Here is a 63,305-nt window from a genome sequence, read left to right on the forward strand (position 1 = left end):
GTGCTATTTAAACTATCATTTGTAACTTTTTTTGGTCTTTCATTAAAAAAAGAGGACAAAGGGTTCCTCTGGCCCACCAGACCAGACAAGCAAACTCTAGAATTTAAAATAGCAACCAAAAAGCTACAAAAAATAAAATAAAAATAATAATAAAACTATCACAACAATACTGTAAGGCACTACAGTTTTCCAATAACACGTGTTCTTTTTAGTCGCACAAAAAGTAAAAGATAACATTTTCCTTTTACTTGAATGATGTCACACCCTTATTGACTCTATTCTCTATATTATCTACCATCCTATATTATTATTATTATTATTTTATTTATTTTCTTATTTGTAAAGAAAGGCTGAAAACTTCTACATATTTTACCATTTGAGATGCAAAAATGAAGCTCATTTTCATTCAAGAGTACTGCTTTAAAACCAAGATAAATATCAGAATTCTGGATACCAATTGATGTCACAGCATTTCAATTGTTCATATTTGTTCCCACTCTGAATCAAACTTATGTCTAATGTCTAAGATACTGTGATTATCTGCCCTATGATTTTTTGACCAAAATTGAGGAATACTTTTGGTGCCTCTAGTATTCTTATTTATGATTCTCAGTTTGAAAGGTTCCATGTTGTCTAAGGCAGACAGTGGTTACTGAATCCATTTGTAATTATATGTCATGGCATGTCTTCCAAACCCCTTCGTAATACACTTACATTTCTGACACTACAGTATAATCAAACCTTCAACTTTTATACCAATTTTATAGCGGTCCCTAAGGATTTCTTTATTTTCTAATTTGTAGGTATTCGGTGGAATTGTTAATGCGGGAAATGCCTCTTTGGAAGGAACAGATTTTTATGAGAATGAGTATCCTTTGTCATTGATGGGACTCCTTTCGTTAAACCTGCGATATTTGGTAGAATATCAAACAGGATTGCTATTATCTCCTTCTTAAATGTTAATTCATTGACTTTTCTTGACATAATCAGCTATTTACTTTTCAACTTCAATGACTACCCAAATGGGATGGTGACACTTTTCAATTTGCTAGTCATGGGGAACTGGCAAATTTGGATAGAGGTATATAAATGTCCCTATTTTTTTTTTGTATTTTGTTTAGTAACATATCCCGCATTTTCCCCCCTAGCCCCCCATTAGCCCCACTGGATGGGGAAAAGAGAAATGCCCTTTTCTTTAATAACTTGGCAATTCTTAGGACCTATCTGAATGCAGAGACGAAAAATCCTGGGAATCTGTCATAAACAAATCATGCGTAACTGAAAGCCAAATGGTCTGTCTATCTGTAGTCCATAGTAGATTGGACTGGTTATGTTAAATACCCTGTCTTAAACTTTAAATCTGTGGGTGATAGATCAAGAGCAGAATATCCTTGTTTGCAATACTTTTTTACGATGCTTTTCTATTGGATGTGTACTGCTCATCCTTCTGTGTTTCCTTCGCTGTGGGTTGGTTTACTTTAATGCATCTAGCTTATTTATTTCTGTATATTTCTTGCATAATTTTGTTATTATACATTTCTTGAACATTCCACTTCATTTGCTGAACCACGTATGTTTCATGGAGCAGATTTCAGAATTCAGACTTTTTTAAAGTTGTTCAGGAACACTTTGGCCTCGTTTGGTGGGTAGGATAAGTAGTAGGATTGGATTAGCTTAATCGAATACTATGTTTCGTGCTAAAAACTGAATGTGGATAGGATGAAAGGATAATCCCACCATAATCCCATTATGTGCATTTCTATAGGATAACTTACCCTACCAAAAAGGTGGGATACATAATCCCACTACTCCAGCCCTTTTGACCTTGGACCCAAGACCCTGGAACCGCGACACAAACCCAGGACACAAGTGCCGATAAATGATATTTATCCTTTCTATCCAATGTAATACATTTTACCTCCTAATCCAATCTAATCCTAGTCACCAAGCATGGCCCTTAAGCAATTATAATCATTTTTGCCTCATATTTGATCAAAGAAGAAATAAATGGCTATTATGTCACTAATCATTTATGTTTTACTATTTCAGGGTTACAAGGAATTAACAGGAACTTGGTGGAGCATGGCATATTTTGTCAGCTTTTATCTTATAACTATCTTACTGCTATTGAATTTGGTGAGCTACAAAAATGTTACTGCAATATTTCATCTGTACTTTATTACATGCATGCATGCAAATATATCCTGTATGCATGAATTCTCATGCAATTCATACATTGATGCATCAAATGTACGACTCAGATTTCACATTGGGTGAAACAATCCTCTGCTGAATAAATTTTTCTATGAACATTATAAAATTGCAACTAGGGAGTTGGAAGCTCTGCTCCAGTTCCATTCCCTTTCTAAAGAGCATAAGCTCTTTCCAACAATGATTGGGGAAAAAGGCTGCTATCACCTCACTCAGACTCGAATTTGGACTGAGCATACGGAGTTGGACGATGAAATATAACAAGTAAACTGCGGGCCTTGTTCGTTGCAGAGAGAAGCAAGAGAAGAAAAAAAGACGGGGGGTGGGAGTGAGGGGAGCAAGGTCTATCCCAATCGCCACATGGATTGGAGGAAAATCCACACATAGTGCCCTATCAAAGTGCTTTTATACTACCTAAGTTCCTAACACTTGGCAGAAGACTGTAAATTTTAGTCCATAGGCATAAGGTACCCGCAAACAAGAAAATGGTTTATGATTAACTCAGTCGATGCATGGATAAAGTTCTCAATGAATTAAATTCAGTCAACGTGCAAAAGGGATTCTTAGTTTCTTTTTTAGTTTGTTTCTTGATTATATTCCGCACTAAAACCTTTGAAACTAAGATGCATACTAGACAGCAGTATGTTTCAGGGTACTGAATCATTCTCAGTACAATTTCTTTTTTTGAAAAAGAGAAGAAGAGATTATCTTTTCTCTATATTTTATTGTTTTAAAGCATCAAAATGAGGTTGGTAAGCTTTTTATTTATCTGTTGGTTAGCAAATGTTGTAAGTAAAGAAATTTGAGATTCTACACATCTATATGCAAACTCAATCATTGGAAATGATGTGATCTTGACATTTGTAGGAACACTTTAATCAGAAAGATTGAATAAAGTGGTCTTAGATACTGAGGCTGGCTTGTACTTAGCATGGGTGTTTTGTGTCTCATCATGCATATCTCTCAGTTTCGCTAAAGATATAACAGAAAGTAAACCTGAAATTTGTTTTTTTTGGTAAATGTAATTTCAGGTAGTAGCTTTTGTCTTGGAGGCTTTCTTTGCTGAAATGGATCTTGAGACATCAGAAAAATGTGAAGGAGATGAGAAGGTAAGTATCTTTTGGGTTGTTATTCATATGAGCCTTGTTTTTGTCTTCATTTATGCCGTTGGGACTCCTTGTTAAACATATGTTGAATGAACATTTTCAAATTATAACCCATAAATTCCCTGGTGTCGGATTAAAACTATTCATGCATTAAATAGTTGATGTGACAGCTGGCTAATTTTGAATTGACTTTTATGGTCTCTATAAAGAGCCAGCACAGGTAGTTTTCTACATGATCTGGTTTTTTGTACAGAGTTTGGCCTTAATGATTTCTGTGTGCATTATAAGGGTTGACCTCATGCCAACCCTGAAATTTTAGGATGAAAAAATTCTTGCTGGGTTGGAAGCTTGGACTCAACCCCGAAGTTTTTCATTTTTCCTGCTTTTATGGAGTCATGTATAATAGACCTGTGGTCATTATCAATTCAGTGCTACTAAATGAGTTTAAATTTGTCTTACTTTATATAGGAAGTGGAAGGAGCAGAAGATCGACATCGATCTTTGGGGTACGTATTTCTAAAAAATTGTGGCTGTCAAGTTGTTACCTAAGCCTATTCTTAAAAGTGTTACAGATAGTCTAAACTCAAATCTTGCATTTTGTGCAGCTCCAAAACTCAAAGCCAGAGAATTGATGTTCTTCTCCACCATATGTTGAGTGCAGAGCTAACTGAGACACAGCCCTCTAATGCATAGCTTCCTATATTTCCATTGTGGTAATGAATTCCTTTTTATCTCAAGTCGACTGTTAAAATATTTAATTCTTTCAAAAATTTCTCCTGTAGCATATGATCTTGAATATGAATGCACCCGTATTGTGGATTAATGAGTTATGTTTTTCAAATGGGTGCTTCTACTCATACACCACTAAAAACTTTATTGAATGTCAAATTTGTCCTTTTTGTGAAAGAACAAACTATTGACAAAGGCTATTTGAAAAGTCATTTTCGTTCGCTGTTCATATCCCCCACCAAAATCGGTGACACGCACACTCAATTTCTTCACCCTAAAACCCTCAAGTAAACCCTAAGCCACGCTTTAACTCACTGGCTCACAGAGGGATGCAAGTTATTTTCGATGAATGGATGCTCAAACCGATTTCATTAGTCTTCATACCGATAAGGTGAGTGAGAAAAACATTATAATTGACAACTTAGGCTAAGCCTCAATTTTTCCTGATCTTGACCTGATCCAAATTAAGACCATAAAGCCTGTCAAGCACAAGATATGTTGAACGAGCTGGTGGTCTAGGCCTCCACCCGGGCATAGGGTCCTGGAGTGACTGCTGGTTAAGTTGGAGCTCTGACAATAGAAATCATGGGTAACTAAGAATATCCTGATAATTAAGGCAATCAAAGATATAGCTTCAAATTGTGGGTGCCAGGAATATTTCATTTTAAGATTCCATGTTGTTTAATGGGACTTGTACAACACTTGACTTCCGGTATCTTAATGCCTTGGCTGAGTGGTGTCAGACTGTGATTAACTTCGATTGTGCTTCTCTCAATTTTTGGGCATTGTCGATACAGTTTTCAGATAAATGAGCATAGCATTGACATAGAGTAAGTTTTGTTTAGGCATTCCATCAATTAGCTAGGTTGGTCATTTCGACTTATATTTTATGTGATTCTTGGCAGATTGTGTTTATGGAACTATAGAAACAGTGAAGGAAATATCGACTCAAGAAGGCTACCTCTCTTTGTCTTCAGATTTTCTTGCTGGTCTGAGAATGAAATCTTTTTGGAAGTGAGACCTTGCTGGAGACGAATACATCGTTGTTGTGCAATGGACTATGTTCCTACATTTAGGTTCGATCAACGAGTGCTTTTACCATGATTCTGTTTCCAGTAATTTTTGTTTTCACATTTTTGCTACTGATACACAGATTGTTCATCAAATTTGTAAATTTGTTGTAATGTTAATTGATTATACAAGTAAAACCACTAAAAGGTATATGGCGTTATGAGTGGCATATCCTGTAAATATTTTATATATTTTCAATACATACATATATATTTTCAACCTTTATTTAATATTTTAAAGTCAATTAAATTAGCAATTTATCCAGAACCTCCTTTGAATTTAGGGATTCTCACATTTGTTGTTTGGAATTTGTTTTGGCAATTCCAGCTTATTTATTCCTGGCGTTTTGGGGTCTCTAGTAGAGGGTGGCCGCAGAAAGCCAACTAATTCATTCCCAAAGGTTATAATACAGTTAAAAAGTCCAAATTCTAGCTTTTGGGGTGAAATTTTTTGGACCGTTGGATGGAGAAAGAGAGAAATTGCAATCTGACTGTTCTTTTTGTTCGAATATAAAAGCTTTCATTGAATTAGAGACCAAGGCTTTGAGTACAAGCGAAGACTAGTGTGAGCAACTATAAACAAAATAAATGATAGGACAATTGAAATCTGAGTGGAAGCTTCACCTGCCAAATTAGTTTGAGAGAGTATATATATATTTTGAATTTTGATAAACTTGACAGATGGATTTCATGAATCATGGATCATTGCATGCAAGAGGTTGCAGGTTTAGGTGATGTTGGTATATTTAGTGTGTATGCAGAGGGTGGGGGAGAGGGTTGGAGGAGTGGTGGAAATCCTGGGATAACAATAATTAGGTTATGTTTTTTTTTGGGTGATAATTATGTTGGTTTTAAAATTTTAATTTTAAGTTATAGAGAATTGACAAAAATGCCTTTAAATTTGAAGGAAAGTTTAACGTAGTTAGACGTAGGTGATATATTGCAACACTATAAAATTCAGGTGGCTCATAGTAAAAATTAAAAGTTCAAGTGGTACTTGCACTCACCTAAGAAGTCAAGTGGTATTTATGCAAATTTCCCTAATATTTCTCATAAAGAGACATCGATCTATAAATTAGTGATGGTGGCCGTGGTGGTGACATCATATGCGATATTGGTAGTTGTGCTACTAGTGGTGACGTGGTGGTGGTGATGGCTATGACAAAGTCTAATAACGCTACGGGCACCAACTTGTTTACCAACTTTTAGATACCAACACATGTGGTACATGACATGGCAACCTATGTCATCTGCCATCTCATCTATTTTAATTACATAATTTGTTATATAAATAAAAGAATTTCACACAAAAACAAAAAAAATAAACAAAAAAATAAAGAAACCCATTTAATATTTAGGTCCCTTCCGTCTTCCTCCTTGGCTCCCCCACCCTCTCCTCTCTTGAAAAAAACCCTAGAAATTCAACAGTCCTCCATGATGGCCAATATATCTCTCAGTATGGGAATCAAAGTCAGAATTCAAGCCATAATATAATTCCAATCAAAGCATTCAGCTTCCTCCCTTTCAATTGCCGCTAGTTGAAACTTCTCAAATTCAAAGCACCGAGCCTTTGTGGTTTAGCATTAAACCTCCTTCTTCCTCTCTGAAAAACCCTAGAAATTCAGCAGTCCTTCATTGAAGAATTAAAGTTCTCATCGCACCATTTTATTCAACCACAATAACGTCGTCGATAGGTATGTACATACTTGAGCAATTTTTTATCACTTGGGTTTTAGTGTTCTAATACTCATATTTTATGATAAGTTGATAACTAAAAACAAAACAAAAGTTCTGCATAAATTGCTCCAGCAATCCCGACACAAGTCTTGTGATCATCACAAAAACAAAAAACTCCCTTGTGAAAGAACAATCAGTGATTCATATACAAATAGACATGAATATATGCAGATAGATTCTGATGCATAAGCTTATTCATAATGACATAAATACTCCTAAATCTTTTTGTATAAATCTCGATGACTTGATAAACGGAGTAGTTGGAAAATTGCATAGTTTAGTGATTGGATTTCAGTAAAAACTCACCAAATGACTCTTTCCATCACATTATGATGTAGATCAAGTTTTAGGGTTTAGTGTTAGAGTTTCGGTAATGCAAGTTTGTTTTGATTTGAATAAGCTCCTATTTTTCAGGAGCTAGTAGTTCATTTAAGTTAGGAGTTGATCAGGTCAAGTATGACCGAGTTGTTTGCTTAGTTGCCACGGTCTTCGGGATGTGGAGACGTGGTTTGTTTTAATTTGTTTTTTCAGTTGTAATGGCTATTTAAGCCAAATATGTTCTGTTAATAATTAGTGGATTATTTCACGATCTTTACAGCTTCTTAGAGCTAGGTCTTTGATACTCCAACAATTGGTATCAGAGCCCTTAACCCTAATAAAACTATGTAATCACACAAGCATCAATGCAAGTTCAATTTTTCAAAGAAGTGTTCTAGAAAAGATCAAAAGCATCCTAAGGTAGACGCAGGAAAACGTCCAAAACATCCTAAGAGAGATGCAGGAAAAGGGCCAAAGCCTCCTAAGCCTAGTAAGGGAGACGTAGGACAACGTCCAAAGCGTCCTAAAGGTCCTCAGTTTTCACACAACTTCGAAAATCAAAATAAGCACAAAATCAACTTCAATTCTCATCAAAGTTGTCATATCACAAATGAATCACTCAAAAGGGGGCTGCAATGCATCACTCAATAATAAACATGAGAATAGAGACTTAACTCGTAATGAAAATATGAAGAACAGGCAATAATATGATCTCAAGAAGGAGGCCAAACATTTAAAAGCAGTAAAATAAGCATAATTCAACCACATGACATTTATGATCAATTTAGGTCTTTAAAATAGGTTGTAATGGGGCTAAGGGTATAAGGTGAGGTGAGTGAGAAATGAAAGGTATGGATAATACAGAGTTTAAGGAACTCAAAATGTGCGAGCATACAACAATTTATTACAAGACTTCGAATCATCATGCTTAGATATATATATTCTTTTTTTTTTTTTTACATGATCACTTAGACTATAAAGCCTTATACCTCCATTTATTCTGATTCACACTCCTTTCTTCCATTTGAACAACCATCAATTTACTTTTAGGGCCAAGAAAGAAACTTGGAAATGAATTTTCAATCAATCACCACTTAACCACAACTTTTCTCTTTTCTTTCACGAATTGAGTGAAGTTCTCTCTCTCTCTCTCTCTCTCTCTTTTTTTTTTTTTTCAATATGTAACACTGTAATGACCCAAACCTAAAATTCATATTTAATTAGTAATTTATTATACAGAAAGACAATTTTGCCCTTTGACTAAATTATGAACTCAAAGTTGACTTTTTGACCGAAAAGGAATTTGACAATTCCACATACACCGTTGTGTAGAGCACAATGACACGAGTTCATAGACACGAAGTGGACTCGAATCGGAGTTTTAACGAAGAAAATACGATTAAAATATCAAGAGGGGCAAAATGGTAAATTGGAAAATCAGATTTTATAAAACCTGTTTCTCTCTCTCTTCCCCATCAGTTTCTCTCCCTTCTCTCTCTCTCTCTCTCTCCCGCGCGCGACGTCCGTCGCCCCCCTCCCCTTCCGATCAACCCAGCCACCACCACAGGCCACCCCGACCTACGGCACCGGTACCGACGGGACTGCCTGGCCCTCACCGTCACGACCCGACCATTCTCCGCCCACGAGCCGACCGGAGTTGGCCGGAAAAAGGAGAAAATCGCCGGTTTTCGGGCTAAACTTCCAACCCTTCGTTCTCCTTCAATTCTCCTCCAAATCTTTCGAGTAAGGTATGGATTCTCATCTATTTTTCGTGCTCTAGCTGATGGTTGGATAGGTTTTTATCAATTTTAACCGTAGATTGCCCAGTTTGTGAATTGAAATTCAGCCGGTTTTCGGCCTCCGTGTTCGGCCACTTCCGATCAGTTTTTGGGGTTGGTCCAAGAACAAAAGTGGTTCCAAATATGGTGTTATACCTAGGATAGGAGTTTGGAGCCTTAGTTTTGAGATTTTCCGGCGATGCGTTATCGCTTTGGACACCCATCGCTGCCGGCGCGTGCGGCGGCGCGTGGGTGAGTGTGGTGCATTGACACTGTGTTCTGATGCGATCCTTAGGTCGTCACGAGCGTATAGGAATTCGCGGATCTCAATTTGGATACCGTTTGAGTCTCGAAGGGATTTTCCATATTGTGCGATTATCGGGTTCAATATTGTTGAGCCGTTGGATCGTAATCAATTTTAGATATGTTATTCTCGATAATTTTAGAAACGTGTAGGATTCGACGGATTATAAATCGGAGTCCTGGATACTCCGAAATCGCGAACCCTAGGGCTAGGGTTGAGAAATTATGCGATTACAGGATTGTGATCAATCTGACCGTTCGATTGACACCAATACCCTCGGGACATGTGTCCTAGATATATTGGACCTTCTAGCGGCATTCGGATCAGATTGTGAGGTCATGGACCCGTGGGGTTCCGAATTGACGTTTTGGACTTTAGCGCTTTTTGAGTCCTAAGATACCGCTAAACTACCTCACGTGGAAGGAAAGCTGTTATGGGCATAGGGATCACTTTAAATTGACGCACGTACTTTTAGGAGCTGGGGGTAGGGTTTTTAATTTAATACTACATTGTATTAATAGAATATTATGGTCATTGAATCAGGCACCCGGGCACTAGTTGACCCGCAGGAGGGACCTTCAAGAGGTCCAGCGAGCTCAGACTATTAGTGAGTGGACTCTTTGTTTTAATAAATGAATTTAAGCAGTTCAGTTTCAGTTATCAGCTGTTTTATTCTGTTAACTATTTTATGTTGCATGCTGCCGAGTGACATTTCCTTAAAGAATATAGGAATAGATATTCTTGTTCATTATCAGATAAATGGCAGCAGAATTTTAAAGGTTACAGAAAGTTAATTAGTCAACAGATTTCCTTCATAAACTTTATATTTTCTTAAATCACCTTGTACCCAGATATTAAATGTTGCCTTCGGATTATATTTGTTGCATTCGGTTTAGTCAGCATGCTTGACAGTTGCCCCACGAGTTCCTTGGTACTCGAACTCGTGTGGAGCGAGTAATACGGATAAAGGTGGACTACGGTTCCCTGAATCCTGCGAGTTACGGCTCGGACTGACTTCGTGTCACTGAGACCTGCGAGTATGTGTCACCCATGGTGATGCAAGGAATTGACGGATATAAGGAATTGACGGAAGTAAGGGTACACCTAGGTGATAGTTTAAACTGTTTTCAAATGTATATAATTAGCTACATGCATTGATTTCAGAAATAAAGAAAATAAGCTAGTTTGTATAACTGTTTTTACAGTGGGGTTAGTATGTTCATATGGTATTTTCTAAACTTTGTTTTTGGGTCCACTCACCCTTTTTGTTATTTTGCGCCCCCAGGCAGTAGACGTGCACAGGAATCCACCACCGGGCCACTTCCCATCTTCCGCACCTTTCTTTGATGTAGGATTTTATTTTGTAAACAGATTCACTCTTTTGTACATTTAGTAGTCGCTCTGATGTTTTGCCCTAGACTGAGATTTGAACTGTTGGAATGTATATATACATATGTATACCTGTTTGGCAGTTGGTTGTATATATGTATACTTGTTTGGCAGGTGTGAATGTTTTGGTATTGAGCCAGTTACAAGGGAAACTCTGCCGGTTTTTCGGTAGAAGTCAACCTTGTTATTTTATCGTGTTTTGTATAGAAGGGAAAATAGGTCTTTTGTGCCCGACATTTGCCAGGTGTCGGACACGCACAGGGTCTGGCTTGGATTCCAAAGCGGAATTTGGATCGGGTCCTGTCAAATACCCCTTCCCAAACTTAGCATGAAAGACACATCCAAATTAAAGCTCATGAGTTCCCAAGAAGTTGACCTATGAAAATGAGCAAAACCAGAATTTATATTCAATTTTGCACTTTTAGCTCATATTTCTACCAACCAAGGTAAAACTTATAAAAACACAAAAATGAAGGAAAAAAAACTATAAAATGTCGAGAACTAACTCAAAACATTGGGTGAATGATATGATAAATCTTGTATAAAAATGAACCCAACACATAACCTAAAATTGAAGTTCATATAATTTTAAAAAAAAAAACGTTTTGGAGACCGCTCATATTTTTCGTACATATTTAAAATGTCGTTTAATTTTTTTTTTCTTTCTTATGAAGAGTATTTCACTCTATGTGAGGGAATAAGTGGGGGAAAAAAAAAAGCATGAGTTGAATATATATATATATATATATATAAATAAAAAAAACTTTACTATGGGGGTTCAAAAAGAAATCATACCATGGTTGGTTCACCGAAGATTTATAGTTTTGTCTGTTGGTGAATCACGTGGGTTTTTTTAAACATCGTTGAAATCCTTAGTTTTCAACATGGATTTTTATCGCAAACGGTCCCTCAAGTTCGTGAAAATTTACATTTCGTCCTTAACTTTTTTCTATGACACAAATAATCCCTGAGGTTACCCGCACGTCCAAATGATTGTTTTTGTCTCCTTCTGTCCAAATTATAGTTAAACTGGTCACGTATAATCCCGTCCTATTTTCTTCAAGGATATTTTCGTCATTCTAAACCTCTTTGACCTAAACCCACTATTCATACCCATTTCCCTCCATTTTCACCCTAATATTTCCTCTTCATTTAGGGTTTGAAGATGGACAATTGGGGCTTTTGGGGATTTCAAAAATAAAGGCGATTTGTAGAAGGAATCTCTAAATTCATAAAGTAAATTATGAATCAGAAATCTCACAAGTGATTGAGTGGAGATTCCTTCTATAGATTAGCTTTATCTTTGAAATCCCCAAAAGCCTCGATTGCACAACTTCAACCCCTAGATGGAGAGGAAATATCATGGTGGAAATGGAGGAAAATGGGTCTAAATGATGGCTTTAGGTCTAAGGGGGTTGGAGTGACGAAAATATCCCTTAAAACAATGGCATGTGATAGCACGTGACCATTTTTAACTATAATTTGTACGCACGCAACAATAAAGACCGTTTGTTGTGCGAAGGGTAACCTCAGGGACTATTAGTGTAGCAAAAAAAGAGGTTAAGGACAACGTGAAATTTTCGTGAACCTCACGGACCATTTGCAATTAAAAAAACCTTTCAACATTATAAAATTGTATCTGCCTAATGTTATCAAATTTATAATTTTGGTTTTGAAAATGTCTTAATAGTGGATACGATTAATTATGTTTCCATAAATTTACCGAAAATCTCACCAAATGTTACTATAAAAGAATTACTACTCGATTTTTTAAGAGTGCTGCTAAATCAACCATACAATTAACTAAGTACACCCTATGATCTAAGTACACCCTAATACTTTAATCAAAATGTACAATTAACTAAGTACACCCTATTTAATTACCAAAATACCCTTGGTACACCCTAATGCTTATGATAATGAATGTTCCAAACAACATATTTCTTAATTAATCATGTTGACGCGCTAAAACCAACAAGGCGTTTGTGTTTTGGTTATGTTCATCAATAAATTTCCAAGTTGATTCCAAAATTTCAAAAGTAACTCACTTTGCAAATATGCATAATTTCAATCATCAATAGGGCAAGTAAAACAAAGAAAAAGAGCTATTTGCTACCGTTCTTGCCAAAGTGGTAGCATACCAATGTGTTTATATTCACAAGTCATGCCTATGGTCCAAATTAACATAGAAAATCAATCGACTACGAAGATTTATAAATTATTTTCTGTAGCAATACTCACTTATACAGAGAAACAAACACGAAATTTAGAGATGGAGAACGAGAAGCAAAAGAAAAATATAACACATTACTAAATTTTCCTAAATAAATAACTTCTTAAAAATAAAAAGATATCACATTTCCAACCACCAACCAACCCATTGGTGCTAGTTTTTCCCACTATTTTTGTTTCTAATTAATTTAGGTCATTGAAATTCTAAAGGCATTATGTTATTATAAATTGTGAAAAAGAAGATTTTATTGAACCCAAAAAGAAAAATATAGGACATTAAGCACACAATATATTTGAAAGAATCCTTACTTTAAAATGGTAAAAAAAAAAAATATTTAAGTAATTGTCTAATGCGAGTAATGGTTGAAGGAAACATGCATTTAAAATTTAAACTCATCGGATCTTAGGCTACACATACATGAATCAAACATTTAAAGAGGCATAAGCGAATTTTAGTTCTTATTGAGCCTAATGCTATCCAATTTCCTAAGTATCTTTCTAGGTCTAATCTTATCTATGCACAAAAGGAAAAGGGGAGGGAAAGATGAGACTTTCTTACTCTTGAAGCTCTCTTAGATGGTCTCCAAGTTTTCACTTTTGGAAAGGCCTTCTTCCATCTGATTGCTTCATAGATTCTTCAAAAGGTACCAAAGTACAGGCACGGAGCCAGGATTCAAAAATGACTCGGTCTAATTGTTCCCAAATGGTATATAACCTCTTAAATAATACCCAAAAAAAACTGTCATTTATGACAACGTTTTCTGTACATATTGGCTATAGAATGACTGTTAAAAATAAAAAAATGAACAAAAAATTTAATTTCACATAAATGAATAAAAAAAGAAACAGGGGACTACAATAATTTTTAAAAAATTTTAAAAAAAAGAATTGCAACAACTTAAAAGACAAAAACCACTTCTTCAAGACGCTCTCTGTTTCCAGAGCAGGGATTGTTGGCGTGGTTCTTTAGATCTCATCTCTTACGATTTCATGCAACGCTTCTTGGGACTCACTACTTGAGTTTCCAAAGATCACCCTTTTGGCTTTCAAAAAACTACTCTCCTGATCTCCTCGCTTGCGCTTCCCTGGGTTCTCCAAAGGCTGCAACTCCTCTTGCATGTCTTTAGAGTAAAAATCAACTATCTTTGATAGCTATTTATTCTCTTCCTACATTTTCAATCTGGTGATGCGTCTCCTCAAATGCCTTGGCCTTCTCTTTCTTCAGTCTCCTTATAACACTTTGACAATCTTCAACCAAATTCCGTTTTTTCACCAACTGAGCTCTTAACAATTGCACTTCATAAGATCTCACAATAAAGCGATGACCCACACTTACGACTGACGCCGCACTTTGCACACTCAATGTCATGGCATCGCTCACTACCCGGTTATCATCCCTCGTTCACACGAACATCCCTTGAAGTCATTAAACTCCTCGCAATTTCAATGGCAACATTGTTGTCTAGGAGTATAGACTTGTTTACTATAACAGGCCCTCGTGAGGAAGCAAAGTAGGGCATCCACCCTAGTGCAGCCCATTGCCCCTATGTCTAAGTTGGTGGAGCTAGGTTTAGATCGAGAGAAAATGGGAAGGAAGACACCATTTGATTTTTGAATTGGAGGAGATAGGTTTAGATCAAGAGAAATGGGAAGGAAGAAAATTGGCGGAGCTAGGTTTTTTTCTTTTCTGAGTTGTGATTTTGTGTTTTCCCCTCGTTTCCTTTTATAGACGAAGAAAAGTATGACATGACCTTTCTGAACAAACACGTTCAACAAAGTTGTTATGACTTTCCATGACAGCTGTCGCCCCTAATTTCTGAGTGATTATCGAATTTGTGGGAGAGAATGAAAGAAAATGAGAAGGAGAGATTGTCATCTGGGATTTGCAGGGGCGGGCCGCTTGAGGTTTGTGCGAGTATTAACTAAAAAAATATTATAAGGGATTAAATAATTTTAAAATGACATTTTAAATTAAAAAATTGAAAAAAAAAGAGAGAGAGAAGGAAAAGAAAGAAAAAAGAAAGAGAGAGAAGATAGATAGAAAGAAAGAAAAGAAAAAAAGACGAGAGATGAGAGAAGGAAAAGAAAGAGAGAAAAAAGATAAAGGAGAGAGGAGAGAGAAGAGAGAAAGGATCGGTATTAAAAAAATGTCAAAATTTTGTCTTGGGCTATAGCCCTAGTGAGCCAATCTATTGATAAGTCTCTGCCCAAGTAGCTACCCTTTAGTTCACCACACCAAATGTTTAGAGGATGAAGAAGGAAACAACCAAGAGAGTGGAGATGATAGACTCTTTTCTCTTGGTGAGCGATTTTAGCAAAGGTGGATGAAAAGATTTCTCATTCTTCTCAAAACCACAATCTAATTTCTTAAAAGGCTCAAACCCTAGCTATAGAATAGCCCAAGTATGGCTTATATAGGATGAGGAGAAACCTTACCTTAGATTTTCAGCCATAGTGTTTCTTGGGCTCCTCTTGGGCTCATTTAACTTGTCTTGTCATACAATATATGTTCCTAGGCCCAATGGATCCTTGGGCTATTTTGCCCTTTGGCCCAAAATGCCTTTAATGCCCAAATCGAGTCTAACAGTCAAACTAACTTCACAATTAAGTCATAACCATAGTCCGAATAGTTTGACTTAGTCAACCATTTTGGTCAACTAAATTGATTTTGACTTTTGTTTCCCAAGTTTTTTTTTTTTTTTTTGTGTTCTAAGGAGCCGAAACTTAGAAACAGAACTACATAAACAAACTTCTGGGTCTAGCAACCCCACTCAAATCTTCCAGTAGGTAATGTCCAAACCCTTTAGGCACACTTTCCCAAAAACTACACCCCAAATCTAGTTTTGAGCTCAGAGTTGCCAATTTATCCGCAATGCAATTTCCTTATCTATATTTATGAGAAATATTGTAATCTTTGGACCTAAGCATTTTCTGGCAACTAGTCACCAAACTGTAATATGGATGCTCTTCCTCTAACTCTGAAGAAAGCATTTGCACAACAATTTGAGAATCAGATTCAATATTAAGTGGGAACCATTCCTTATGGCACACCAAAACAATTCATGGTAAAGGGCCCATAATTCAGATTGCATAACTTGCCGAAAGCCCATGTTTGCAAAGAAGCCACCAAGCCAAGCACTAGAGTAATCTCTGACAACACCCCCAGCTCCAATGGCACCATCCTTAGTTTCTTCTTCTTCATTTGTTCCTCTAACTACATTTTTCGGTATGCGATCCATAGGTTTCTTTTAGTGAGGCAGTAGGTTGTCTCAACTCCTCCAAATTGATTATGATTAAATCCCACCAATTAATTCTTCATATTAGCGAAGGCCAATTAATTCTTCATATTAGTGAAGCCAATCAGAAAAGGTGAAGAACCTATTCAAGTTGGAATTATCGTGCAATTGAGTCCTTCTCTATTACAATGCTCCTAATTCATATTATCATGGTATGCATACTTTTGTTGAACCCTAACATGAATTTTCCACTTATATGATTACATTGGTTATGTTTAGAAACTTCTTTTCTAATCATATCTAATACTTTGCAAAGATATCCTAGTGATATCCTTGGAGCATTCTTTCTCCTTACTGAGAGCAGAGATTCCTTATTGTACATTCACTTGCCTCTGTGAGCTTGTCGAGAATCCTGAAATTACATTTGAGTCATATCTCTTGAAATGGTCATATGGTGATATCAAAGACAAACGACTCATCCACAAGACAACTTTGATGTCACAAGTTTGAGGACTAGTTTGCACTTTTGCTGCAACTTATGAGTTCTAGTTTGAAATGTGAGTAAGACTTCCATCCTATAATTGTTCGCGTTCAGTGTACTTGTCACTATAAACACTTATACACTTATTTTAGTCTCTACATGTAATGACATGAGACTAGTCATTCTTCCAATTGAGCAGATATAATGTGTACTAGTCTTTGCGGATGATCTACGCCCAATTGACAATCCTATGACCGGGAACGTCTAGGAAATGATGTGGAAGTATGAGAGGCCTCTTTATATTCAATCTCATTACATAGCTCTCACACTATTTCATATTACAAGGACTTGTTGTTTTACTATTATGATAATAGACTAAATATCTGGGTTGAAAACAATGATTTTGCCCACAAACCATCGTGAACTATCGAGAAAGCAACATCACATATTTTGCTTCTCCGCATATTTCTAACAATGGCTCCATCTATGATGCCACTTTGATCATATACATTGAAACCATAAACCTATCCCGACTAACTTGCTTCGGCTCATTTAGTCATCATAAGTTGAAAGGACCCGACCCAAATTCTACTTTGGAATCTGTGTCGAACCCTGTGCGTGTCCAACACCTGGCAGGTGTCGGGCACGAATGACCAAAATACCCTTCTTACGCTAATCCCAAAAACTGCTTTAGGGTTTGACTTATACTTGAAAAAGGCACAAACCCAAAAATCTACCCACACAGCAAATTCAATTATTTCCTAAGCGTTCAACAAACACAATGTATAAACCACACACCAATTAGCAAAAGTTTCAATGGGCTTCAGGCCCCTCTTTACCAACATAAGAAAGTCGACAAGTTCAACTTTACAAAACTGAACATAACAAACAAATTATAAACTTGCGGCTGCACCTAAGTTAGCCTAGGTTGCCTACGTACCCTTACTAAGGGATCAAGCCACACATAGTTCTTTTTACCATGAATCACAATTAAGATAGTACAGAAAAATTCAAAGTGAAACCAACGATGAAATTCTAGAATCATTCTTTATGTTGATTTCAACACGTTATACAGTTGAATACTTGCATAACCAAACCTTTTTACCTGGAAACTATACCTGCAACCATCCGCATATATATCCTGTAATCATCCACCAAGGGGTATATGGGAATATCATCAAGTTCGAAGGCAACAGGGGAAAGGGAAAGTAGCTAACCACCTGTGTAGACAAGACGGGTAGATAGCTAGGGATCCTGGCCAACCCTGCGCAAATAATATCCTGTTAACTGTACCACATGTTGGTACTACACTATTCTCCACATAGATGTACCTCAAACATAATTCGTCAATTTCAAGTACCATACATGTGGCCACATGTGCGATACCTCCTTGCAAAACTCAGACCGAGATTAGACCGAGATGTATTCCTCGCAGAACTCAGGGAGATATACTCAACCTGAGAAGGCAAATCCTTGCAGGATTCAGGGAGATGTTAAGCATAATTCGTCAATTCCCCTCACAGGACTCAGGGAGATATACTGAACCTAAGAAGACAAATAATCCTTCAATTCCCCTTGAAGGACTCAGGGAGATATACTCAACCTAAGAATGCAAATAATCCTGGCACCACACAGTTCGAGCATCCCCGATACGCGTGGGGAAATGTCATAAGCACGTAGACAAATTCGAAGGTAACTGCGGTGTCCGAAGACAATCCGTAGGAAACCATATTTCTGAAGGCAACACAATCCAATTATTAATCCATTTAACACATACATAAAAATAAACATAGATATATCATGCTTGGAAAATAAAAGCGATGGAACGATAATTCATAGGAAAATACTGTTTTAAAATCAAACAACCAAACCATAACTACCTCTCAACCATAGGTCCAACAAAGTCTAGTAAACAAGTCCTGAAAGTTTGATCTCAATCGAGCGATCGGGTTTAAGCCAATCGTATGATCGGACGGCGATCGTTTCGCCAAAACTTAGAATCATTGATTCAGAGTATCTGGAACTCCGATTTTTGATCCGCAAGTTCCTACAAGATTCTAGAAGTACCGAAAACACTATATTTGAAATTGGAACCGATCACACACCCGAACCTGACAAACCCGGATATCGCATAATAGGTGTAATATCTGTTCGATAGTCAAACGGTAACCAATTCCAAATTCGAGCATATCATCGTGCTCAGGACAACCTGGGAAGTGTTTTAGAACACAACTTGCCGCAGCATGTTGATGTCTTGAGAAATTTCTGGCAACGGAAGTTTCTCGAAACACGCTACAATACATATACCATTATAATCAGACCACGTAAGATATCAACTTTTATTCTTGGACCAGACCAAAAATTAGCCGGAACTAGCCAAATCGAAGCCAAAACCGTCAGCTAAAATGGATATATTGAACGATCTGTAAAACCTCAAAATCTATCCAAGATACCAGCATAGACAGTTAGAGCACCTGAAGAGGATGAAGATTCATACATGGATCGACAAAATTGGTTGCCTGAAACAACTACTAAAAGCTCAAAAATCCCAAAACTTTCTAAGGTTGTCGCCACGGCGTGAGGGCGTGAGGTGGCTGGGCTTCAGGCCAGGCGTGATCGCCGGCTCCTCCCGGTTCTTTTGTGACTGGTCTCGTGGCCTGGCATGGTCGGACGGGGCCGCAACCATCGTCGGAAGCGACGGTGTGGCTGTGGGAGAGACACAGAGGGGAAAGAGAGAGAGAGAGAGAGAGAGAGAGAGAGAGAGAGAGAGAGAGAGAGAGAGAGAGGGTGTTGCAAAAATTACAGTTGTACCACTACACTTCCGTAAATCATAACTTCTTCATTTTAACTCCTAATTAAACGTGCCACCTGTCTACAAACTTGTATTGTCGAGCTCTATGCAATATAGCTGCTCAATTCCCCATATTCCTTTTCGAACAAAAAGCGACTAAATTGCCCCTACACTCAAGGGTAAAAATGCAATTTCACAATAAATAATCAATTGAACTGTGACTTTTGGGGTGGAGTGTTACATAAGCAGTCTGCAAATGATTATCATACAATTTTACAACAACGCGAAAATAGACTTGATCATTCATGAGTCAATTTTATATTTTATATTTAACCATATTCTTAGTATATTTTGGTTAATATTTTGGAAGAATTTTCATACTTTGAATTGTATTTCCAATATAGGACTTTTTGACTTCCTTTGGAGCAAAACGTAATCAAATGGATGAATTTTGGAGTAATTCTTGTTCGAGGACGTTCGTGACCACTTAGCTTGATCGTATCGAAATTTCATATTTTTCTACCAAGCAGTTATTTTCTGACAATAAAATAAAGGAGCAGTGTGCGGTGCAGGAATAGTGACGTTTTGGGCTTCTATTGTGTTTTTGGAGACCAAGACGACCTCGGATGGGTTCGTGGCCTTTTAGAGAAGTGTTTAGAATGTTTTTATCTTTAAAACAAGCTATCTTGGGCCGGATTTGGAGGAGATTTGAGGCCAAAACATGACTGGGAAGATTGTGGGCAGATTCTCCTAATCCAATTTGGATTTTATATCCTAGTATTATTTTATTTTAACTTAGTTTCCTTGTGGGGATTGGGCAGCTACGTTTTAGGAAGTATTTAAGTTGGTTTTCACAGCAATTTCGAGGACTTTCTTTTTGGCTTTTGAACGTGACATTGTGGAGAGCAATTGCTAGGGTTTTGGAGTTTTTGCGATTTTCAGGTGTTTTCATTCTTATTCATTCGAATGATATTTTCTTGGATTTCGATTATGAATATGCATAACTAATTTTCTTTTGCTAGGTGAAGCCTTGAACCTTAGCATGAATATGTGATTTTTATTTAATTGCTTATGATTGAGTGCAGGCATACTTTGAATTGTTAATCACTGTTTTAAACTATCTAATTGTCTTAATGCCTGACCACCATTAGGATCTTTAGAAAAGTAATTGGATGCAATTTTGGTCGGAAGGTTCCCTGAAATTGACGCTGACTTCTTGTGATTAATAATTGTAATTTCACTTAAGATGAACACCGCGTCCTAAGGGTTGCATGGTTTTTCAAAGGGTTTTCACAGAACTTAATGAGTCTTTCATGTTCAGATTTGATCCGAACGTCTAGACGGGTTGCATGTTAGATATACGTTCTATGTTAGAGGTTCCAAGTAGAATATAAATTAGGAGAACCTAACCTTCAAAGTGGCATGTGCAAATCATAAGTAATTGGTAAAAATTCATAGGATTGCTAGGTGATGGTGAAACCCTAGTGCTTTTATAAATTATTTTTTTAAAACTCTTCCCTTCAATCGTATTTGTTTTGTTTAAAATTTATTTTTAGTATCAAACAATTTCATAATCATCTTTCTCAACTTTTAATTTTAGGTAGTAAATTGGAAATTATTTTTACATAAATTGCTAAATAGTTCTTGAGGAGAACGACCTTGCATGAGCATCTATACTACAATACCCTTGTATTCTTGCAAGTATTTTATGTGATTTTAACTCTATTTGCACAAGTATTAAAAATCCTATCAAGAAATTGGCGCCATTGCAGGGGACTGTTTTAGATAATTTTTGTTTAAACTTTTTCTAATTTAAATTTTGTTTTTTCGTCCAAAAAAATAAAATTTTGAACAATTTTGTTTCTATTTGAACAAATTCTGCAGACTGCACGGTCCAAACCATATCAGGAATTGCATACATTGCACAGTTTGATCCAGAAAAAGAGCGCACCCTGCACAGACAGCAGAGAGAAGTTAACTGGGCTTGTGACTGTTCACTGCAGGACACATTTCTGCATGATTTGTTTGCTGATTTTGTGGACAGCGAGGTTAAAATGGCATTGGCAATACCTGTAGCAGGCAGACCACTTAGAGAGTCATTGGTTACCCATCCAAATGATGTTCCTAATTGCATAGTCTATCCTACCCAGGAAGAGGACACATTTGAAATCAAGCACTACATGCTTGAGATTTTACCAACATTCCTTAGGCTGCCTAATGAAGATGCGAACATACATATTGCAAAATTTATTGTGGGTTGCAAAAATATTTTGATTAGGGGTTTTTCTGTTGAAGCTATTACGTTACGACTTTTCCCTTTCACTTTAAAGGACAAGGCAGAAACTTGGTTGTTTACTCTACCGGCAAATAGCATTACTACTTGGCAACAATTACATACAAAATTCCTGAACAAGTATTATCTAGCATCCAAGACATTGAATTACAAGAGGGAGATTTTGACATTCACACAGAAGCCTAATGAAGAGTTTCATGAAGCATGGGAGAGATATATAGAGATGTACATAAAGTGTCCACATACTAATATTGATGCAGATACACATATGAATATTTTCTTTGATGGGCTTAATCCTACATCTAAAAGCCATGTGAACGCATCAGCGGGAGGATCGTTGTCAAATAAATCTGCAAGAGAGGCGTTTGAACTATTTGATATGATGGCTACAGAATCTCAACAATGGGCAGCAGAACATTCACAGAAAATGGGCATTTTTGAGTTATCAGTAGGTTCTCCCAACATGTCTGCACAAATGGAAAAAATGGAGAAGAAAATTGATGTAAAGTTTAATATTCTTCTACAACAAATTGCACATTCTACACAACAGCAACTACATACACCAACAGTTTGCAGTATTTGCAGTATGGCTACACACGACATAATGGGCTGCCCGCATAAAGAATCCTACCCGAAGCTTGTTGAACAACATGTCAATATATAATGAACAGTTATCAAAGGCCTAGGAATGATGCATATGCCACTCAGTACAATCCAGGATGGAGGGATCACCCTAATTTCAAATGGGGTGACAATCAGAATAATGCAAAACCATTCCAGCATGCACAAAGACCATTTGCTCCATCCAAACCATCTCTGGATGATCAACTTGCTAAATTGGTGCAACAACTCAATCATTCATCGAGGGCAACAATCAAAGATTTCAAAATGTTGAAGCATCAATTAAAAGTTTGGAGCAACAATTTGCATAGCTAGCTGCACAGATTTCAGACAGAGACAAGGGCAAATTTCCTAGTTAAACAATTCCTAATCCTAAAGGACGTGAAGATTGCAACGTTGTTTGGACTTTACAGTGTGGAAAAAGCTATGACAATCGTAAAAATAGCATTGAAAAGGAACAAGCCGTGGAGGATAATGCAGAAAATTTTGCAGCAGCAGAACCAGCCAAAACTACAGAAAAACATAACATGGTTGATCCGGAACCTGTCCCAAAACAGGTATTAGAGCATGTTTATGAGGGCCCAATTCCATATCCCGAACGTTTGAAGCAAAACACAAAAGACAAGTAATTGAAGGACTTTAAGCAGACATTATCCAAGGTTCAAATCAACATTCTATTGCTGGATGCGATTAAGAAAATTCCATCATATGCTAAATTTTTGAAAGAAGTTTGCTACAGCAAAAAGAAGCTTGCAGATTTGGACAAAGTCATTCTGATATAACAGTGCAGCGCAGTTTTGCTACACAAACTGCCACTGAAGAAAAAAGATCCAGGGAGTTTTAATATTTCTTGCACTATTGGAAATTCTAATTTTAAAAGTGCTTTAATTGATTTGGGTGGACGTATTAATTTGATGCATTTTTTTGTTTTTCAGCGATTGGGACAAGGAGATTTAAAACCTACATCAATTATACTACAACTGGCTGACCATTCAATCACTTATCCAAGAGGTGTGATTGAAGATCTACTTATTAAGGTTGATAATCTTTATCTACCAGCAAATTTTGTGGTTTTAGACATGGACGAAGACCTTCAAACACCTATTATTTTGGGAAGGCCGTTTATAGCAACAGTTAGGACTTTAATTGATGTGAAAGCTGGAACATTGACTTTATGGGTTCAAGACTAATTTGTGGTGTTTAATTTGTTTGAGACAGCGAAACGTCCTGCTGAACAGCAAGAATATATGCGCATTGACATGGTAGACAGTATGGTTCAAGACAGTTTTTATGCCAATTCAAAAACGGATCAGTTGCTGCATGTTTTACAAGGGGAACTTGGGATAGATTCTGAAGATGAAGCTGTTCTTAAGTTCATTCACGCATTGAACAGTCTGCCCACACTGTCGACAAAGTTTAGAAATATTTACGAGAGTTTAGGGGAGCCTAAACAGCCCCTTAAACCATCCAGACAGCAGCCACCGAAATGGGAGCTGAAGCCTTTACCAGAACATCTGAAATATGCATATTTAGGACCTGTAGAGACGCTGCCAGTTATAGTTGCAGCAGATTTAACTCCCACAGAGGAAGATAAATTACTTCGTGTGTTCAAAAAATCTCAAGATGCATTGGGATGGACAATTGCAGACATCAAGGGTATTAGCCCAGCACTATGTATGCACAGAATATTAATGGAAGACGACGTGAAGCCAACAGTTGATGCTCAACGCCGCCTTAACCCAATTATGAAAGAGGTGGTCAGAATAGGGGTTATGAAATTACTTGATGCATGTATGATTTATCCTATTTCTGACAGCAAATGGGTTAGCCTGACACAAGTTGTGCCTAAGCGGACCGGTATAACAGTGGTGAAAAATGATAATAATGAGTTAGTTCCTACACGATTGACTAAGAGTTGAAGAATGTGTGTAGATTACCGGAAGCTTAACACAGGGACAAGAAAAGACCATTTTCAATTGCCTTTCATTGACCAGATGTTGGAAAGATTGGCTAGGCGTGCTTTTTATTGTTTTCTTGATGAGTATTCTGGGTATAATCAGATTCCAATTGCACCAGAGGATCAAGAGAAAACCACTTTCACTTGTCCATTCGGTACCTATGCTTATCAGAGGATGCCGTTTGGATTATGCAATGCACCTAGTACATTTCAACGTTGTATGATGAGTATTTTTTTCTGGCTTGGTCGAAAATATTGTGGAAGTTTTTATGGATAATTTTTCTGTATTTGGGGATTCATATGATCAGTGCTTACAAAATTTATCATTAGTTCTTGAGAGATTTCAAGAAACAAATTTAGTGCTAAACTGGGAAAAGTGTCATTTCATGGTGAAACAGGGAAATGTATTGGGTCATTCAATTTCTAGCAAAGGCATTGAAGTTGACAAAGCAAAGATTGAAGTTATTGCAAAGCTGCCACCCCCTACATCAGTAAAAGGTGTGAGGTCCTTCTTAGGACATGCAGGTTTTTATCGTTGGTTCATCAAGGATTTCTCCAAGATTAGCCGACCTTTGTGGGGAGCTGTTTAGAAGCGTTCAACAAGTTGAAAGCACTCCTAAATTCAGCACCCATCATTGCTGCACTAGATTGGGGTTTACCATTCGAGCTAATGTGTGATGCATCAGATTATGCTGTTGGGGCAGTTTTAGGGCAGCGGAAAGATAAGCTTCCCCATGTCATTTATTATGCAAGTCGTACTCTAAATGATGCACAGCTTAACTATGCAACCACGGAGAAGGAATTGTTGGCACTTGTGTTCGCACTAGAGAAATTTCGGTCTTATTTGGTTGGGGCTAAAGTAATTGTTTATACTGATCATGCTACACTAAAATACTTGTTGTCTAAGAAGGATGCAAAGCTAGGTTGATTCATTGGGTTCTTTTATTTCAAGATTTAACCTAGAGATTAAAGACAAGAAGGGCAGTGAGAATGTTGTGGCTGACTATTTATCTAGATTAATTATTCCATCAGCTACGAAGGTAGATTCTCTACCATTGAGTGAAAGTTTCCCAGATGAACAGCTATTTGCTGTCCAAATTAATACACCCTGGTTTGCAGATATTGTCAATTATTTGGCTAAGGGTGTGGTGCATCCAGATTTTTCTTACCAGCAGAAAAAGAAGTTTTTATCTGATGTGAAGCCCTATTTCTGGGATGAACCCTACTTATACAAGTATTGTCCAGACCAAATTATTCTCAGGTGTATTTTGGAGGCCGAACAGGAAAGTGTTTTAAGGTTTGCTCATCACTATGCCTGTGGAGGACATTTTGGGCAGAAAATGACAACAGAGAAAATCCTACAGAGTGGGTTATTTTGGCCAACACTTTTTAAACATTCACAGAATTGGTGCAAGGCTTGTGATAGGTGTCAAAGGGTCGGAAATTAATCAAGAAGGAATGAGATGCCCCAACAAAGTATCCTAATTGTTGAACTATTTGATGTTTGGGGTATTGATTTCATGGGACTATTCCCATCTTCTAACAGGAACCAATATATTTTAGTGGCTGTGGAATATGTTTCAAAGTGGGTCGAGGCCATTGCAGCACCAACCAATCAAGGATCAGTGGTCCTGAAGTTCCTCTAAGGGGTTATATTTCCACGTTTTGGAATTCCATGCGTTATTATTAGCGATGGGAAGCATTTCATTAATAAATCGTTTGCTAACCTACTGGCAAAGTATGGGATGAATCATTGCATGGCTACACCATACCACCCACAGACATCTAGTCAAGTTGAAGTTTCAAACATAGAAATCAAGCGTATTTTGGAGAAAATAGTGAGCACTACACGCAAGGATTGGAGTTTAAAATTAAATGATGCTTTGTGGGCATACAGGACATCTTATAAGACTCCTATTGGGATGTCACCATTCGAACTTGTTTATGGGAAAGCTTGTCATCTACCTATGGAGCTCGAGCATAAAGCTTATTGGGCCATTAAAAAGTTAAATTTTGCATATGACTCAGTTGGGGAAAAGCAGAAATTACAGTTAAATGAGCTAGAGGAAATTCGTCAAGGTGCTTATGATAGTTCTCGCATCTACAAGGAAAGAACTAAGGCATTTCATGACAGTCAAATTTTACGGAAGGAATTTCAGCCAGGGCAAAAGGTTTTGTTATTCAGTTTAAGGCTCAAGTTGTTTCCAGGAAAATTAAAATCTCGCTGGACTGGACCCTACATGGTGACTCAAGTTTTTTCTCATGGGGCAGTTGAAATAACTAATAAGGCTAAGGGAAATGCATTCAAGGTGAATGGTCACAGGCTGAAGCCCTATGTGGAGACACCCTTCGACACTGCAAACGAGTCTTTGACTCTGAAGGAACCAGTGATTTGACCACCAAACTTCTACAATGTCTAGCTACATACTTAAAATAAAACGCTTATTGGGAGGCAACCCAATTTTTCTAAACTATTTACTTCTTTTATTTTCAAATTTTTTTTAAAAATAAATAAATAAATAAATAACAATTCTTGTTTTTTTTTTCTTTATCTAGTTGTTTTTATTCTCTTTCTACTCCTAACACATATTTGATTTAATGCAGGACACAACAATAAGCAGCAAGCATCAAAAGCAGACAATCCTATATTGGAATCATGCACCCAGCAGCAAGTCTGTATTAACATCACCACATCTACACTACGCTGGAAGTTAAGGAAATTAACATGAGCTCACTCAAAGATGCAAGTTTGGGGGTAGTTGTGTAGATCTAGAGCAGACGCATAATTTTGAGCAGTTAAAACACAGAGACCTACACCACAACATTGAGTACAACTTTTACTACCGGATCCACAACCACAAAATTTGCAGGAATTCGAAATTATACTCACATGAAGCACGGATCCACCTTTTGCACTCCCATGTGATTCCATACCCTTTGAGCTTGTGTGTTGACTGCCTTCTCCTGGATTTGCATCTTTCCAATACAGTGCACATCAATATGAGTACTCGCATGGGCAAAGAACACACATCTATACATAACCAACATCTCTGCAAATCAGGACCCAAAACAAATTCTGGAATTAATCTTACCTTTGGATGGATATCGGATCTTGAAATCATCCTTACAAGATTATTGGTTAGATCCGACGCTGCACCCCTTTTCTCAGATGTGGTTAATCTTTTCGGGAGGTCACTAGCAGATTCTATGTTGTTGCAGGTCAAGTGGTTTTTGGGTGACTCGATGTTCTTTTTGGACGAAAAACCATTAGACAACGTCTTCTCAATATTATGGATCAAAGGACATCGTGGATGCAGGTGGACGCTAGTGACAGTGCTGGTAGAGGTCTGAGACAGAGAAGCAAAAAGGGACAAGGCTCTTGAGTTCTTGAGAGAAATGAAGACGGGAGAGGGCAGAGATGGCTGGTTTTGCACTGAGAGAAGAGATGGGAATGGACAGTGTTTGGCTCTGGCCGCGAGGCTAATGGAAAGAGATCCAAAGCATGTTCAAGAATAGCTAGCTTTTATTTTTTTCACATGACAGATGCAGCTGCTACACTAGTTATATAGTAGTTGTGGCCAGAATTTGACAGAAGCGTGTGCCTATATGTGTTGGTCAGCGCGCCTTCACCATCTCCCTGATCCTGCCTTCGAATCCCCAAGGTGTCTAATTTTCGAGTATTCTCTTTCCTATTTATTTTATTTTATTGTTTTTCTCTTTTTCTTTCTTATTTTATTTTATTTTATTGTTATTGTCTTTTGCTTTCCTAGTTTCTTTTCTTAGAGTATTTTCTTTATTTTTTTATTTCCATTTTCTAGGTTTTAGTTGTTTGGTCTACTCTTGTTTCTTCTGATTATTTTTCACACCTTGAGGACAATGTGTGATTTAAGTTTGGGGGTGGGAAAGTAAATCTTAGTTTTTTTTTTTAATGTTTTGAGTCTGGTCTAAAATTTTCATTTTTAAGTTAATATCCATAGATTATTTTAAACGTTTGAACAAATGGACATGGTGAAGATTAATCCCATAGTATATTCTTTTCTATTTATTATTGCTTAGACACTAATTCATGAATTATACTTTGAAATTTGCACATCACACCAACATGGTTTGTGGGGAGTGAGATTGAAATACTTACTTTTTGTCTAAGTCTGTTTAATTTTTGTTTAATATAGATAAAGTTAGTATGTGTTATCAAGTAATAATTGTCTCACCTGAGGTTTTGCCTAGTAACCGGGCCAGTCCTGCCTAATCAGTAGTGATTCTCGAGTCAAACGATAGAGTTTCGGCATAAGGCAGGGCGGTTAGTTGGTTCCGTAGCCTTTTCAGCTTGAGTTCATAAGTCCTTAAGGGGTGTTCAACACCCAGTGCCCTAAAGCCTTAGTGGTTTGGGAGTCATTGACCTAAAGCTCGCTACATGGGTTGGATCGAAAGCTTAAGGGAACCGACATTGCACAACCACTACTATTACTGGAAATACAAAAAAAGCAAAAACAAAAACAAAAACAAAAAAACAAAAAACATAAAAAAATCGAAAAACAAAAAAAAATGTGTGAAGTAAGTGTGTGAAGTATGCATAAAAGGGATGAGAGGTAAGGGTTTTAGTCAAGTCTCCGTAACTATGATGGTTCACTTTACACCAAAGGAAGTTTGTGAATTCTTTTCTAATTGATTCCTAAATAGCTTAGACTCTGTGGTGGGATTACTTGGATCTATTGAAAAGATGTTCTAGTTTTTAAAATTTGTTGTGGATTGCAACTTGAAGGTGAAAGTTTTGTCGTGGTTAAGTTTGAGTCAAGTGTCCAGTTTGTTAAGCTTTTATTTTTGTTTGAGTCTTGTTTTGCTTGAGGACAAGCAAAGAGCTAAGTTTGGGGGTATTTTGATGAGTCGATTTTATATTTTATATTTAACCCTATTCTTAGTATATTTTGGTTAATATTTGTTGTTTATTTGATTATGATGTTTTCACACACTTTCACCATAGTTGTTGCTAGCACAGGGGATGCTTAGATTGACGGGTCCTTCTGAGTGCCTAGGTTGTCACTAGTAATCTTATAGGCCCTTGTCACCTAAGTACTCCTCGTCACCAAAGTACCAATTACAGGGTCTTCGTGTGATTTTCGACTATTTCGCCAACCAAATCATCGAATAAGGTATGAAACTTCATCCTCTCATCAAGCTCTACATGTTTATGTACTTAGTTTGGATTGATTTTGAGGTTTTACAGATTGTTCAAAACACCCATTTTGACCGACGGTTTCAGCTTCGATCTGGCCAGTTTTGGTCAGTTTTTGGTCGTGGTCAAAGAACAAAAGTTGATCCCCTTATTAGTCTGAATGTATTGGTATAGGTCTTATAAGGTGTTTTGAGAAATTTCCGTGTAGAAAATTTCTCAAAACACCAACGCGCTGCCGCGTCCTGGGTTGGTGCATGGGCCACTATTATTGTCCTAAACATGATGGTATGCTCGGATGAATTTGGTTATCTTTTGACAGTCGAATAGATATTGCACCTATTATGCGATATCCGGGTTCAATAGGTTCGAACAGTTTGATCGATCCCAATTTCAAATATGTTATTCTCTATACCTTTAGGATCGTGTAGGAAACTGTTGATTGAGAATCGGAGTCCCGGATACTCCGAGTCAATGATTCTAAGTTTAGGCAAAACGATCGCCGACCGATCGTGCGATTGGCTTATATCCGACCGCTCGATTGAGATCAAACTTTTGGGACTTCTTTAGTAAACTTTGTTGGACCTATAGGAACTCATGGATTGGAAATCGGAGGTCGTGGACCCCGTGGGCCTAATTGACCTAGACGGCGGGCCTCATTGGGAGTTTTATGATATATTTATGTTTTATTGTGCGGATTTGAGTTGAGTTGAATTTAAATGTTTGGTGATATGTTTACGTTTATTTTTATATATGTGTTAAATGGATTAATAATTGGATTGTGTTGCCTTCAGAAATATGGTTGTCTTCGGAAATATTGATGTCTATGGACATCCTGGTTGCATTCGGAAATACTGTTGCCTTCGAGCATACATTTGCGTTCGGAATGTCTACGCGCGTATGACAGAGTTTAGAGGAATCCCGAACTATGTGGTGCGAGGATTTGCATTCTCAGGTTAAGTATATCTCCCTAAGTTATGCTAGGATTTGCATTCTCAAGTGGAGTATATCTCCCTGAGTTATGCGAGGGGAATTGACGGATTATTTGCATTCCTGAGTTATGCGATAGGAATTGACGGATTATTTGCATTCTCAGGTGGAGTATATCTCCCTGAGTTGTGTGAGGAATTCGGTCTCAGGCCGACCATGTGTCCCCTGAATTCTGCGAGGAATGCGGTCTCGAGCCGACCTCGTGTTCCCCGAGTTCTGCGAAGATGTATCACACATGTGGCCACATGTGTGGTACTTGGAATTGATTGTATATTATTATTGAAATTGATGGATTATGTTTGAGGTACATCTATGTGGAGATTAGTGCAGTACCAACGTGTGGTACAGTTACATAATATTCTTCGTCACCCTGCTCACATTATCTGCACAGGGTTGGCTAGGATCCCTAGCCACCTGCCCGACTTGTCTACACAGGTGGTTTTGTCACATCCCGTGATCGGCTCTGTCATAGCACGATATTGTCCGCTTTGGGCCCCCCATTCTGCCCTCAAGATTTTTTGTTTCTGGGAACTCACGAGCAACTAACCAGTGGGTCACGCATCCTGGGATTGCTCTAGCTCCAACTTGCTTAACTTCGGAGTTCCTATTACTCCGAAGCTAGTGAGCTCCCAAAAGGGCTCGTGCTAGATGAAGGTAGGCATGTACATATAAGGCACATCACCCCTTCTCCGTTGGTCGATGTGGGATATTACAGGTTTGCTAGTTTTTCCTTCCTCTGTTGCCTTCTGATTTGATGTTTTTCCCATATACTCCTTTGTGGGTGATTATAGAATATATGGCTTTCTGGTAAAAGGTTTGGTTATGTGAGTGTTTGGATGTACAATGATAAACTAATTGAACAGTTAGATACATAATTACATGGAATGACATTCAATTATATAGTTGGATGAAAACAAAGTAAAGAATGATTCTAGAATTTAATTGTTGGTTTTACCTTGAACAATATTAACTTATCTGAAGTGTGATTTTTGGTAGAAAGAACTACGTGTGGCTTGATCCCTCAATAAGGGTACGTAGGTAACCTAGGCTAACCTAGATGTAGCCACAAGTTTATGATTGGTTTGTTATGTTCAGTTTTGTAAAGTTGAATTTGCTAAACGCTTTGGAAATTATTTGAGTTTGCTTTGCAGGTAGATTTCTGGGTTTGAGCCTTTTTCAGGGGAGACTCTACCAGTTTTCCGGTAGAAGTCAAACCCTAAAGCAGTTTTTGGATTAGGGCAAAAAGGATACTTTTAGTCATTTGTGCTCGACCCCTACCAGGTGTTGGACACGCACGGGTTTTGACATGGATTCCAAAGTAGAATTTGGGTTGAGTCCTTTCAATTACTGTACACTAGAGGTACTAAGTTCGAATCCCCCCTTCTATTGAGGGATCCTTCAAATAATTTTATTTGAGGGACACACTTTAGGGTCCCATATGATTTTTTTTAAAACAATCCAAATCATCTATTTTTTAAATCTATATTCATAGATCATCCTTGCAAAAAAATTAGACAAATTGGAAATCATTTCAATATCCAATTGTGTCCTAGAAAATCAATAAACATAATGGTTCAAGAAAGTGTTAAAATTTCAATAATTCAATTGAGTAGTCAAATAACATTGGATTCGAGTGATTTTATTTAGAGATGATCTTTGAATGAATATCTAAAAAATGAATGGTTTGGATTAGTGAAATACAATATGGAGTGGGCCTTACAAGGGTGTCCCTCAAATAAGTTTGTTCGAGGGATCCCTTAACTGAAGCTCTCTCTCTCTCTCTCTCTCTCTCTCTCTCTCTCTCTCTCTCTCTCTCTCTCTCTCTCTCTCTCTCTCTCTCTCTCTCTCTCACGGGCCATGATGTTTTAATTTAATCACTTTTTACCCTAGCATATTAAAATTTGACCAATTTACACCCTCTGCTAGTTTCACTGTTTGGTCTTCAATTAAATTGATGACGTGTAGTTGATGTGTCAAAAAACCAATATAAAATTATTTAAAAATAATATCCTTAAAACAAAAAGACTTCCTAAACTCCCACCCACCCTATGTCTCTTCTCTCTCTCTCTCTCTCTAAACGAACTTAGCCCCCCTGAACTGACAAATCAATCAACTTAACACCTGAATTAATTTATATGGCTAGTTTCACACTTACTGCTAGAATTGAGGCAATTTCATCCAAATTGCTATTAATAATTGCACATGAGTCACCCATGTAACATAATTCGATGGCAATTTGGTCCTTCTCACCCTAGCCACCCCTTTTCCTCTCAATCACCGTCAGAGTCACTTACTTAACTCTTCATCCATTATTTTTGGCGTATCAAACTAGCAAAATACCCACAAATAAGAATATACTCTTGTTTTTTTTTTTTTCTCAAAAAAAGCTCATCCAAGTCCATTTTAATTTGATGGGTTTTAAGCTTTCTTTTTTTTAATTAAAAACCCAGAATCTTTTCTTTTCTTCTTTATTCCAAATTTCACTCCAATCAACAATTTAATTTGGCTAGGTTTTACAGGATCAGTTTCTCATGCTTTAGCTTGCCAACCCAACCAAAAACACATCATCGTCCAATCACAGCAAGAAAAAGCTCGATTCAGCTGCATCCTTAACTTGTGATTCTCGCAAGTGCACGAGTCATTCGGTAGTATAGCATATGTAAGTGCAAGGTCAATCCCATGAGGATTGATGATAGATTGATTCAATTCGATTCCCTGTACAAAACAAAAAATAGAAAAAAGAACAGAAAACAAGAAAGAAAGAAAATCAATCAATCAAGCAAATAAGTTAACAAGTTCAATTCAGATTCTAGTATTGATTTTAGCTAAAGTATGATTAAGCTATGGTGTCTGGTCCTAACCTTATATTCCTAATTCCCTAATTAGATCCTTTGTTGTCGATTTGTTGCAACAACTATGTGATTTGTTGCACTACTTGATATGTCTTCTGTTTTTAAGCACAAATGGTACAACGAGATTGAACGAGCGTTAAATTATTTTGGTGATGGATTTGAACCATTCATTTGTTGGATGACCATGTCTTATATGGGGCATATTATTGCCACAGGTTATAATGTGGTTTTAATCCTTCTAAACATGCATCAATGCGTTACCTTTCTTCCCTTCTCAGTTCAATCAAGCAAAACCAAGCTACATGAGATTGCCATTGGTTTTGTTGATGATGATCACTATGTCCAGGTATGAATTTATTTGTTTACACTACATAGTTTAATATTATATGCTATGCGTATATTAATGAATTCTTGTTTTGTAGGTTCATTTGTCTCTAAATCATCCTATTCCACTAATTTCTAGAATGTGGCATGAACAAAGTGACATATACAATGTAACACATTTGTATGCGAGGACCAAGCGCATGTGGATGCATTTCAACAACTTCCAGGAGTGGAGAATGTAGCTATTACAGATACGATCATCCTAATGATTGATGAAAATCAAGGATTAAAATATTAGCCCTGCAGATAATATCAGGCCTCTAATTTACAGATATTTCGGGGGATATATCGTTATCGTTTTAGGTATCAGGAAAAAATCAACAAAAATGACAGATATAGGCATTGAAACACATAATTTTGGTGTAAAACTTTAGATGTTATGTACATTATCAATGAATGTATTGAACAAATAAAACTCAAAATTTACTAATAATAAAATATACATATGATGAAATATAAGTGGTATGTAATGCGCGTTAATGAAAAGTTTGAAAATAAAATGTTAATTAGAATGAATAAACCATTCATAAATCCATAGTTTGTTTAAACATTGGATTACAATTTAGATAAGTGTTCATCTACATAAATGAAGAGCTCCTATGAGGTTCAAACAATGAGGAACAACCATCTAGATTCATACAATAGTCATACCAAGTCATGTAACTCGAGCAGTTTATAAGCCATGTTTGAACATGGTGCACATAGGTCTCTCTTGAGCTTTCTATTGTCCTCCCATATATGGCATAGTTAGGATTAACCAACTAGTAGGTTCATAATCTTTTTTATCATCTTGAGCTCCATAACTAGTTCCACTATAATCAGACATGACATAACCATAGCCATCATAAGATTCATTTGAGTTAGTACTAGGTCTATTCATATGCTCATAGATCCAAAACTGATTGCCATGTCTTCTTCATATGAATTGGAGGCATGTGGGCAGTGAACTGTGCCATAGATTCTTCATATTAATAAATTACTGAGTTCTGGGCAAGGACTAGCTATTTTTGGGTTTCAATTTGCTTCAATTGCCTTCAAAACTTCTAAATTTTTTTTGGGTTCTGCTATGGGTATCGGAAAATATTGGGGATATCTGCAAAATATATGGGATATAGCACTTATCGGGGATATATCATCGATACGGGGGAAGATATGGCCGTACCCCCCCCCCCCCCCAGTATCGGTGTCGACAGTTGAAAATACCGATATATCGGCAGATATATCGGTGTATCGGCTGATATTTCAATCCTTGATGAAAATGCACCCACTATATAATTGAGATTATAAATCTAATAATTCTATTTATTTTCTTATATTCCTTTTTTGGGTGGGACAAACTTCATAAGGTCGAGATGATGAAGCCTCATGAGTACCTTTGTGAGTCCTCTTCATATCTTAAAAACAACATTAAGAACAAATTTAGTAACGAATTCGGTAGATGATCACTGAAACAAGAAATGAATTCAGTAGACACCACTGAAAAACGGAAACAAATTCGGTGGACTACCACTGAAAAACTGAAACAGATTCGGTGGACTACCACTGAAAAAAGGAAATAATTCGGTGGATATCCATTGAAAACATAAAAAAATTTAATGGACTATCATTGAAACAAGGTAACGATTTCGGTGGTAACCCACCGAAAGTAACATCTATTTTTGTAAAAACCTGGTTCAAATTCGGTGGACTTATCACTAAAACAATGCAACGATTTCGGTGGTAACCCACCTAAAGTAACATCTACTTTCATAAAACCAGGTTCGAACCACACATCCACAAAGTTGAAATCAAAATTGAAATCAAACCTTGGCTTTTCAAAATTAAAATAAAAAATTAGCTTAATCAACACTCAAACATAAATATAGAAATCAAAATTGAAATCAAACATTGGCTTTTCAGAAGATTTTGAGGTCATATGGGTTTGTGATGGGGTGAGATTGCCTAGCTGCGATGGGGGTTTGCGATGGGGTGAGGCAATTGGGTTGGGGTGTACGATCTGTTGCGAATCGGATGGGGTGTGCGATGGGGTGCGTTTGAAATGCTAGGGGGTTTGCGATGAGGAGGGAGTTTTCGATGGGGTGGGGTTTGATATGAGTTGAGATTTACACAGGTAAGTTAAGGAATGAGGTTCATAAAGGCAATTTAAAAAGAAAATTGAGGTGTATTTATTGCTCCTTTACTATTTAGTATTTTTTTTATTTACTACTTAACTTTACTATATTGTTCTATAATTTTTTTTTTAGTTAATTTACTACAAAATTTAATTAAAATATTAAAAGTTTTTAAATTTTATTAAAATTCAATGCGGTATAAAGAGTGTGGTGCAAAGAACAAATATTGAGGTGCCAATAAAAAGCACAGTTTTGTGCCAAGGGCTAGTGAAAATAAAAGATAAAGACAAAGAAGATTACCATTGAAAAACCGTTTGGCAAAATCCTATGTCTCTACACAGCTTCAAAGAAGCCCTTAAACCCTGCAGAAACTCATCATCCTTAACCTCCTCAACAATCCAATCACAGTCCTCACTCACCCAAACCTTAGAAGACCCCACAATCCCTAGAAAGCCCCCCAAATCCTCTTTGTCTCAGCAGCTTCTGAGACTCCAAGATCCTCTGTCTCTGCCCCCAATTCAACCACAGAGCCAACCCAAACAAACCCACAACCAGAATGGCAAGGAGGATGAGAGTGACGAAAAAGACGACGACCCAGAATCACTGGATTATGAGAAGCCTAAAGTGGGTTTGTTTGAGTTTGATCGCATAGGGCCATATGAACCGTTGGTTTTGTCCTCAGAGGGAGAATTTCCTGTTATACAGGTATTTTACATGCTTATAAATTTCCTTTGAACTTTAACGACACATTTGCATATGTATGTGTTGCGTAATTTCGTACTGGCGGGATGTAGTTTATGTATCTCTAGTTTTTCTTTGTATTAATGGTATCAGAAGATTATTATTTCTTTAGCTTGCACAATGTAACTGTTCGGTATAAGGAACGTAAAGGTAAAAAAATTTATTAGAGAGAGAGAGTTTCAGACCCGTGTTTGAAATTTAAAAGCAAATGTGATAGTAAAAATTAATTAGTTGCATTATTGGAGGTGGGAATAGTAAAGGATTATTGTTCTTATATTGTGTATGTGAAAGAGCATTTTGGTTAATTAGTAATTTGTACAAATCTAACATCAGCTTTTAATCCAAGATTGATTATTATTTGACCCTTTCCTTCTCTCTTAGTTCCAAAATTGTGTGACAGACAGAGCAGTATGGTCATTATGTAACATTACCAGCTTGAAGGTGTTTGGTTTGAAGTCAATGAGATGGAAAGGAAAATAGTAATGAAGAGTGATGGAATACATGAGAAAGGATTACGATTTTCCTTAATTATTTGTCATTTTATGGTCTGTTAACTGATTTAGGTCACTTTGTTGAGACAGTAATTGTTTGACACTACTGTATACATGTATCTTTGTCATCTGTTAGGGGTCTGTAAGAAAGCATGAATGAATGATTTTCATCTTTTTGGCACAGTTGAAGTGCCATTGATGTAGCTTTGGGTATTTACAAGAGGTTGGGATAAGTTGCTTGAAATCAGATTTTATGAAATGGTTTGCATGAAGGAGATATGAAAATTGTTGGAATTGTTTTATAGGTATTCTTATCACTTCTTTTTATGGTTGCAGGTTCCGGCATCCATTAACTGCAGATTGCTTGAACATCAGAGAGAGGGAGTGAAGTTTCTATATAATCTGTACAAGAACAACCATGGAGGTATTCTTGGTGATGACATGTAAGTATATCCTCAACTTTATATAATATAGTTCTTAAAGTTTTGACTTTCTTCGTATTACTTTTTGTTGTGTCCTCTGGACTCTTTTTTCCCTTTCCTTTTCTTTATCATTTGATTCAATTGCTTTGGAACTTAATTCTGAGAATTTTCCCTTCCATTCAATGCTATGATTGATTTAGTAGAAAATGGAATGATTGGTTTCAAGACATGTCTCCAACAGAGTTTACTATGCATTGTTCAAACTGTACATAAGCACCTGATCTATCAGACTGTGAACCAAAGATACAAGTTTGTACTCAACTTAAGAATGCACTAACTTGGACAAGAGTGCTAGGACAAAAATTTGGTTGTGGAATTTTTTCTTTAAATGAACTGGATGAATTCATGATTGTTTCTAGGAATAACCTTGAGAAGCCTGATCATTTGCGATGAGGAACTCTTATAGTATTTGTACATAGCATTTGCACTCAGGATTTAATTTGCAAGGAAGGTAGCTGCCACTCTCCTAGAAAATATCTTCTGACATGAAGAAAGAAAAGGAGGCAAAGTTAATCTTCCATCTTCTTGAAGTAGAAAATTTGACAGTTTGTCTAGTTCATATACAGTTAATCTTGATAGAATTTTGGACTATACTTATTTGGTGGAGTTCTTGTCAGTACATTATCATGAGGATGGTTTTACCCTTATACAATGTGAACGTTTCCTTTTGTTTTTTGGTTGTTATATTGTAAAATGCTTTTTACAATGATTCCTTTTCTTCTTCTGTTATTTATAAATGCTTATTGTAAAAGGATGTTTTGTTTGTCTTACCTTGCTAGACAGTCTACAGTATCATGTTGTCAGCCTGTCAATTTGGACCATGTTGAACAGATTGACAGTCTGACAAGAGAGCATTACCTACACACATACACACACACACTCACACTTTGAAGTTCCGAGTGGGTAAGTTCTTTATATTTCTTGCATGTTGAACAGGGGACTAGGAAAAACCATCCAAACTATTGCATTCTTGGCTGCTGTGTTTGGGAACGATGGGGATTGTATGGACTCCACATTACTGAAGAAGAATCAGACAGCAGAAAGAGGCCCTGTTCTCATAGTTTGCCCTTCTTCAGTTATCCACAATTGGGAGAGTGAATTCTCTAAGTGGGCTAACTTTGGTGTTGCTGTTTACCATGGTGCAAATCGTGATTTGGTTTATGATAAGTTAGAAGCGCATGAAGTTGAGATACTTATCACAAGCTTTGACACATACAGGATTTGTGGGAGCCAGTTGTCAGAGGTCAATTGGGAGATTGTGATTGTTGATGAGGCACATCGGCTTAAGAATGAAAAATCAAAGCTCTATATCGCATGTTTAGAATTTAAAACCTTAAAACGTATTGGCCTCACTGGAACTGTAATGCAGAACAAAATCATGGAACTTTTTAATCTCTTTGATTGGGTTGCACCTGGATCCTTGGGAACACGGGAACATTTTCGAGAGTTTTACGATGAACCCCTCAAGCATGGCCAAAGGTCAACTGCTCCAGAAAGATTTGTTCGTGTTGCTGATGAGCGAAAACAACACCTAGTGGCACTTCTTCATAAATATATGTTAAGAAGGACAAAAGAGGAAACCATTGGGCATCTTATGATGGGAAAGGAAGATAATGTCATATTCTGTGCTATGAGCGAATTGCAAAAACGGGTGTATAGGAGAATGTTACAGCTACCAGACATTCAATGCCTAATAAATAAGGACCTCCCATGTAGTTGTGGCAGCCCTCTTGCCCAAGCTGAATGCTGCAAAAGGACTGTCCCGGATGGGAAAATTTGGCCATATCTTCACAAGGAGAACCCTGATGGATGTGATTCATGCCCCTTTTGCATTGTCCTTCCTTGCCTTATCAAGCTCCAACAGGTAAATTATATTTCAAGTTTTTATAACTTTTAGCACTGCAATCATTTTGCTAAATTAGGAATAAATTATCTTTCTTTTGAAGAAGCGCTTTTTCCTTCGTAAGTTTGTAACTGTTGACGTTGTAGTCTCTTTGAGGGAAGAGTTGGAAGAAAGCTATTCGTCTTTCCATTGGGTATAGCATGAATTTAAGTTGGTGTAGAGGCAGGTCTTACATGGTTATTTTAGTCTCCAATCATCAAATATTCTTAACATGAGATTGAAAAATATGAATCAGAAAACAAAATTACTTGGAAGAAAGGCATCATATGTCTTGAAAATCAAACAAACGTCGAATTCATTATATTTTTCAATACAATGTGTTTTCAGTATTCACACTTTCTGTGCATTATTTTTTACCTAAAAGAAAAAGTTATTGACTTGATGGAAATCTCAAGCCTCAGATTCCTCCCAGAAAATTGGTTGCCTAGAGTTTCAAGTGCATCAGGAATTTAGGTTTGGCATTGTATTTTGGATTGTTATGGTGTTTGATTACTTGATATTGAATGAAATCAAACTTTGTTTTAATAGTAGAACACCATCTTCTTTAATTTCTTTTATATTTTTTAGCGTTCTTTGTTATTATCTGTTTTAACTCATTGAATCCTGTGTGTCTACCATGTATAAGAGGCACATATTCCTTATGCAAGATAAGAAGACATGAGGTATGTTCCTCTTGAATTCGTGGTACCTTGAGACGTCTAGAGCAGCCATGTACTTAAAGAATTCAGAACCTTCAAAAGCAGTGCTTAAATGGAATATATTAGAACTCAGTCCACAGAGAGAGAGAGAGAGAGAGAGATGAATTTTTGTATTTTACATTGCTTTTCATAATTTTACTGGATTGGTATTTGTTTGTATTTATAGTTTGAAGATACTTTACAGATAAGTAATCACTTGGAGCTGATTAAGCCTAATCCGAAGGATGACCCAGATAAGCAAAAGAAAGATGCAGAGTTTGCCTCCGCTGTGTTTGGCACAGATATTAATCTGGTAGGAGGGAACACCCAGAATGAGAGTTTTATGGGCCTGAGTGATGTTAAACATTGTGGCAAAATGCGAGCGCTTGAAAAGTTCTTGTTCTCGTGGATTTCATGCGGTGACAAAGTTCTGTTGTTCAGCTACTCTGTCAGGTGATGCACTGTAGTTCGTTTTTCTTCTTTGTCTTCTGTCAGGGTTACAAACTGTAATTGATTTATTCTAAATGTTCTGTTGAACAGATTTTCATTTGTGGAGGTTTTGACTAAGCACAAAATAATTTGAGCTCTTAACTGAAGATTATATAACATGAAGACATTTTGTGTAATACAGTCAAGATGGTGTCGGACTGAATATTTTCTGTGTCAATGAATTGTCCGTGCATACGTTTTCTTCTTTAGGTTCTCTTAGGATCTTTTTTTCTCCTGAACTAGAATTTCTTCTTACAGGATGCTCGACATACTGGAAAAATTTCTTATACGTAAAGGCTATTGCTTCTCAAGACTTGATGGTTCTACACCAACCAACTTGCGCCAGTCTATTGTTGATGACTTTAACTCAAGTCCAAGCAAACAGGTATGTTTTAAATCAAATATGACAACAAAAGTTCGTGCTTAAATTCTCTTTGACAGTGGTTTGTTGCCGTAGGTGTTCCTTATATCAACTCGAGCTGGTGGGCTTGGATTGAATCTTGTCAGCGCAAATCGTGTGGTGATATTTGATCCAAGCTGGAATCCTGCCCAAGATTTACAGGCCCAGGACAGGTCATTTCGTTTCGGGCAGAAGCGGCATGTTGTGGTTTTCCGCTTTCTTTCTGCTGGCTCCCTTGATGAACTTGTTTATTCACGTCAGGTGTACAAACAGCAGCTATCCAACATTGCTGTTTCTGGAAAAATGGAAAAGAGATATTTTGAAGGTGTTCAGGTAGAGAAACCGATCTTTTTTTGCTTTTCATTTGTTCTGGAACTTTGCTATTGACATTCAACTACAAGATATTTGTATTTCACTTAATTGGGTTATTTCAGGATTGCAAAGAATTTCAAGGGGAGCTTTTCGGAATTTGCAATTTATTTCGTGACCTTTCAGATAAGGTCTTTACCAGCGAAATATTTGAGTTGCATGAGAAGGATGGACAAAAAGAAGGGTATGGTATAAGACAACAATCGACCGATGTTGGAAGCAATAGTGTTTCATTAAAAGAAGTGGGTGTCACATCCTTATCATTGTCTGAGACCAGAATAACCAGTAATTCTAAGAAGGGTTTAACAAGTCAACATGTGCTCAAGGATGTGGGTAAGTTTGATTTCTGAATTAGAGTTATGGTCTTCTGTTACTCTTTCTTTGCATTTTCATCATTGTGCTTTCTTATCTTTTTCTTCTTAGAATTGTTGGATTGGCATGGTTATATTTATGTACAACTTCCTTGTGCTCATTGTGGACTTCAAATTTCTGTTATTTTGAAGAAAAAAGAGAGTAAATTTGTAGTCATTATAGAACCCTGTTTTTTAACTCCAAGGCATGACAGTTTTGGGCAATCATTTCATGCTCAGCAGCAAGGAATTTTTTTTAGGTACAAATATGATGAAGGCATTTATAGAAGCTCCTAATTAGATTTGTGCTGTGCACGGTAAACCACTGGCTTCAAGGAGAATAGATATACTGAAAACAACTTGTGCCAGTGGTGCGACATTGAAATCAATATATGAGTCTTTAAGTTAGCGAAGCTGTGGCAGCCTTGTCAACAAACATTGCCAAGAAAATAATAATAATATGTATAAAAATTTGAATGTGGCCGAGTAATTGAGATTGAGTTGAACCATAAAGAATGAACAATTAAGGGTAAAACTGAATAGAGGGATAGAGACTAAAATTGAGTCATAACCAAATTGTGGGCCTGTTGAAGTAATAGGTATGTAATGGTTTTTCAATTAACAGGTTTAATATTTGCTAGGATATTGGGAAGCGGAGAATGTGGTTTGCTTTAAAATATCTTATTCTTTTTTATATTTCTCTTTTGGAAGAAAACTGAAATGTCTTTGAATCCTTAGGTGTCGTGTATGCGCACCGCAATGAAGACATCCTGAATTATGGACCTGGAGGTCAAGGGGCGATTGAAATGATCTCTCAGAACAATGGTATGATGGACCCATACATTCGTGTTGCCCGGAGAAAGAGACTAGATGGTATGGTTGGAAAGGAGAATTTTCCTTCATGCAAGGATCAGAAAAGGATTCAGTATAGCCTCCTTTCTATGTTCATGGGTTTGGGAGAGCTAGAGTTCAGCAAGTGGGTAATGTCTGCCACTCCTATGGAGAGGGAGACAGTGCTTCGGGACTTCAAGAAGCGAAAGGAGAAGATACATGATGGTTGAAGCATTATCTTCAAAGTTGTACAAAACTAAACAGCTGTGCTCATTGTATAAATTTGTATCTCCATGATTTGTCAATAGAAATTGCACTGTATCTTCAATAACTTAGTTAGACCTTCGTATATGAATCTGTGGTACCAAAAGGCTACCACTCTTGACCGATCTTTGATGTAATATTGCCCTACACTTTCCACTAATTTTAGCTGTGGCAAAGGTGTAATAGTTTAGCCTATTTTCTTTGAGTTGAGAAACATGGAAGACCAGATGGATTTCTATTTCACCGTGGCTACTACCGGAAAGGGACTTGAACACATTGACTGTTGGCTTAAGACGCCTTTTCCTAGCCGGAGATTTTTTGTCTCTAGAGATTCACAAATTAACCGAGTTCTCTGCATGAAAATACTTTATGTTCTATTCTTGTTTGCATACTGAAGCATTTAGATTAACAGTTGATCTCAAACTATTCAATTCTAAATTTTTGGTATTCCTTGTTTGAATCGAGATATTCAAAACTAAACAATTGAAAGTTTTACGAATGAAGCAATATTTAGAATGAAAATGCTAAAGCAGAGGGTTCATACATGACAATAAACATGAGTATTTCAGTATATTATGATTCTAATAGATACCCAATTGAAACGTACACGGCGTTATACGATAAACTAAACAAAACTTCAATCTCATTGTGTTTTGAAGTTAATGTGTAAACTTTGAATGAAGTTTTCTTGGCAAATTTTAAATCCGTAGACATGAAGCAGCTAACAAACTCACTACTAGTTGCAATGACCTCTTCACTATTCTTGGCACCCTGGTCATTTTCGATTTTGGTAAGAGATCATATCGTTGGTGAGGACAAAAGTTGGACTATTAATTTTGATTGCCAAACTTGGGCTCGAAGAAAGCTAGCTGTTCCATGTTGGTGACAAACTTGGTAAATGGGCAGAAGAAGCAATTCAAATTCATAGAAATTAAGAAGCTCAGCACCATCAAAACTAGTTATAATGGCTTCTTCCGAGCTCTTCACTATCGTTGCCATTCTAGCAGTGAGCCATTAACAAGTGGAAATGATGTGATCGGCCTTGTAACCCCACAGAGAAATTGGTACATTTGTGGTGTTCCCAAGCATTGTGCAGTTGGCGGCCAGAAGCTTGCTATAACTGTGCTTCCATCATCATTTGCTTCTAGCCCAAGCCCCACCTAGGAATAATTCAGAGACTAGAACTAGAAGAATAAGGGTGTGGATTGTTATAAAAACCAAAGAATTTGAGAGAGAATTTAGATAGAGAGAGAGGAAAGTTTTTCTCTTCTTATGTGTGTACATTACAAGTATGGAGAAGCCCTATTTATAGGCATTTGGGCTCCATCATATTTACAACACTCCCCCTTGGAGACCACAAATGATATAGATTATGTCTCGTTAAAAACCTTGCCAGTAAAAACCCAGTGGGAAAAAAAAACTGGTCAAAGGGAAAAAGAGTACATAATCATGTGTAACATAAAATTCTATGTATATTGACGCGCGTGCGACACTGCCTCGTTAAAACCTTGCCAGGAAAAACCCAGTGGGATAAAAACCTGGACGAAGGAAAAAGAGTACAGTGTTTGAAGATCTGTATTGATAGCACGCTCCCCCTGATGCTTGGCAAAATATCTTTAAGTCATACTGTTGATCACCTTTCTGAATATCGTAGTTGACACTGCTTCTGTGAGTCAATCTTGAGCGACACTGCCTCGTTAAAACCTTACCAGGAAAAACCCAGTGGGATAAAAACCTGGATGAAGGAAAAAGAGTACAGTGTATGAAGGTCTTTATTAAAACCACGCTCCCCCTGATGAATATCTCCCCCTGAAAAATTTATGACTAGCCATCCCAAAGTGGTGGTGATGGAGCTGAGCTCTATATGGTCTAGTATACTTCCGGAAATACATTTAAGGACCAACGGATAAGACTCTCTTAGTATAATCAAGAATCTCGTTGGCATAATGCTCGATCGAGACAAATATTTCGTGAACTCTGCAAAAGCTTTAATGTGTTGCAATCACATTATAATCAATGTACTCACTGAGGTAATTTATGCATATTAATATTGAGTACAAATTTTGTGCTTCAAGCACATGTCCTTTAGGGACTTGCTTTATGCAATGTCAATCCTCACAACGGATTTTGTTTAAAAGGGATTAAACTTTATGACACATTATATAGCTTTTACCCAGCTATTTATACATCTTTAGGAAATCGCTTCTGGCGATATGCTTTGTGCATTTAATAATCCTTAAAGATAATATGTTGGTCTCCGTAATTGTGTAATAAGATGGGGCACAATTGAATCTGTAAATATGGAGAAAAACCCAACATATCTTGTTTCTGCCAGAAACAAAGTGTCATACAAAGTAGGTATATTCCCTTTTATTCCGAACACCCAAGTATAAATTTCAGTATTAACATCTTTTGGGGTTCGTACTGTGGGTTTGTTCATTCACGTTCATTCTCATCTATAATGGAATTACCTCGTTCCATTTTGGCCAATGATATTGTCGACATTTAATAATTGAACGTGGTTCCAATCAACACAGCCCATTGATGATTTGAGTAGCTACTCCAAAACCAAAAATTGTCATTCATCAATTCATGATCCCACCATTCTCATTTGCATGCGCATGCATCAATTATAAGCATTTCTTTGCTTTTGGGTACCCAAGCCACTTCATGGGGCTTTTATTATGTGAGAATGTGGATTATAATCTCCATTGGAGCGTTATTTTACATAGGGCGTGAAAAATCTCCATTTAGGGAGTTGGAATATTTAGAACTCATATATCTGTCATGCTGCAGTCATGCCACAGATTAATACATACATGTCAATTAATTTCTGGGACCTTAACCCATATTATGGAACTTTAACCATATAATTTGCTACGCATTAGGCGTGCATAATATCAATATTGACATGTCAAAGGATTGTCCTTTCGGGACTTCAATCCACATCATTTGCTACGCAACAGGCGTGCATCATATTGATCACTGCTATACCCATATTCTGTTCTTATGGGATATTAATCTGTGCAGTGTATTATCAATGTATCCAACTTGCAATCTGTAAAATTTGCATTAATAATTCATGGATACATACAAGCCATTCTTTTGGAACGGACTTATCTTCCCATTTGGTTACCTTTCAAGATAAAATATCAAATAAGTATATAAGCATAAAATAACACAAGTATTGCTTACATCCTTAGGTGGGAGAAACTTTTCTCAAGTATCATTCAAGCTTGTATCGGCCCAGTAGATGTAGCGCTTGATGATCTAGTTTTATCCTGCAAGAGTAAAATCACAACTCTTTTTTTCTGTCAAAAACAAATAACCCTCAGAGTTAGGATCACATCATGGATTCTTTCTTCAGATGTTCATTCTAAAGAAATAAAATCTCTTATGAACATAGAGTTATAAAAAGAGAAAAAATGCAAAAAATTTGTGATATTGATTGCAAGATAAGGCAAGCAATCAAGGAAGGAAGTTGGTGGGAGCAGACAATAAGCTCTCAATTCTCCTAGTCTAGAAGGACTTCCGGAAATTAGAGCATAAGATCGCCTTCACAGTTTCCTGATGTAGCGGAAACGTGATCAGGGATAGTCTTGCTTCCTGAATGGATGATCAGAGATAGTCTTGCTTATCGGGCATATTGAGTGCTCACTGATAAAAAAAATAAGTAGATATCGCATCACTAGGTATGGAGAAAACTGGATGTCTTCTGCAAAGAAAATTTCGTTAGTAACACATTTATACACAAATAAGATGAATAGGTAGAACCGGTGAATTTCAAATTAACCATAGGAAAATTGCGAGATTCTCGGGGTGCTTTTGAAAAAATAGCTTCGTGAAATCCGCAAAGCAAGATCGGCTTTTGACGAAAATAATACTTTGAAAACGCCAAAAGTGCCGACAAACATTAATGGAGGCCACGTGAAGTTTTGGAATCTGGGAAAGAAAAAAATAATAATAATATGGGGATCTGAGATAATATTGGGATCCTGAAAACTGTAGCCATATTTCCTCCTATAGATATGGCCTTTGCAAAACTTGATTGGAGCAACTGCGTTTCAACTTGCTCCTTTCCTGTTATAATAATTGCGCACATTCTAAAATTTGCACCTATGGTTTTTACGTCTTTTCAAAATGACGGTTTGGAACCTTGTGCCTTATAGGTTCAAATAACCACATCGACTCTCCCAAATTTCATATTTCAACGTATAGGAGCCCGGAACTTTTGGCCTGGGCTAAACACAAAACTCAGAATTTATTTGCCCTTTTCAAATGGACATGAAATATGAATTGAGTAAAAGCTACGATAATATCGCAATATAGTAGTGAAGAGCATTAACTACTATATACCCACAACCTCAAATTCGGGATTTCTCATATATTTGAATCCATGTGCTTCTGGCCCAGATATATCAAAACATGTGGGGAGCCTCAATTCATCATTTGAGGTTTATATTGATATTATCCATTTCACGGTGTATTCTTAACAACCGGAATTCACAAAATATATTTCTTCCTTGATGTGTCGATTATAACAGAATCGAACTTTATTAAATTCATCATTCTCTTATGCCAAAGAGATATGTGGCGTACCACAATTTGCAATAATACCTCAAGGGTTGTCTATTTAATTGTTGGAACTTCAGGTTCTCAACACTGTTAGATTTTGAACTTCAGGCCAAAATCACATATTCTGATGGTATGGACATTCAATCCCCTTAGATTTTGAACTTCGGGCCAAAATCACATATTCTCATGGTATGGACATTCAATCCCCTTAGATTTTGAACTTCGGGCCAAAATCACATATTTCTGGACTTCAAGCCCTTACATAATTGTCCATATTTTGAGGAACTTCTGGCATCTCATTTAATTGCTCATCCATGAGTTTAAGGAACTGCAGGTTCCCTTTTGAATGGTGATAGTTTACCCAAAATGGTAAATATTTATGCATACATCACTATTCATGTATATGGCACTATTCATATGTACAGTACATTTGCCAGTACAGTTATCATCCATGTGTATGGCATTATGAACCAATACGGTACTGTTACATCATTAAGGAACCCCAGGTCCTTATTTACATGTCAAGGATTAAGGACCCTCAAGTCCAATCACATGTTTACAAATATAGTACCGGAGAGACTGCCAGCTCTCATATTAACATCATCATCAAGGATCTTCAAGTCCTGATGTAATTGTATGATGAGGATCAAGGAACTTCTGGTCCTGATCTATATACTGTAAAAAACTCATCATACAGCACATTTAGTCCATAAAATAAATTGCTGGTAAATAAATTACTGGTATGGACGATAAACCCGCACCATACATTTAAATAAAAGTAAAGGCGTGGACGATAATCCCGCACCACCCTTTTAAATAAATGTAAATGTGCGGTAAATTAATTTCATAAATTAAATTGCTTGCTGTATGGACGTTAATCCCGCACCATACTTTAAATAAAATTAAATGTGCGGTAAAGTAAATTCATAAATTAAATTGCTTGCTGTATGGACGTTAATCCCGCACCATACCTTAAATAAAATTAAATGTGCGGTAAATTAAATGTGCTTGTATGGGCACTAATTCTGCTCCATACATTTAAATAAAAGTAAAGGCGTGGACGATAAACCCGCGCCACCCTTTTAAATAAATACTGTCGTATGAGTAATAATCCTACACCATACAGTAAATAAAATAAATGTGCGGTAAATTAAATTTCATAAAGTAAACGTGCTTGTATGGGCACTAATTCTGCTCCATACTTTTAAATAAAAGTAAAGGCGTGGACGATAAACCCGCGCCACCCTTTTAAATAAATACTGTCGTATGGATAATAATCCTACACCATACAGTAAATAAAATAAATATGTGGGAAAAGTAAAGACAATTATTTGTGGGTTCTTATCAACACCACAATCAAATAACATAATATTATTATACTGAATACTGATATATTAGTGGAATATCACGCATGCTCCAAGCGAATTCATGCCCCTCCTTTTTCCACTGCTACCACTGTACCTGACCAAAAAGTTTGCGACGTGCTGGGTCACTTGAATGGCATCTTCTGAGTGCGGAATCATTGGTGAGCCCCATTCAAAAGCATTTTTCTCGGGATGCCATTGGAAGGCAGTCACAGGATAGCTGTATGCATGAACTGTGGAGACATAGACCTTATTATCTTTATCAGCTGATGGACCTACTGAACACAGACTTGTCTGAAACCCATAGCCCCTCACCCATCAGATCAAGAATCTCACATGCCAATTCCTTAACTGCTTCCGTGTAATCATTTACTGCACAGTTGCGGCCAATGTTTTTGCAGCCATAACCAAAAGGACAAGCCGGGCCTGCTCGTTGCTTCTCCATGGCGGGTTTGGCGAAAAAAATCAGCACCTTGTGCTTCCATTCTCTCAATGACCTCTTTCTGGTGGAGGCGAGGCCGGCGAGGAGGCCGAAGGCGTTGCCTCAGCTGCTGGAGCTTGGCGCGCCATATAAAAGCACCTAAAGCTTCAAAAGTGGTGAAGCTCAGCCCGGACTGCTCCAACAGCTCGCTCTTGAGCTCAGCAATGAGAGCTCTGTAAAAGGACCATTTGGTGACCTCCACTGCACCGAAGAGTGGTGCAGGAGCGTTTCATTTCTCAGCTGGGTTCTTGAGATCAGACCCCAGAAACCGGATGCGCGTCGCTTTAAATGGCATGGCAGCTACTGCAGCGGCTTTGGAAGCTGCAGCTGGTGCAGGGAAGTTGATTGATACGAGTGCTCCTGTTGATTTTGGAACAGAGTCAAATCTAATGCACAATTTTTGAGCTGCCCATTTCATTGGCTACTCTTCAGAAGTTTGGTGGGCCACAAGGAGCTCAGGAAGGATTCCTGGCCAGAAAACAGAGAATAGAAGAAAACGATGGAAGCTTTGAAGAATTTCCCAGCTGGTATTTTAGAGATAATCGTGCTGATAACGTGTTATAAAAACCAAAGAATTTGAGAGAGAATTTAGATAGAGAGAGAGGAAAGTTTTTCTCTTCTTATGTGTGTACATTACAAGTATGGAGAAGCCCTATTTATAGGCATTTGGGCTCCATCATATTTACAACATGGATGAAGAAGATTAACATTATTGGCATTATTGGGATGGTCAAGGCTTAATATCAGATTAGTGTCGTAATTTGTTTTCGATAAAATTGTTTTTGAGTAATTGATTTTTTAAGTTATTAGTAAGTGTGAGTTTGCAATCGGTTTGTGGTACTACAAATGTGACACGAATTGCTCTCTGCATCTTTTATTTGGATCGTAACGATATCAAGCCACTTATCTATTGAAAATACTACTGCCACCATATGAATGTCTTAATAACATTTTGGTTTACAATAAGAACCGATTTAATATAAAACTGTCACATAATAGAAGACACAATTTTATAATTAGATGTCACTTTAATTGAGAAAGATTTCATATTGTACTTTACGGGGTCGTTTAGTACGGCGGACTGTCATGGACTGGACTAAATCTTGGGACTGTCTTGGATTAGCTCGGATTGGTTTAAACAAGATTAAGTACTGACCTACGTTTGGTGCTGCGTCGGACTACGAAACTGAATTGTAAAAATAGTGAAGACCTATGTTTGGTGCTGTGTCGGGCTAAAAAATAATTATTTTAATTTTTAAAATTAAATTTTAAATAATTAAGCGTAAGTTTTTTTTTTTTTTTTTTGTTGTTATAATTACCAAATTGACATGTACATTTCTTTTCCTCCAAACTAAAGGCTTTTTGTTTGTTATTAAGGTTATAAATTCCATCGAAATTATTTATAATATATCAATAACAACCACCGACCACCACTCAGTTGTCTTATGAGTATTGTTGTTATCTCAATAAAGAATTTTCCATTGTTTACTTCTGAAATTCCCAAAATTATGATGTGATAATATTTTGCAGCAGGGCAACAAGGCAGGGAATAAGAAACATAAACATGATCTGATTGCAGAGTTGTCAACTAATTAACATAAGCAAAATACCCTCATGATCCACTACTTACAATAACATTAACAACCACAAAAGATATTACACTACTTACAATGAGATTATTGCCATCTAGGTCATGCTGTATAATAGCCATTGGATATTCCACAAAAATTTCCACCTCTATCAATTGAAATTTGCCTTCATAGCCCTTTTACTTGGGACAAGTACAAACATGGCCAGCAGCATTAGTAATTATAAATGTTTTTCGAATTATACAAAAATAACTACTTGCTAACCCTGTTTTGTGGAGATATAATGGACACAGGGATAAAAAATCAAAGCAGTTAAAAACAGGAGAACTTCAAAGGCTTTGAAGGAATTTGAGAGTTTCATCAATAAGCTTCTCAGGTTGGAACTGGTTGTTGTAGATGAGTTGAACCACCCCATCCTTGTCCAGAACATAAGTCTGTCTTCCAGGCAATGTCCCAAACAGATCTGATGGCACTCCCCATTCTTTCCTCACCTTATTACCCTCGTCGCTAAGTAATGTGTGTGGAAGTTTGTATTTCTTTGCAAAAGCCTACATAAATAAAAAACTTCATGATCAACTTCAAGCATGAGTTGCAATGGTTATGCATTTAAAACCATACTCAAATAAACTAAAGGTACTGTAGATATGATGAGTCTCATACTTTCTCAAAAATATAATAATCTCAACTGAATGAACTCACAATTCATTTAGAAGCAAACAAACCTTAGTTATCATCTAGCAATGCTCGAGCCAGTAGAATATCTACTAAACCCAATTCTGTTGCAATTACTGCAGCATATGTCCTCCAAACAACCAAGCAAATTTACCAAAGTAGTTAATGCTAATATTAATTCATCACATCAAATCTCAAAATCAGCTTAAAACTAACTTATCATGGGCCATCATGCAAAATAAACAAGCAGTTGCCAACTGTATGCCTTCAAGTTCTAACAAGTTAAGCTTGAATAATATCAGTTTTTTTAACCAAAAGATGCAATTTTTGTAAACAAACAATTAAGAGAGGAAATAGGAAGTGCTTAATCCACATTCAAACCCTAATACACTATTTGGTTGCTGAGAAATTGATGTAAAATGACACATGCAGCTAAAATTTTAGTTCTCTTTCCATTATCCGCTTAAGTGAAGCCACTAATTATTATATAATCTATAACAGCATAAAACACAAAAATGGAAGATTTTCCCTTTTTCTTGCCTAAAATTTCCAGCAACCAAACAGAGGATAGATAGAAAATAACAACCCAACAAACAATCTAACAATGAAATTTCTCAATAACACCCAAAGAAAAAGCAATACCCATGAAAAATTACCTTTGAAAAATGTTGCAGACAGAGAGAGAGCATATGAGAAAAGTGGAAGAAGGAATAAGAGAGGTATCAAAAGGGAGAGATCAGAAAAACTTGCCTGGGAGCAATCGATGTTAAACGAAGGAGTGGCGAAGTCGCGTATGCAAACGAGAGAGAGAGAGAGCTGGAATCGCGAACGAGAGAGAGGGAGGCTGAGTCGCGTGTTCTCAGTTTAACGAAGGGCTTATTTACGAACCAAATTTTAAGCTCTCTGTATGAGAGCAACTCCACCCATTTTTCCTTAGCCATGGCAAGGGGGGAGCTAGGACAGCCACTATTCACGTGAATAGTGGTTGTCCTCGCAAATAGTATTTTGTGTTTCCACCCATTGCCATGGCTAAGGGCAATTACTATTTATTTTTTTATTTTTTTCACAAATTTTTTAATGAAAATAATTAATTTGGATAATATTTTCGGATAAGATTTCCGGGTTCATACGTGTCAAGACTATTCATAATCGGATAAAATTTCCAAATAAGATTTTGGGTTCAAATTTCGGATGAAATTCAAAATTCAAAATTCAGATAAATTTTTGGGTTCAAATTTCGGATGAATTTCAAAATTCAAAATTCAGATAAATTTAGGTTCAAATTTCGGATGAATTTCAAATTTCAAATAAGATTTTCATCCAATCAAATCAAGCCACGTGGCATGTCTATCTTGCCAAAATTTTCTATAAAACCAGAGGCTCAGCTCATACCTCTCACACCACATCTTTCTATATTTTCATTTCTCAGATTTTAGAATTCATACTCCATTCATTCTCAATGGAAGATTTTAGGAGATGCTTGGAGAGGCAAGAGTGAGAAACAAATGAGCAAAACTATAGAGCATATGAAATCAATGAGTTGCAAAGACAAGTTGATGAACAAGTTGTCATAGCAGTGGCTTTGCAAGATGAAGAGAACCAAGGTCGCCGCCGTGGTTCACAAGTCGGCCGCCACCGGAATGTGGACAGACATAGGCATTCTCGGGGTAAGAATCTTTTGGAAGATTATTTTATCCCAACTTCTTTGTACTCTGATGTTGATTTTCGAAGGCGATTTAGAATGCAACCTCATTTGTTCAATAAAGTCATGCATGATATTTGCAATTATGATGCATACTTTGTTCAAAAGTGTGATGCTGCTGGGATTTTGGGACTTCTTCCTTAGCAAAAGCTTACAGTTGTTATATGAATGTTGGCGTATGGAGCATCTGCTGATCAGGTGGATGAGATTGCCCGGATGGGGAAGTCCACTACGTTGGAGGCTTTGGTAAGATTTTGTCAAGCAGTTGAAACTCTATACAATAGGGACTACCTGCGTAGACCTACACCTAGGGACCTCCAATGGCTTGTACAAAAAGTCGAAGCTCGAGGATTTCCATGAATGATTGGTAGCATCGACTGCATGCACTGGCAATGGAAGAATTGCCTAATTGCCTTGCAAGGTGATTACGGAAATAGAAAAGGCCAAAAAAGTATCATCCTTGAAGCCGTTGTTGGCTTCGACACATAGGTTTGGCATGCCTTCTTTGGAGTTGCCGGATCCCAAAATGACCTCAACGTGTTGGGTCAACCCCCAGTCTTCAACAATGTATTGAGAGGCCAGGGCCCCAATATCACCTATCAAGTCAACAATACAATGTACCAGACGGGGTATTATCTAGCTGATGGCATCTACCCGAGGTGGACCACTTTTGTCAAATCCATTCTGAATCCCCGATCCCATAAGCAAAAATTATTTGCTACCTATCAAGAAGGATACAGAAAAGATGTCGAAAGGTGTTTTTGCATCCTTCAAGCTCGGTGGTTGATTATTCGAGGTGCGGCCCGTATGTTTGATGAGGAGATCCTCAGAAGCATTATGATGACTTGCACCATCCTCCATAATATGATTGTGGAGGATGAGTACGATTATGATGCTTTAGAGGTCTACGAACCGGATCCAATGAACACAGCCTTGACATGGATTTATGAAAGGCCCATGGGGCTAAGTGGAGAATCGTTTGAGCCGGAACCGTTGGTGAGGGATGGTTGTTTGATGACCCGGATGATCGATCGATATACAGAGATGCAATCTTCGTATATTCATGAAATGCGTCAAGTTGACTTGATGGAGCATCTATGGGCGGTGAAAGGCAATGAAGATGAATGATGGAGCATAGATGCTTTGGCTATGTTTTATTTAGTTATGGTTAGGTTGTGTTGTTTATTTATTTATTATGGTATGGTTGTGGTTTGTTATTATTATTGTGCTTTGTTTGTATTTTTTTTAATTTTTATTTTGTTTTGTTTGAAGTATGGAATATGTTGAATAAAAAGGTATTTTATTGAATGCTTTGTTTATTAAATAAAGAATTCCAATACAAGTCATTAAGAATTACTACTACTAAAATAAAATACATGAATTACAACAACTTTAATAGAAAACATGAAAAATACAAATACATAAAAGGTATGCCAACTAATTTAATAGTTTCCATCATTTAACCAATTCGTGTTGCTAGGCCCATCATCCCGGAAAAGTCTTCTTCTCATAACATCCCTTCGTTCTAGCTTCCAAAATTGTTTTGTTTCAAGGGACATATGGCTTGTATCCATCGCTATGGTTTCCCGATCCATCTTGTCCATATCTTTTTTGCTCATATACTCCCTTTCTCGTGCATACTCGGCTTGAATTGCCAACTCGTTATCCTGGCGTTTCTGCTCCATTTCAATTCTTATGCCGTTTTGCCTTGCAATTTCCTCCAAAAACTTTGAATTATTATTGCTTGAATTACCCGCTTTCTTTGCCTTCGTAGTCTTTCGGCCAATGAGCCTCGGCTCCTTTTCGATGGGTAAGTCTTGACTCATAGGGGAATCGAGAGGTGAATCCGATGTTATTGAATCACGGAGTGACGTCTCGTTTAACACAACGGCGGAAACCGTCGGAATAATTATGAAGCGTTTGCAATATTTCACCACCTCCCAACATTCATGATGGTTGAAACTTTTTTTGCCACCCCCGGTTACACCGAACCACATCTGTGCTTGAATCATATATTTAACAAAAAAATGAAAATGCAAGAAATATTTAAAATATATTGGATATGCAAGTAACAAAAAAATAATAATAATAATGAAAATGCAATTAACCTTACAAATAAATTAGAAGTGCAAGAAAAATTAAGAAACAATTGGAAATGCAAGAAATATTAACAACATATTGAAAATGCAAGAAATATTAACAAAATATTGAAAATGGAAGAAATATTAACAAAATATTTAAAATGCAATAAATATTAACAAAATATTGAAAATGCAATAAATATTAACAAAATATATATATTAGGAGATTAAACTTAATAAAACGAAAATTATAAAATACTTACCTCGTTAGTACGACTTTCCCCGCTTCTATAGTTGTCCATCGCTTTTGCCAAGGCATCTCTCCATTTTTCCAACTCTTTATTGAGAATTTTTCACCTACTAGATAATGTTATCTCCGTATAAGTCGACCCCGGAATTTTTTCACAAAATTCGGCATGAATTTTTTTCCACATATGAAAAAATTTCACCTCATTGCCGGACACGGGACAATGACAAATTTGGAGTCAAGCCTCACACAAGGAAACATCTTCCATGGTGCTCCAAGCCCCTCCGATTTCGATAGAAGAAGCCATAAAAATAAGAAATAAAAATACAAGGTGAAAGAGAGGAAAAAGTTGAGTAAAGAATGAATAATTGTAGAAGTATAAGAAAATGTATGAGAATTGGTGTTGAAAGTGAAGGGTATTGATAGGTATTTATAGAAAAAAAAAATAGAATTTTTTAGAATTTTTTAAAAACAATTTCTATTTTTTTTTCATAATTTTATTGCCCAAAAAATGCCAGCCGTTGGATTGGATTCGAAGAAGCAGATCAGAGCGCTGGGGGCGTGATACGTGGCTTCTGCTCGTTGGAGGTTGCGTCACACTGACGTCAGCGTGCGCTGATTCAAATTTTTTTTACCGTTGGCGCGTGCATTGCTGACGTCAGCACGATGCAACCGCTGACGTCACAACACGCGAGCTTCACCTCGGGCTAAACTGGCCTTCGGGCCAGTCCGACTTGGTGGGACCCACTCCTAGCCCAGGCTTGGGCTCACCGCTGGAATGAGTTTTTTTTTTTTTCCCCCTAGTCTTGGGCTCAGCTCATTGTTGGAGTTGCTCTAAGGAGAGCGAGTGAGGAGGTTTTTCTACTGTTGGACTCCACAATCCCATTTAACTTAGTCCTCTATCTTACCAAACATAAACTTCAAGTCCTATTTAGCACAGTCCAAAAGAGTGAAGCCTACCAAATATGCTCTACATGAATAGACAAGTGCCATATCCATGAAATGTTACTATTTTGGACCTTGGGGCCCATTGTAACTAGGATAACAAAATTTCATGTGGTGCTGCCAGCCTCTCTTTGGTATGCAACTCCAATTGATTTGGCACTTGAATTATGCAGACATCTTGGTTCTTAGTTAACGGCACTGGCAGCAATTTCCTTGTCCAGAAAAAACAAAAAACTTGGAACCCAACAAGGCCGCGGCCAACTCCCCTCCTCAGCAGAGAGCACCTAACCCCCTCAAGCCACCTGCACCCAAACGATAGCTCGGCCCCACCATTAAAAATAATAATGTAGTAAACATAAATAATGTAATGTATGGTTTTCTTTCACAGATAAAGTAGTATGAAATAAATTAGTTGATTTTGTGTACATTCAGTGGTGAATCCAAAAAATAACATCTAAACATTTCTGTTGGGGAGTCAACATCTAAAAGTTCTCAAAAAATTTTAGACAAAAAACACTCGTACAAATTTATATATAATTCATGAAAAAATAAAAATATTTTCCAATGAATTAGAAAAGGATTCATTGATGATTTTTTTTTTGGGTTGGAAAATTTGCATAATCCACATTACACATGTATGTTTTGAGTAGGTTGATTAATTTAATATACAGTGTTGTAACGTAAATGGTGCACAAAAAGGTCTCACCCCACAACCCACTTTTAAAAAAAACAAAACTTTAATTGCACTGGTCCAAAATGAGCGTTTTGGCCAAGGTCATTAAGATCAAATTTACACTTGATCAAGTTTTAGGGAAAGGAGCTCATAAACTAAGTGACCGAAATGGGCGAGTCTATGATGCACCAATCAATGGCCCATTTCTGAAGAAATATTACCCTATATATAAGCTGAGAAATTTTGCTTTTGAATTTGATTAAAGTCAAATGGACTCATTAAAGTTATAGTATCTGTATATTTGGTCAGACTTGAGTGATTTGCGTGTTTATAATCGAAAAAAGCCCTAATTTCTCTCTTGGCATTAGTGAATCCCTTCTTCCTTTAGAAGAGTCACCCGGTCATCCCTTCTTGCTTGCTTTGGGCTCATCTCGTGCTTGGTAGAGGGGTTTCTCACACGCACACGCTATCAAGGTGCCATGGAGGTTCAAACCCGAAACCAATGGTCTGTATGTTAAGGCTATTTTTCCACTGGGTTAGACCTCATTAGCGAACTAGTGTGGTTTATATGATTTAATATATGCTTTTATTTCTAGAAAGACTATAGAATCTGGATGTACCAAAAAAACAAAAAAACAAAATCATTAAATTTTAAACTAATAACTTCAGCTAGCTCACCCGTGAAAACATTATTACATGTACCTAAAACATGGAAACTTCTTAAAATGAGAATATGATATTTGATAAACAAAATTATCCGGCAAGTAAACAAATCAAATCACTTTAACAATCAACAATCAGACGTTACAATAAACAGTTCTTACATCTGTGCATTATGACGTGATACAGATACCGTTTGTGGAAAACCAATCATGAAGACCTTCTCGTCGTCATCAATCTAAAAGAACCAAAATTGGAAAATAAATACAAAGTTTACCAATGAGTTGAAAGAGCATTTCCACCAGTTAGCCCCTTGCCATGGCAAGGGAAGCCCTAGGGCAGCTACTATTCACTTGAATAGTGGCTGTCCTAGCCCCCCCAGCAAAATGTGTTTCCAGCAGTTTAGACTTGCCATAGCAAATACTATTCATTTTTTTTGTTTTTTTCACAACTTTGTTTACTTAAACAATTAATTTGGATAATATTTTCGGATAAGATTTTTAGGTTCCTACGTGTCAATACTATTCATATCGGATAAGATTTTCGGTTTCAAATTTCATATAAATTTCAGATACATTTCGAAATTCAAATTTCAGATAAATTTTAAAATTTAAATTTCATTTGAATTTCAAATTTCAGATAAGATTTTCACCATCTAAGATTGCGCCACATGTCATATCTATCTGTTTAAATTTTTCTATAAAATCAGAGGCTCAACTCATACCTCCCACACCAGATCTTCTCTACATTTCCATTTCTCAGATTTTAGATTTAATTCTCCATTTTCAATGGCAGACATGCAAAAGGTTTTGGAGAGGCAAGAGAGAGAAAGGAGAGAAAGAATGCGTCGACGAGCTGCAAGCAAAAGGGTGTAGAGAGAACTAGATGAGCAACTTGGCATGGCCGTTGCTTTGCTGGAGGAAGAAAACCAGAGCCGCCGTGGTTCACGAGAAGGCCGTGCCCCGAATGTGGACAGACATAGACATTCTCGGGGTAAGAATCTTCTGAAAGATTATTTTATCCCACATTCTCTGTACTCTGATCTCTGTACTCTGATGTTCATTTTCGAGCGAGATATAGAATGCAACCTCATTTGTTCAATAAAGTCATGCATGATATTTGTAATTATGATGAATACTTTGTTCAAAAAAAAAAATTGTGCTGGAAATTTGGGGCTTCTTCCTGAGCAAAAGTTCACAGCTGTGATACGAATATTAGCGTATGGGTCATCTGCTGATCAGGTGGATGAGATTGCCTGGATTGGGAAGTCCACTATTTTGGAGAGCTTTGTGCGATTTTGTGATGCAGTGGAAACTCTGTACACCAGGGAGTACCTGCGCAGACCTACGCTCAGGGACCTGCAACGGCTTCTAAAAAAAGCTGAGTCTCGTGGATTTTCTGGAATGATTGGTAGCATTGACTGCATGCACTGGCAATGGAAAAATTGTCCAACTGCTTGGCAAGGGGATTATGGCAATCGGAAAGGGCAGAAAAGCATCATCCTCGAAGTAGTTGCTGGTTTTGATGCATGGGCTTGGCACGCCTTATTTGGAGTTGCCGGCTTTGAAAACGATTTGAACGTCCTAGGTCAATCCCCAGTGTTCAATGATGTTCTGAGAGGTGAAGGCCCAAATATCACATATCAAATCAATAATACCGTCTACCAGAATGGGTATTATCTAGCTGATGGTATCTACCCAAGATGGACAACATTTGTGAAATCAATTCCACATCCCCGATCCCATAAGGAATTTTTTTTGCTGCCTATCAAGAGGGGTACAGAAAAGATGTGGAGAGGTGCTTTGGTATCCTTCAAGCCCGGTGGGCTATTATCAGGGGTACGGCGCGTCTATTTGACGAGGAGGTGCTTAGGAGTATAATGATGACTTGTATCATCCTCCACAATATGATTGTGGAAGACGAGTATGATTATGATGCTGATGAAGTGTATGAACCGGATCCCATGAACACGGCCTTAACACGAATTTATGAAAAATTCATGGGGCCAAATGGAGAACCAGTGCAGCATGATCCTTTGGTTAGAGACGGTAGTTTCTTGCCTCGTATGATTGAGCGCTACACGGAGATGCAATCGTCGTATATTCATGAACACCGTCAAGTTGACTTGATGGAGTATTTGTGAGCGGTGAAAGGCAATGAAGGTGAATGAAGTGAAGTGAAGATGTTTTTTTTAATGTATTATGTTTATGTTGTATTTTTAGTTATGCTTTATTTTTTTTTTATGCTTTAGTTGTGGTTTGATTATTTTTTATGCTTTGGTTGTGTTTGCTTTTTATGTATGGAATGTTTTGAATAAAAAGGAATTTTGTTGAATATTTTCTTTATTCACTAAAAGAAAATCAATACAACTCATAAAATAAAATACATGAATTACCACTAATTTTTGAAACAAAACAAAAAATACAATGGAATGAAAGACAAGCAAACTAACTTAATGGTACAATGAAATGAAAGGCAAGCAAACTAACTTAATGGTACAATGAAATGAAAGGCAAGCAAACTAACTTAATGGTTTTGATCATTTAACCAATCCGTGTTGCTAGGTCCATCGTCACGAAAAAGTCTTCGTCTCATAACATCCCTTCGTTCTAGCTTCCAAAATTGTTTTGTTTCAGGGGATATATGGCTTGTATCCATGGCCATGGTTTCCCGATCCTTTTTTTCAATCTTTTCTTGGCGTACATACTCCCTTTCTTTTGCATATTCTACATCAATTGCCCTATCGTGCTCTTGTTGTTTCATGTCCATTTCAATTCTCATGGCTTGCATCTTTGAAAGTTCCTCCAAAAATTTAGATGCATTCTTGGTAGAACTACTCCCTCTCTTCGCCTTCGCCGCCTTCCTCCCAATAGGCCTAGGCTCCTTTTCAATAGGCGAGTCTTAACTCATCGAGGAATCCATAGGTGAATCCGATGCCGGTGTCTCATGGAGTGGCGTCTCGTTCAAGACTACCGTCGGACCTGTTGGAATAATTTGGAATCTCATACAATTCTTCACCACCTCCCAACATAGGGTATGGTTGAAACTTTTTTTGCCCCCCCCCCCTCCCCCCAAGTAGCACAAAAAAACATTTGTGCTTGCATAATCAATAAAAAAAAAATGGAAATGTAAGAAACTTAAAAAAATACTGGCAATGCAACAAGTATAAAAAAAAAATGGCAATACAAGAAACTTTAAAAAATATTGGCAATGCAACAAGTATAAAAAAAAAAATTGGCAATACAAGAAACTTTAAAAATTATTGGCAATGCAACAAGTATAAAAAAAAAATGGCAATACAAGAAACTTTAAAAAATATTGGCAATGCAACAAGTATTAAAAAAAAAATAATGGAAACGCAAGAAACTTTAACAATTTATTAGAAATGCAAAACAAAATATAAATATTGCAAGAAACATCATATTAGTATTGGAAATACAAGAAATATTAACAACATATATAAATTGCAAGAAACATTTAAATAAAATTTAATATGACATAGAAATTAATAAACAAAAATTACAAATAATTTACCTCACTGCTAAGGTTTTCCCCGCTTCTATGGTTGTCCATAGCTTTTATCAATGCATCTCTCCATTTCCCCAACTCTTTGTTAAGAATTTTCCACCTACTAGATAATGCTTGATCCGTACGAGTCGAACCAATTACCCTATCACAAAATTCCTAACGAATTTTTTTCCACATATGACAGAATTTAATCTCATTGCCCGTTACGGGACAATGACTAACTCGGAGCCAAGCCTCACACAAGCTAACATCTTCCATCATGCTCCATGCCCCTCCGGTTTCATTAGAAGAACCCATAATATGATAGAGAAAAAAATAACTTGAAAGTGAAAAAATATTGAGTAGAAAGTGAATAATAGTAGAAGGAGAAGAAAATGTATGAGGAGTTGGTGTTAAAAGTGAAGAGTATTGGTTGGTATTTGTAGAAAAAAATTCAGTATTTTTTGGGTATTTTTTAAAATTTTTTTCGATTTTTTTTCATTTTTTTATTTGGAAAAAAATTGACTACCATTGGATTTCTGGAAAAAGCAGATCGGAGAGCCCAGAAGGAGCCACGTGGAAGAGAGCCGTTGGGGGGTGCGGGTTCGATTTTTTTATTCGGAAAAAAATGGCTGCCGTTGGATTGTTGGAAAAATTGAATCGGAGCGCTCAGAAGTGCGCCACGTGGAAGAGTGCCGTTGGGGGACTGTGCGGGCGCGTCAAATTTTTTTTAACATTGGCGCTGACGTCATCATTTACCCTCGGGCTGGAGCTCGGGCCAGCCTCCTCCTCGGGTCAGCCCAGTTTCCTGGGCCCCACATCTTGCCCCGGCAGATCTTTGCTGCTGGAAAAGAAAAATTGGGATTGCGCCCCACTCCCTCCCCCCTTGGGCCCTTTGCTGGAAATGCTCAAAAAGCAAGCTAAAAAGCATGGGCTGAAACTACGCTTAGAGTTATACTGGGCTGTAGCCTAGGGAGATTTTGGGGATAAAAATAAAATCAAACATATATAAATTTAACAGGGAAAAACTTTAAATTTAAGTAGAGGCTTTTACATTTCTCATTCCCATTCCCACGGCGGTCAGAACCCTTAAAATCCTCTTTGGAGAGGTATCTCGACATGTTCACGTCCAGCTTCATTCTCTCTTGCTTTCTCTGCTTATTTTATGCTCGGGATTCTCAGTTTTTCAATATGTAAACTTTAATGGAGCAGCAAATGCAGTCAAGAAGAGGAGGCAGTCGTATCTGTTACAGTGGTGCAAATGCAGTCTCATAAGAGGAAAAAAAAAGACTTGTGTCTCAGTAAGTGAGAGAGAGAAAGGAAGAACATAAAATCTCATAGAAGGAGAGAGGAGGAAGAAGAGACACGAGCCATGGAGGAGAGAGAGACAGGAGCTGCCGTTTATTTTCAAATGGAAAACCTGGATGTGGATTTGATTGGCTTGGGTTTGGCAGTGCGAAGAAGATGCTAGGGGCCTCAAGAGACAGGCGCCGACTGAAGAGTGTATTAGTCGACCAGAGAGAGTGAGTGAGTGAGAGGGGTGCGGCGCAGTTTAGGAGGAATTAAGAGAGGGTATAATGCCTTAGATTTATTATCCAAGTATAACACAAGGTGGTGTCTTGGTGGTTTGGTGGTTAGTTGCTGGGTATTGAAGAGAGGGGTCAGGAGGGTATCGAAACATCCTTCCGCCTTCCTCGATTTTATATAATTTTTAATTTGTTTTATTTTATCTTACTGAACATATATGCTCTAATAAATAATTTATTATTATTGTTTATTAGAAATGTTGCCAACCGACACAAAAGCATTGTGGAGATTTGTCCTTCAATTATATCTATCACGAGGCGAATTTCACGGTGGATGCCGTTGTAAATTTGGGTCATGGGATCAGCCCTTCTAAGCTGTGGGAGTCGGGCTTGCCTTTGAATTGTTCGGTTCCTTTCTTTTTCGACTTGTTTGGGTCTACGTGCCTTCGTGGTTTCTATTTGTAATTTTTTTTTTAAAAAAAAAATTATCCTCCGTTTGGATGACGAAATTAAAAATTACATAAAA

At 37.1% G+C, this 63,305-nt stretch overlaps 2 protein-coding genes and 1 long non-coding RNA gene across 3 annotated transcripts in view; 2 read left to right on the forward strand and 1 right to left on the reverse strand.

Annotated features, from left to right (window-relative positions):
- LOC18766008 (two pore calcium channel protein 1) overlaps positions 1 to 5,342 on the forward strand; it is a 22,377-nt gene extending 17,035 nt beyond the window's left edge. The window contains exons 18-24 of the mRNA XM_007198870.2: positions 804 to 868; positions 991 to 1,081; positions 2,050 to 2,136; positions 3,243 to 3,320; positions 3,786 to 3,823; positions 3,923 to 4,030; positions 4,952 to 5,342. Coding sequence (XP_007198932.1) covers positions 804 to 868; positions 991 to 1,081; positions 2,050 to 2,136; positions 3,243 to 3,320; positions 3,786 to 3,823; positions 3,923 to 4,010 — 447 coding nt within the window. The 3' untranslated portion in view covers positions 4,011 to 4,030; positions 4,952 to 5,342. The remainder of the gene's footprint in view (positions 1 to 803; positions 869 to 990; positions 1,082 to 2,049; positions 2,137 to 3,242; positions 3,321 to 3,785; positions 3,824 to 3,922; positions 4,031 to 4,951) is intronic.
- Positions 21,549 to 27,988, reverse strand: LOC109948225. The gene is made up of 3 exons (XR_002270832.1): positions 27,346 to 27,988; positions 27,144 to 27,229; positions 21,549 to 22,142 (listed from the first exon to the last, which is right to left on the reverse strand). It is a non-coding gene; the product is annotated as an uncharacterized LOC109948225 (long non-coding RNA).
- LOC18766106 (switch 2) lies at positions 36,088 to 43,031 on the forward strand. Its single transcript, XM_007198867.2, has 8 exons — positions 36,088 to 36,465; positions 37,329 to 37,435; positions 38,411 to 39,338; positions 40,260 to 40,507; positions 40,802 to 40,928; positions 41,001 to 41,276; positions 41,378 to 41,645; positions 42,401 to 43,031. Exons 1-8 carry the CDS (start codon positions 36,088 to 36,090, stop codon positions 42,721 to 42,723), a joined length of 2,655 nt encoding a protein of 884 aa, XP_007198929.1. The 3' UTR covers positions 42,724 to 43,031.

The sequence above is a fragment of the Prunus persica genome, chromosome G3 (genome assembly GCF_000346465.2).
Source record: "Prunus persica cultivar Lovell chromosome G3, Prunus_persica_NCBIv2, whole genome shotgun sequence".
NCBI lineage: Eukaryota > Viridiplantae > Streptophyta > Magnoliopsida > Rosales > Rosaceae > Prunus > Prunus persica.

Coding starts and splice junctions, on each gene's coding strand:
- LOC18766106 (XM_007198867.2), top strand. CDS start 36,088: ATGTCTCTACACAGCTTCAAAGAAGCCCTTAAACCCTGCAGAAACTCA. Junction 36,466..37,328: donor GAGAATTTCCTGTTATACAG/GTATTTTACATG, acceptor TTATGGTTGCAG/GTTCCGGCATCCATTAACTG. Junction 40,508..40,801: donor TTGTTCAGCTACTCTGTCAG/GTGATGCACTGT, acceptor TTCTTCTTACAG/GATGCTCGACATACTGGAAA.